Here is a 71,450-nt window from a genome sequence, read left to right as displayed (position 1 = left end):
AAATACAAAAATTAGCTGGGCATGGTGGCACGTGCCTGTAATCCCAGCTACTCAGGAGGCTGAGGCAAGAGAATGGCTTGAATCTAGGAGGCGGAGGTTGCAGTGAGCCAAGATTATGCCATTGCACTCCAGCCTAGGCGACAAGAGCAAAACTCTGTCTCAAAAATAAATAGATAAATAAATAAATAAATAAATAAATAAATAAATAAATAAATCTGTGGCTGGGTATGGCTGGGTCTATGGCTGGGTTGACTTCTGGGTCCACAACTGGGTCTATGGGTGAGTCTATGGCTAGGTTCATGGCTAGACCTATGGGTGTCTATGACTCAAGAGCTATAGGTGTCTATGGCTTATGTGGCTGGGTCCACAGCTGGATTCATGGATAGGTCTACAAGTGAGTATATGGCTAGATCCATGGCTGGGTGTATGGCTCAGTCCATGCCTAGGTCTATGGATGGGTCCACAGCTGAGTCCGTGGCTGGGTCTATGGCTGGGAGTGTGGCTGGGTCTATGAGTGAGTCTATAGCTGGGCCTATAGCTGGGTCCATGGCTGGATCTATGAGTGAGTGTATGGCTGGGTCTATAACTGGGTATATGGCTGGGTCCATGGGTGAGTCTATGGCTGAGTCTGTGGCTAGGTCCATGGCTGGGTCCACAGAAAGACCTGCCTTTGACTCTAGTCAACTGGCCCCAGAGCCGTGGCCTGGGACTCCTGAGGATGAAATATGTACAGTGTGGTGAGTAGAGCCCAGGTGATCTTGTTTGTAGCTCCAGTTCTGCTGCAGGCTAACCTTGTGGCCTCAGATCAGTCTTGTTCCTGTTCTGAGTCTTGGTTTGCCATTTATACAATGAGCCAATGAGGATAAGATCATAGATTTTACTGTGTTTCTTGGAGGCCTACGGTTCTGATGAGGTTCTTCCAAGACCTGGCAGGGATGGTGGAGGTTGCAAGTTGGAGGTTGGCTTCACCCATCATCTCCTCTAACCAGAACAGCTTGGCGTCAGTCAAGCTCCCTCACAAGACTTCATTTAAAAATAAGATTGGAAATTAAAAATAAGATTGGAAAGACTGGAAACCAACCATGTGTTCATCTCTAAAATCTGGCTAGTAAATTATCATACAGCCACAAAATAAAATACAATACAGTTGGGAAAATGAAGGTGCTCTGAAAATGATTTAAAAAAAATGTCTCCAGGATATAGCAAATTTAAAAAGCAAGATATGGAAGGATGTCTAGTGTGCTAAATTTTTTTTGTTTTTGTTTTTGGTTTTTTTGTTTGTTTGTTTGTTTTTGAGACAGAGTTTCACTCTTGTTGCCCAGGCTGGAGTGCAATGGCATGATTTCGGCTCACTGCAACCTCTGCCTCCCAGGTTGAAGCGATTCTCCTGCCTCAACCTCCTGAGTAGCTGGGATTACAGGAATGCACCATCATGCCCAGCTAATTTTGTATTTTTAGTAGAGACAGGGTTTCTCCATGTTGGTCAGGCTGGTCTTGAACTCCCGACCTCAGGTGATCTGCCCACTTCGGCCTCCCAAATTGCTTGGATTATAGGCATGAGCCATCGCACCAGGCCTAGTATGCTAATTTTTATATAATTAAAGGGGAGAATTAAAAATAAATATCTGTATGTTTGATTTGCATACAGAAGCCCTGGAAGGACACATACGAAACTAATGTGTACCTTCCTGTGGTATCAGGTGGGATGGGGGTGGCCAGGGGGAGAGTAGATGAAGCTGCAGGTGGAAATGAAATTTCTCAATGTATACCTTCTTATAGCACTTTGATATTTGAATCATGCACATATATTACCTTTTCAAAAAACTAAAACTTAAATTTAAAAATTATACCAAGTGAAAAATAGGGACAGGGGAAAATAAGCTGGCCAGATGATCTCTAAATTCCCTTGTTGCTTGGATGATCAGGCTGGTGGGGGAGGTAAGGAATGCCCACACATGCCTGTCACCAAAGGCAGATGGGGAAGGGAGAGGCCTTGGGTCCAGGAACTGGGGAGGAGAAGCTGTGCCCCCAGGTCCATGTGCGGGGTCTCTGGGGCTTCTGCCAGTCCTGCTGCATAAACAGCCGATGCAGATGGCCCCTGGTGCCCAAGCCTCAGGACCTGTGCTCCCTCCCCTGACTGGCCTGGGCTCCCTCTCTCCCAGGAGTGGAGGCCAACGGCTGCCCCTCATCAGCCTGCCAGCTGGGAGTGGCCCCACCACTGGCCAGTGGGACAGAGCCTCCTCCACGCAGGGCTGTCTCCAGCTGACGCCAGCCCCAGACTGTGGCCTGAGTCTCGTCCAGGACAGACCCCAGGGCACAGATGTTCCCATTCTCTGGCTCTGGATGAGCTTCTTGGAAAAATCATGGAGCCAGCCTTCCTCAATCCACCTTTGAGTGGAGAGAAGAGGGGCCCTTCTCTCCTGCAGCCACTGGCACCTGGCTGCCCGCCCTCAGGGGCCGGCCACAGGCTGCTGATCCATGCGGCCCTTGTCTGTGTGGCTGGCTCCTGTCCGAAGGTCACTGAAGAGAGGCAGGCCGGCTGGAGAGAGAGAGGGCAGCAGAGGCTCCCATCAGCCCTGTCTAAAGTTCTTCATGCTCTCTCTGGCTTTTTCTGGGTGGCGCACCAACAGGAAGTGGTCTGGCTAAGACGAAGGGCAGCTGCTGCGGGACCCCTGAGTGGGACATTGCAGCCAGACCAGGACTAACATGAGTCCAGGAGGAGGGAGAAGGGGCTCTGTGTTTATTGCAGTACTGTTATGTTGCCAAGCTTTGCAGTGAGACAGACTTGCATTCAAATCCAGGTTCTGCCACACAGTAACTGTGACTTTAAGCAAGTTAAGTAGTGTACTCTCTGAGCCTCAGTTTCATCATCTATAAAATGGGGGAAGGTAAAATGAAATAGGGGTAATAAACCACCTAATCAGACAGTTGTTGCTGAAAAAATATTGCCTATTCTTCCCCTCTGGGGTATAAGATACAAGGTCAATGCCAGACAGGCTTTAAGACCCTGAAGCCAACTGCCGGGATCCTAGCTCTGCCTAGGGCACCTAATTCACAAGACTGCTGGGAGGAACAAAGGAATTGAGAGTGGTGCTTGGGATGCAGTGAGTGTTTTATGTTACTTCTTTTTATCATTGTTATGGCAACAACTGCCCACTTTAACCCATATCCTTGTAGGTCCTTGTGTGAGCTGGAATCCCAGGGCCTTTTCTGTCGCCAGGCTGGTCTGCTGAGGGTTCGTTCACCAGCTGGCCTTTTCTGGGTCGGCTTCTGAACAGGGGTTGAGAAGGGGGTGGGGAAAGCTCAGTTCAACCCCATCCCCTCAGGGTGGAGACCACAATTCCCCTCACCCGCACTTCAACCAGCATCTGTTTTTCATAAACCCCTTCAGTCTTATGCCTGGGAAGGAGAGTGAATTTCCTTAGGCAACAAAGCCCTCCAAAACCACCCATCATGGGATGGGTGGATCCCGTTGGGCCTCCTTCCCACTCTGCATCTGGACCTGCAAACCCTAGGGCCATCGCCACCTCTCAGCACCTCTGCCAAGAGAGGTTGCTTCCCTTGTCCAGGCCACAGCCTGCCCGCCCCTCCGGCTCCTGGCTGGCCAGTGCTGCCAGCCGCATGCCATCTCCTAGGCTGCCTGATGACTGTGGCCCTGAAGTCCATGCTGAGCTCAGAGCCAGTGGCCCCCCAACCCAGAACTGCTGCCACCCAATGGCACTCTCAGTGCCAGCCTGGGACCGCTCTTTAAGAGAACCCCTTAAAAGAAAGAGCATATGAGCCTTCCTAGTGCCTCAGGCAGAAGGACGGACTTCCAGAGTATTCTGCTCCTGGCCCCTGACAGAGGCTGGCAGGGCCCCATCTTCCCATTATCCTGCCCTTTCCCATGAGCTTTCTCTTCGTTCCTTCCATAAATTCAGTTCAAGCTTTGTTTTCAGTGTCAATGAAAACTTGCTCAAATATAGGTACATAAAAAAATAGTTTTTCATTTCTTCAAACAAATGAGGCAAGGCAACCACCAGCTCACTATGTCTCCACCATTTTGGTAGGAAGCCATTACTTTTGTATTAAAACAAGACCTCATATGTTATGAGTATATTGTTATGGTCCCATTAGGGAAGAAAATGCAATCATCTGCATGCATTTCCAAGCAAAACATGAGACTCCAAAGATAAACGATAGAATAGAAATCCACCACAGTAGGGGTTATGTCTGTTTTGCTGACTGATGTATTCCCAGTGCTGAGAAGAAGACTTGCCCCATGGCAGGAGCTTCATAAATGTTTGTCAAATAAATGTAACACAAGCTTGCAGCCTGAGGCTGCGGGCTGGACATCCAGATGAGGATACATTATATTTCTCTGCCTTTAGGCGAAATGTCTGAGAATCACTCGGCCATACATCATCTCATTTAATCCTCCTACCAAACCAACAGTGCTGTGTGAGGGACATCTTCATGGAGGGTTACTATTGAGCACCTGAACTCACCCCTACCCCTTGATATTGAGAACGTCCCCATCATGTGAGTCTTGGTGAGAGACTGGGCCTCACTTTCAGTACAGAAGCTTAAAAGACCAGACAATTTTTTTTTTTAAGACAGAGTCTCGCTCTCGCTCTGTCACCCAGGCTGGAGTGCAGTGGTATGATCTCAGCTCACTGCAACCTCTGCCTCCCCGGGTCAAGCGATTCTCCTGCCTCAGCTTCCCAAGTAGCTGGGACTACAGGCACCTGCCACCACACCTGGCTAATTTTTGTATTTTTAGTAGAGACAGGGTTTCACTATGTTGGTCGGGCTGGTCTTGAACTCCTGACCTTAGGTGATCCACCCAGCTTGGCCTCCCAAAGTGCTGGGATTACACCATGCCCGACCTGCAAGACCAGATAAATATATGGCCTGCTCCCTGCAAGCAGGGCCTAAACACACACCAAGGAGCAAGTGACACACAGATACAAGCTTGGGTCAGAGTTCATTCTGCTGGGACCCACAGTGACATCCAATGTGCACTGCCAGTGGCGTGGTGCCTGAACCGGGCTGCTCAGTGCCTCTCCTTCCTGCCTGTATTCTGAGCCTGGCTGCTGCCTGACAGATAATTCTCCAAGCCAACCAGCATTCTTCCAGTAGAGCTGCTTTCTGCTTAGGTTGGTAGAGATGTTTTCTGTAGGTCATAAGGAAGAACCTTGATGTCTAAAAGTAGCTACTATTATTCTATTTTCTAGATGAAGAAACTGAGGCTTAGGGTGGCACTTATTGAGCACCTACTGTTTGCCAGGCTGTGGAGGGTTAGACACGTGAAGAGGCAGTTTCAGTACAACATGACAGAGGGGTGTACAAGAGGCCATGGAAGCTGGAGGGCCTGCGGGTGGCAGGGGAGGCTTCATGGAGAAAGTGGCACAAGTTGAGACTTTAAGGAGTAGAAGACCAGGTGCAGTGGCCCACACCTATAATCCCAGCATTTTGGGAGGCCAAGGTAGGTGGATCACTTGAGGTCAAGCGTTCAAGACCAGCCTGGCCAACATGGCAAACCCTGTCTCTACTAAAAATACAAAAAGTAGCCAGACCTGGTGGCGCATGCCTGTAATCCCAGCTACTCGGGAGGCTGAGGCAGGAGAATCGCTTGAACCCAGGAGGCGGAGGTTGCAGTGAGCCAAGATTGTGCCATTGCACTCCAGCCAGCCTGGGTGACAGAGTGAGACCTTATCAAAAAAAAAGAAAAAAAAAAAAAAAAAAAAAAGAAAGAGGAGGAAAGTAGAGAATTTTCTTTTCTTTTCTTTTCTTTTCTTTTGAGATGGAGTCTTGCTCTGTCTCAGTGGCATGATCTCGGCTTGGCGTGATCTTGGCTCACTGCAACCTCTGCCTCCCAGGTTCAATCGATTCTCCTGCCTCAGCCTCCCGAGAAGCTGGGGTTATAGGCGCCCACCACCATGCCCAGCTAATTTTTATATTGTTAGTAGAGACGGAGTTTCACCATTTTGGCCAGGCTGGTCTCGAACTCCTGACCTCGTGATGCGCCCAGCTCAGCCTCCCAAAGTGCTGGGATTATAGGCATGAGCCACCATGCCCAGCTGAGAATCTTCTTAACATGGTATATTAGGGGTATAGCATGTTATTCTAGAGGCTGGAGTGAGTGGTGCAGGGGGCCCATGACCACAGATGATGCTGGAGGAGAGGGTGGAGAGGCCAGTTACTGAGGTGCTTTGCCTACCTTATGAATGGATGTACATTTTGCAACCAGGCTTCCTAGTTGTAAGCAACAAAAATAGATTTTGGCTAATATCATCAGAAAAGGCTTCTATCTGAAGAGTATCTGGGAACTCACAGAACTGAAAAAAAAAAAAAAAAAAAAAGGCTAATAAATTGGGCTTAGAAAAGAACAGGAACCAGGAAAGCAACAATCATTTAGGGAATGAGAACTGCTGGTTTGTCGATGTGCTGCTGCTGCAATAAGAGCAATATTTTTGCACCCTTGACTCAACCTACACAAGACTCAAAGTCTTTGGAGACAGAGACCAGTTGGTCTAGTGTAAGAAGGCCAGAGCTCTTGATTTATGATTCCATCATGTCTGCACACTATAGAGAAGGAACAGATCTCAAAGATATATTGAAGTGTTATTTCCAAAGAGAGAGAAATTAATACTGTGCAACAAATAGCCAACAGACTTTATCATGAAAGATATGTTTAACAAGGGAATGACAATTTTTTGACTTCTAAGAAAGCAGTTTAAAATAAACAATGAGGGAAGGCAAGATTGTGGGTAGAGGGCCAGTAGAAGAAAACTTCAATAATCCAGGAGAGCAATGATGAGGTCATGAGCTAAGGCAATGAAGATGAGAGTAGAAGTGAATGCAGGAGATATCCGGGAAATGGAAGCTTTAGGATTTGGAGGATAATTAGATGTGGGAGGTGAAAGAGATAAGAGCCAAAGAAAGCTCTGGTTTCTGGCTTGAATGACTTGGGTGGATGAGGAAGTCCTGAAGTCAAGATAGTAATACATGAGAAAGGTAAAATGGGAATGGTGAGGCTGCGTAAGAGTATAGGACATGTTGAGTTTGAAATGCCTGCAGATTGTCCAGTTGAAAAGATTAGAACTTAAGAAAGAGACTGGTGGATCATCAGCTAAAGGAGTAATTGAAGTTATAGACTTAAGTAAAATTTCCCAGTGAGACAAGGCAGAGTGAGAAACAGAGATGACTAAGAAGGAAGTGCTAAGAAAACGCTGACATTTAAGTGGCAGGCAGAAGAGGGATCTACAAAAGGGTAGAGAGTGAGCTGGAAAGAAGGAGGAGAGGCTGGTTATACAAAAAATAATAATAATAAAAGAGAGTTCCAGGAGTTTGTGGTTGACATTAATATATGCTGCGGAGAAATCACACAGGATAAGCACTGGAAAGTGTCCATTGGATTTGAGCATTGGAAGGTCATTGAGAATGCAGGTTAGAGCAGTTTCAGTGAAGTCTTGAGGACAGACACCAGGACATTCAGAAGGAGAAGAAAAGACAATACAGTAAATACAGGCTGCCGTGGGGTAAAGCTTGACTGTGAGGGGAAGGGGAGATATGGCAGTAGCTGGAGAGGAGCTGGAGTGATGGGAACATATGAAAGTGAAGAGTGTGCTGAGAGTGAAACTTACTGTTTCTTGATCTCAATCCAATGGAACGTCCAAATATTGACTCAGGGTCCTAAAGGGGAAAAATATTTTTAAATCCCTAAAACATGACAAAACGTGAGTCATGATGACAGTGAATGAAATCAGTTGTGTCTGGCCAGGCATGGTGGCTCACACCTGTTAATCCTAGCATTTTGGGAGGCCAAGGTGGGTGGATCACCTGAGGTCAGGAGTTCAAGACCAGCCTGGCCAACATGGTGAAACCCCATCTATACTAAAAATACAGAAATTAGCCGGGCATGGTGGCACAAGCATGTAATTCCAGCTACCCAGCTACTTGGGAGGCTGAGGCAGGAGAATTGCTTGAACCTGAGAGGCGGAGGTTGCAGTGAGCCAAGACTGTACCACCACACTGCAGCCTGGGCGAGACAGCAAGACTGTCTCAAAAAAAAAAAAAAAAAAAAGGAATATGTCTATTTGTTATTAAACTATAAACAGTGCAAATTTGGGGGTGAAAATAGGAAATAAAAACAAAGACAATAATTTAAGTCTGCAGACTTAAATGTCCCTGTCTGACAGCTGTGAGGAGAGCAGTGGTTCTCCCAGCACGCAGCTGGAGATCTGAGAACGGGCTGACTGCCTCCTCAAGTGGGTCCCTGACCCCTGACCCCCGAGCAGCCTAACTGGGAGGCACCCCCCAGCAGGGGCAGACTGACACCTCACACGGCCGGCCAGGTACTCCAACAGACCTGCAGCTGAGGGTTCTGTCTGTTAGAAGGAAAACTAACAGAAAGGACATCCACACCAAAAACCCATCTGTACATCACCATCATCAAAGACCAAAAGTAGATAAAACCACAAAGATGGGGAAAAAACAGAGCAGAAAAACTGGAAACTCTAAAAACCAGAGTACCTCTCCTCCTCCAAAGGAACGCAGTTCCTCACCAGCAACAGAACAAAGCTGGACGGAGAATGACTTTGACGAGCTGAGAGAAGAAGGCTTCAGACGATCAAATTACTCCGAGCTACGGGAGGATATTCAAACCAAAGGCAAAGAAGTTGAAAACTTTGAAGAAAATTTAGAAGAATGTATAACTAGAATAACCAATACAGAGAAGTGCTTAAAGGAGTTGATGGAGCTGAAAACCAAGGCTCGAGAACTACGTGAAGAATGCAGAAGCCTCAGGAGCCGATGCGATCAAATGGAAGAAAGGGTATCAGCCCTGGAAGATGAAATGAATGAAATGAAGCGAGAAGGGAAGTTTAGAGAAAAAAGAATAAAAAGAAACGAGCAAAGCCTCCAAGAAATGTGGGACTATGTGAAAAGACCAAATCTACGTCTGATTGGTGTACCTGAAAGTGACGGGGAGAATGGAAACAAGTTGGAAAACACTCTGCAGGATATTATCCAGGAGAACTTCCCCAATCTAGCAAGGCAGGCCAACATTCAGATTCAGGAAATACAGAGAACGCCACAAAGATACTCCTCGAGAAGAGCAACTCCAAGACACATAATTGTCAGATTCACCAAAGTTGAAATGAAGGAAAAAATGTTAAGGGCAGCCAGAGAGAAAGGTCGGGTTACCATCAAAGGGAAGCCCATCAGACTAACAGCGGATCTCTCGGCAGAAACCCTACAAGCCAGAAGAGAGTGGGGGCCAATATTCAACATTCTTAAAGAAAAGAATTTTCAACCCAGAATTTCATATCCTGCCAAACTAAGCTTCATAAGTGAAGGAGAAATAAAATACTTTACAGACAAGCAAATGCTGAGAGATTTTGTCACCACCAGGCCTGCCCTAAAAGAGCTCCTGAAGGAAGCGCTAAACATGGAAAGGAACAACTGGTACCAGCCACTGCAAAATCATACCGAAATGTAAAGACCATCGAGACTAGGAAGAGACTGCATCAACTAACGAGCAAAATATCCAGCTAACATCATAATGACAGGATCAAATTCACACATAACAATATTAACTTTAAATGTAAATGGACTAAATGCTCCAATTAAAAGACACAGACTGGCAAACTGGATAAAGACTCAAGACCCATCAGTGTGCTGTATTCAGGAAACCCATCTCACGTGCAGAGACACACATAGGCTCAAAATAAAAGGATGGAGGAAGATCTACCAAGCAAATGGAAAACAAAAAATGGCAGGGGTTGCAATCCTAGTCTCTGATAAAACAGACTTTAAACCAACAAAGATCAAAAGAGACAAAGAAGGCCATTACATAATGGTAAAGGGATTAATTCAACAAGAAGAGCTAACTATCCTAAATATATATGCACCCAATACAGGAGCACCCAGATTCATAAAGCAAGTCCTGAGTGACCTACAAAGAGACTTAGACTCCCACACATTAATAATGGGAGACTTTAACACCCCACTGTCAACATTAGACAGATCAACGAGACAGAAAGTCAACAAGGATACCCAGGAATTGAACTCAGCTCTGCACCAAGCGGACCTAATAGACATCTACAGAACTCTCCACCCCAAATCAACAGAATATACATTTTTTTCAGCACCACACCACACCTATTCCAAAATTGACCATATACTTGGAAGTAAAGCTCTCCTCAATAAATGTAAAAGAACAGAAATTGTAACAAACTGTCTCTCAGATCACAGTGCAATCAAGCTAGAACTCAGGATTAAGAATCTCACTCAAAACCGCTCAACTACGTGGAAACTGAACAACCTGCTCCTGAATGACTACTGGGTACATAACGAAATGAAGGCAGAAATAAAGATGTTCTTTGAAACCAACGAGAACCAAGACACAACATACCAGAATCTCTGGGATGCATTCAAAGCAGTGTGTAGAGGGAAATTTATAGCACTAAATGCCCACAAGAGAAAGCAGGAAAGATCCAAAATTGACACCCTAACATCACAATTAAAAGAACTAGAAAAGCAAGAGCAAACACATTCAAAAGCTAGCAGAAGGCAAGAAATAACTAAAATCAGAGCAGAACTGAAGGAAATAGAGACACAAAAAACCCTTCAAAAAATAAATGAATCCAGGAGCTGGTTTTTTGAAAGGATCAACAAAATTGATAGACCGCTAGCAAGATTAATAAAGAAAAAAAGAGAGAAGAATCAAATAGATGCAATAAAAAATGATAAAGGGGATATCACCACCGATCCCACAGAAATACAAACTACCATCAGAGAATATTACAAACACCTCTATGCAAATAAACTAGAAAATCTAGAAGAAATGGATAAATTCCTCAACACATACACCCTCCCAAGACTAAACCAGGAAGAAGTTGAATCTCTGAATAGACCAATAACAGGAGCTGAAATTGTGGCAATAATCAATAGCTTACCAACCAAAAAAAGTCCGGGTCCAGATGGATTCACAGCCGAATTCTACCAGAGGTACAAGGAGGAGCTGGTACCATTCCTTCTGAAACTATTCCAATCAATAGAAAAAGAGGGAATCCTCCCTAACTCATTTTATGAGGCCAGCATCATCCTGATACCAAAGCCTGGCAGAGACACAACAAAAAAAGAGAATTTTAGACCAATATCCTTGATGAACATTGATGCAAAAATCCTCAATAAAATACTGGCAAACAGAATCCAGCAGCACATCAAAAAGCTTATCCACCATGATCAAGTGGGCTTCATCCCTGGGATGCAAGGCTGGTTCAATATATGCAAATCAATAAATGTAATCCAGCATATAAACAGAACGAAAGACAAAAACCACATGATTATCTCAATAGATGCAGAAAAGGCCTTTGACAAAATTCAACAACCCTTCATGCTAAAAACTCTCAATAAATTAGGAATTGATGGGACGTATCTCAAAATAATAAGAGCTATTTATGACAAACCCACAGCCAATATCATACTGAATGGGCAAAAACTGGAAGCATTCCCTTTGAAAACTGGCACAAGACAGGGATGCCCTCTCTCACCACTTCTATTCAACATAGTGTTGGAAGTTCTGGCCAGGGCAATTAGGCAGGAGAAGGAAATAAACGGTATTCAATTAGGAAAAGAGGAAGTCAAATTGTCCCTGTTTGCAGATGACATGATAGTATATCTAGAAAACCCCATCGTCTCAGCCCCAAATCTCCTTAAGCTGATAAGCAACTTCAGCAAAGTCTCAGGATACAAAATCAATGTGCAAAAATCACAAGCATTCTTATACATCAATAACAGACAAACAGAGAGCCAAATCATGAGTGAACTCCCATTCACAATTGCTTCAAAGAGAATAAAATACCTAGGAATCCAACTTACAAGGGATGTGAAAGACCTCTTCAAGGAGAACTACAAACCACTGCTCAAGGAAATAAAAGAGGATACAAACAAATGGAAGAACATTCCATGCTCATGGGTAGGAAGAATCAATATCATGAAAATGGCCATCCTTCCCAAGGTAATTTACAGATTCAATGCCATCCCCATCAAGCTACCAATGACTTTCTTCACAGAATTGGAAAAAACTACTTTAAAGTTCATATGGAACCAAAAAAGAGCCCGCATCGCCAAGTCAATCCTAAGCCAAAAGAACAAAGCTGGAGGCATCACACTACCTGACTTAAAACTATACTACAAGGCTACAGTATCCAAAACAGCATGGTACTGGTACCAAAACAGAGATATAGATCAATGGAACAGAACAGAGCCCTCAGAAATAATGCCACATATCTACAAGTATCTGATCTTTGACAAACCTGACAAAAACAAGAAATGGGGAAAGGATTCCCTATTTAATAAATGGTGCTGGGAAAACTGGCTAGCCACATGTAGAAAGCTGAAACTGGATCCCTTCCTTACACCTTATACAAAAATCAATTCAAGATGGATTAAAGACTTAAATGTTAGACCTAAAACCATAAAAACCCTAGAAGAAAACGTAGGCATTACCATTCAGGACATAGGCATGGGCAAGGACTTCATGTCTAAAACAGCAAAAGCAATGGCAACAAAAGCCAAAATTGACAAATGGGATCTAATTAAACTCAAGAGCTTCTGCACAGCAAAAGAAACTACCATCAGAGTGAACAGGCAACCTACAAAATGGGAGAAAATTTTCACAACCTACTCATCTGACAAAGGGCTAATATCCAGAATCTACAATGAACTCCAACAAATTTACAAGAAAAAAACAAACAACCCCATCAAAAAGTGGGCGAAGGACATGAACAGACACTTCTCAAAAGAAGACATTTATGCAGGCAAAAAACACATGAAAAAATGCTCACCATCACTGGCCATCAGAGAAATGCAAATCAAAACCACAATGAGATACCATCTCACACCAGTTAGAATGGCAATCATTCAAAAGTCAGGAAACAACAGGTGCTGGAGAGGATGTGGAGAAATAGGAACACTTTTACACTGTTGGTGGGACTGTAAACTAGTTCAACCCTTGTGGAAGTCAGTGTGGCGATTCCTCAGGGATCTAGAACTAGAAATTCCATTCGACCCAGCCATCCCATTACTGGGTATATACCCAAAGGACTATAAATCATGCTGCTATAAAGACACATGAACACGTATGTTTATTGCGGCATTATTCACAATAGCAAAGACTTGGAACCAACCCAAATGTCCAACAATGATAGACTGGATTAAGAAAATGTGGCACATATACACCATGGAATACTATGCAGCCATAAAAAATGATGAGTTCACGTCCTTTGTAGGGACATGGATGAAATTGGAAATCATCATTCTCAGTAAACTATCGCAAGAACAAAAAACCAAACACCGCATATTCTCACTCATAGGTGGGAATTGAACAATGAGAACACATGGACACAGGAAGGGGAACATCACACTCTGGGGACTGTTGTGGGGTGGGGGGAGGGGGGAGGGATAGCATTGGGAGATATACCTAATGCTAGATGACGAGTTGGTGGGTGCAGCGCACCAGCATGGCACATGTATACATATGTAACTTACCTGCACATTGCACACATGTACCATAAAACCTAAAGTATAATAATAATAATAATAAAATAAAAAATAAATAAATTAAAAAAAAGAAAGGAATATGTCTATTTGTTATTAAACTATAAACAGTGCAAATTTGGGGGTGAAAATAGGAAATAAAAACAAAGACAATAAAGGTTATTATTGTGGAGGAATCTGTCAATACTAACTCAGAGTTATCTTTCTGGTTTGCTTAGTCTGTTCACTTCTGAGAGGAGTATATTACTATCTTCAACTATTATTGTTGCTTTATTTAGTTCCATTCATGATTCTTCCGGCTGTTGTTTCATCAAGACTGTCCAGTGTAGTATGTAGTAGACACATGTGGCTATTTACATTTTAATTGGCAGGGCACAGTGGCTCATGCCTGTATTCCCAGCACTTTGGGAGTCCAACATAGGAGAATCACTTGATCCCAGGAATTTGAGACCAGCCTGGGTAACATAGTGAAACCTCCAAACAATTTAAAACAAATTAGTCAGGCGTGATGATGCACGCCTATAGTCCCAACTACTTGAGAGGCTGAGGCAGGAGAATTGCTTGAGTCCAGGAGGTGGAGGCTACAGTGAGCCACGATCATGCCACTGGGCAATAGAGGAAGACCCTGCCTCAAAAAATAAATAAATAAGTTTTAATTAATTAAAATTAAATCTTCAATTCCTGAGTCACAGTAGCCACATTTCAAGTGTTCAGCAGCCACATGTTGTTAATGGTTACTGTATTGAACAATGCAGATATAGAACATTTCTGTCATTGCGGAAAGTTCTTTTGGACTGCCTGGCATTATATAATCCTGGGCTATATTGCTAGATGCATATATGTTTATGTTTATGTCTCCTTGGTCTGTGTTCCTTTTATTAATCCATAAAATGCCTCTTTGTCCCTTATGATGTTTGTTACTTGAAATTCTATTTGTCAGAATTTAAATTTGCAACCCAAGCTTTAATTGGTTTATATTTATTCAACACTTTTTCTCCATATCTCTTTTTACCTGCCACACCTAAAATCTACAAATTTGTTAATAAAATGTTTCTGTTTTCTTGCTGATCAAAGTGATAAAGGAATCACAGAAAATAAGACATTTGATACAAAATTGATACAAAATCACAGAAAATAAAAAGACATTTGAGCTTGTTGAAAAAAATTCACATTAAAAAAATTCATGTTGGTTGATTCAGATCTATCTCATTGTTATTCAGCAACCATTTTTCTGCTTTTATTGACTTCTTACTGAATTTCTCCTGGGAAGCAATAAAAAATAATTTGTTTCCTTAAATCCAATCACTTTCTGTGGTAAGCTGAAAAATGGTCCACCAAAAGATATCCACATCAAATCCCTGGAACCTATGAATGTTACCTTATTTGGAAGAAGGAACTTTGTCAATATTATTAAATTAAGGACCTTGAAATGAAGAGCTAATCCTGGATTATCTGGGTGGGTCCTGAATGCTATAGCAAGTGTCCTCATGAAAGAGAGGCAGAAGAAGATTATACGTCACCACATGCAGAAAGGGCTATGTGAAGATGGAGGCAGGCGTTGGAATGATGCCGCTATAAGCCAAAGAACACCATGGAATGCCAGCAGCCACCAGAAGCTAGAAGAGGCAAGGAATGGGTTCGCCCCAGAGCCTGCAGAGGGGGGCTGACCTCACCAACACCTTGATTTTAGATCTGGCCTCCAGAACTGTGAGAGAATATATTTCTGTTGTTTTAAGCCCTCAAGGTTGTGATATTTGTTACAACAGCCCTAGGGAAAAAATACACTCCCATAACTTCCCTATCTTCAGCCAGAATTCCAACTCTATTTTCCACCAACAAGAAGTTGAGAAATTTCTCAACTTGTAATTTCTCAACTTCTTCCAACTACAATTCAAAATATCTCTCTAGCCACCTTTTCTAACCCCTCTCCCATTGGTATGGTTAGAACTATTCTTCCTTCCTTTTCCCCAGGCTAACGTCCGCATTCAGGCTCTGTCCCATCTTTTATATTCTATGACCCTGGGCCTTCAGTCACCCTCTCTGAATAGCACTGCTTTGTTGTTGCTGTTTAAAAATAATTACATATTGGATATGTGAGATGCATATAAATAATATACCAAACACCTGTATACCTATCACCTAAGAAATAAACCATTATTAATATAGTTGAAGCCCTCGATACCATTCACCCCTCTCCCCCATTGCATTTTGTTTGATTTTATTTTTCTATAAAAATAATACCTAAACAATTTTTCTAAAAATTAAATATCACAAGGATTATAATAAAAAACAGTGGCCTCCTGGCCAAATGCTCCACATCACACATAACTGCTACCCAAAGGTAAGCATTTTCAAACCATTTAGCTTTTTCTTCCTGTAGTTAGTTCTCATTTCTAAACAGTACCCGTATGTTGATATTTCTTTGCCATCCTATTTGGAATATTACGTACTGACTTCTTCCTATGAAATATGAAGATATGGCTGGGCGAGGTGGCTCACACCTGTAATCCTAGCACTTTGGCAGACCTAGGTGGGTGGATCTTCTGAGGTCAGGAGTTCAAGACCAGCCCGGCTAACATGGTGAAATCCTGTCTCTATTAAAAATACAAAAATTAGCCGGGCATGGTGGTGTGTGCCTGTAGTCCCAGCTACTCAGGAGGCTGAGGCAGGAGAATCACTTGAACCTGGTGGGGGAGGTTGCAGTGAGCCAAGATCACACCACTTCACTCCAGCCTGGGCCAAAAAGCAAAACTCAGTCTCAAAAAAAAAAAAAACAAAAACACCTGACGTCAGGAGTTTGAGACCAGCCTGGCTAACCTGGTGAAATCCCATCTGTACTAAAAATATATAAATTAGCTGGGTGCGGTGGTGGGCGCCTGTAATCTCAGCTACTCGGGAGGCTGAGGCAGGAGAACTGCTTGAACTGGGGAGGCGGAGGTTGCAATGAGCCAAGATAGCACCATTGTACTCCAGCCTGGGCAACAGGAGTGAAACTCCACCTCAAAAAAAAAAAAAAAAAAAAAAAGAACAAGAAGAAGAAGATATAACACACATCTCTCCTGACCCTTCCAAAATAGTTACCTCATCATTTGGAGAATTAAATAAATATTCAATGTTTCTATTGTTATTATTATGTAAATTATGACAAAAGGGCAACATACCTACTACTTTTGTACATTTTCTCATTCTTGGTACTAGTAATTGTCTCTCTTTTTAACTTAGTTTTCTATGTGCCTACTATTACTTCATCTCAAACTAATAGAACCTCCTTTTGGTATGATTCCCCTTTGTTATTGACAGATATTCAGGACCCCCCTCTGCACTCTAGGTTGGCTTTTCTCTGGGCTCAATATACCACTGTCATCTGGAGACATCCTATCCTCATCTTCCCGGGAATATCTTATACCTTTCTCTTCTACTGGAGTTCCTCTTTTTCAGTTTCCTCCTCCATTTGGGTGGAGCATATCTTCCAATAGCTTCTTTAAAAAGAGATGTGGAAGATAAATACTTGAAGGTGTAGATTTCTTAAAGTATCACTTTATTTTGTTTTCATATTTGATCTGTAGTTTGCTTGGGTATAGAATTTTAGGTTACAAGTCATGTTCCTCACTTGGTGCTTTTTGATGATGTAAAAATAATTTTGTTTAAAAAAAGAAATAACTTTCCCTCGGAAGTTTGAGGCATTACATCACTGTCTTCGGTCTTCTAAAGAAGTCTGGTGGCTTTCTTACTCCTGGACCTTAGTGCATGCCCCGTTACTCTTCTCTGGAGGCTTCTAGGGTCTTCCTCTTATCCTCAGTGACTTAATTTCCACAGTGATGTCCCTTGGTGTGGGTCTTCCTTTAGTCATCTTGTTGATCCTCTAGGGAGCCCTTTGTCTTAGATGATCCATATACTTCAGTTCTGATAAATTTTCCTCCTCCCTGTTTTCTCTCTTCTCTTTCTAGAATTCCTATTCATCAGATATTAAATTTCTAAGTGAAGCCTCTAGTTTTCTTATCTGTCTGTCCCATTTTCTTTTTTCTTTTTAATTTCTGTGGGTACATAGTAGGCATATATGTTTATGGGGTACATGGGATATTTTGATACAGGCATACAATGCATGTTAGGGTAATGGGGTATCTGCCACCTCAAGCATTTATCCTTTGTGTTACAAACAATCCAGTTATACTCTTTTACTTATTTTTAAATGTACAATAAATTATTGTTGACTGTAGTCACTCTGTTGTACTATCAAATACTATTCATTCTATCTAACTATATTTTTATACCCATCAACCATCTCTCCTTCCTCCCCACTCCCCACAACCCTTCCCAGACTCTGGTAACCAACCTTCTACTCTCTGTCTCTCATGAGTTTAGTTGTTTTAATTTTTAACTCCCACAAATAAGTGAGGACATGCAAATAAGTGGAATTTGGCTTTCCATACCTCACTTATTTCACTTAACATAATGACCTCCAGTTCCATCCATGTTGTTGCAAATGACAGGATCTCATTCTTTTGATGACTGAATAGTACTCCATTGTGTATATGTACCACATTTTCTTTTTCCATTTGTCTGTTGATGGACACTTAGATTGCTTCCAAATCTTGGCTATTGTGAATAGTGCTGCAATAAACATGGAAGTGTGACTATCTCTTCAATATATTGCTTTCTTTTCTTTTGGGTATATACCTAGCAGTGAGATTGCTGGATCATCTGATAGTTCTATTTTTAGTTTTTTAAAAGAATCTCCAAACAGTTCTACATAGTGGTTGTACTAATTTACATTCCAACAACAGCGTACAAAGGTTCCCCTTTCTCCACATCCTTGCCAGCATTTGTTATTACCTGTCTTTTAAATAAAAGCCATTTTAACTGTGGTGGAATGATATCTCATTGTAGTTTTGATTTGCATTTCTCTGATGGTCAATGATAATGAGCACCTTTTCATATACCTGTTTGCCATTTGGATGTCTTCTTTTAAGAGATGCCTATTCAGCTCTTTTGCCCATTTTAAAATCAGATTATTAGATTGTTTCCTATAGAGTTGTTTGATTCCTTATATATTCTGGTTAATAATCCCTTGTCAGATGGATAGTTTGCAAGTATTTTTTCTCATTCTGTGGGTTGTCTCTTCACTTTGTTGATTACTTCCTTTGCTGTGCAGATGCTTTTTAACTTGATATGATCCCATTTCTCCATTTTTGCTTTGGTTGCCTGTGTGTGTTGGTATTACTTGGGAAATCTTTGCCTAATACAATGTTCTAGAGAGTTTCCCCAATGTTTTCTTTTAGTAGTTTCATAGTGTGAGGTCTTAGATTTAAATCTTTAATCCATTTTGAATTCATTTTTATATATGGCAAGAGATAGTCTAGTTTAATTTTTCTGCATATTAATATTCAGTTTTGCTAGCACCATTAATTGAAGAGACTCTCCTTTCTCCAATGTATGTTCTTAGAACGTTTGTTGAAAATGAGCTTATTGTAACAAAAAATAAATAAAATAAAAAAGAAAGAAAATGAGTTTATTGTAGATGTATGGATTGGTTTCTGGGTTCTCTAGTCTGTTCCATTGGTCTACATGTCTGTTTTTATGCCAGTACCATGATGTTTTGGTTACTGTAGCTTTGTAGTATAATTTGAAATCAGGTAATGTGATTCCATTAGTTTTGATCTTTTTCTCAGGATAACTTTGGCTATTCTGGGTCTTTAGTGGTTCCATATAAGTTTTAGGATTATTTTTTCTATTTCTATACAGACTGTCATTGGTATTTTGTTAAGGATTGTTTTGAATATGTAGATTCATTGGGTAGTATGGACATTTTGACAATATTGATTCTTCCAATTCATGAACATGGAATATCTTTCCATATTTTGGTGTCCTCTTCAATTTCTTTCATCAATGTTTCATAATTTTCATTGTAAAGATATTTTACTTCTTCTGTTAATTCCTAGATATTTTATTTGTAGCTATTGTAAATGGGATTACTTTCTTGGTTTCTTTTTTAGAGTATTCACTGTTGGCATATAGAAATGCTATTGATTTTTGTATGTTGATTTTGTGTCCTGCAACTTTACTGAACTTATCAGTTCTAATAATTTTTTGGTGGAGTTTTTAGGTTTTTCCAAATATAAGATCATATCATCTACAAACAAGGATAATTTGAGTTCTTCCTTTTCAATTTGGATGCACTTTATTTCTTTCTCTTGTCTGATTGCTCTAGCTAGTACTTCCAGTACTATGTTGAATAACAGTGGTGAAAGTGGGCATCCTTGTTGTTCTAGATGTTAGAAGAAAGGCTTCCAGTTTTCCTTCATTTAATGTAATATTAGCTATGGGTCTGTCAAATATGGCTTTTATTGTATTGAGATATGTTCCTGGTATATCCCGTTTTTTAACACTTTTTATCATGAAGGGATGTTGAATTTTATCAAATGCTTTTTCAGCATCAATTGAAATGATCTTTTTTTGTCCTTATTCTGTTGATATGTTGTATCACATTGATTGATTTGCATATGTTGAATTATCCTTGCATCCCTGGGATAAATCCCACTTGGTCATGATGAATGATCTTTTTAATGCTGAATTCAGTTTGTAGAAGATTTTCGCATAAATGTTCATCAGGGATATTGGCTTGTAGTTTTCTTTCTTTTCTTTTTTTTTAATGTGTCTTTGTATTAGAGTAATACTGACCTTGTAAAATGAGTTTGGAAGTATTCCCTCCTCCTCTATTTTTTGGAATACTTTGAGTAAGCTTGGTATTTGTTCTTCTTCAAATGTTTGGTAAAATTCAGCAGTGAAGCCATTTGGTCCCAGGCTTTTCTTTGCTGGAAGTCTTGTTATTACAGCTTCAATCTCCTTACTTGTTGTTGGTCTTTTCTGGTTTTGGATTTCTTCATGGTTCAATCTTGGTAGGTTGTGTGTGCCTAGTAATGTATTAATGTCTTCTAGGTTTTCCAATTTATTGGCATATTGCTTATAGCGGCCTTTAATGATCCTTTGAATTTCTGTGGTACCAGTTGTAATAGCTCCTTTTTCATCTCTGATTTTATTTATTTTGGTCTTGTCTTCTTTTCTTAGTCTGGGTAAAGGTTTGTTGATTTTGTTTATCTTTTCAAAAAACTAACTTTTCATTGATCTTTTGTATTTTTCTTCACTTCCATTTCATATATTTCTGATCTGATCTTTATTATTTCCTTTCTTCTACTAGTTTTGGGTTTCGTTTGCTCTTGCTTTTCTAGTTCTTTAAGATGCATCAGCTGGGTGCAGTGACTCACACCTGAAGTCCCAGATACTTGGGAGGCTGAGGTGGGAGGATCACTTGAGCCCAAGAGGCGGAGGTTGCAGTGAGCTAAGATGCCACTGTACTCCAGCCTGGGAGACAGAGTGAGAGTCAGTCTCTCTCTCTCTCTCTCTCTCTCTCTCACACACACACACACACACAAACATACACAGATGCATCATTAGGTTGTTTACTTAAAATTTTTCTACCTTTCTACTTTTTTTTTTTTGAGACAGAGTCTCACTCTGTCACCCAGGCTGGAGTGGTGACATCCATCTCAGCTTACTGCAACCTCTGCCTCCCAGGTTCAAGCGATTCTCATGCCTCAGCCTGCCAAGTAGCTGAGACTACAGGCATGCACCAACCACAGCTGGCTAATTTTGGGCATTTTTAGTAGAGATGGGGTTCATCATGTTGGCCAGGCTGGTCTTGAACTCCTGGCTCAAGTGATCTGCCCACCTTGGCCTTCCAAAGTGCTGGGATTACAGGTGTGAGCCACTACACCTGGCCTGAAATTGTTCTACTTTTTTGATGTAGGTGCTTACAGCTGTAAACATTCCTCTTAGTATTTCTTTCACTGTAGCCAATAGGTTTTGGTGTGTTGTGTTTCCAATATCATTTGTTTCAAGATTTTTTTCTTAGACAAGGCAGCATGAACAAAAAATAAAATAAAATAAAGGAATTTAAAATTTTCCTTCCTAATTTCTCATTGACCCACTGGTCATTCAGGAGCATATTGTTTAATTTCCATGTGTTTGTATAGTTTCCAAAATATCTTTTGTTATTGATTTCTAGTTTTATTCCATTGTGATCAGAGAAGATACTTGATACCATATCAATTTTTTTTGAATTTTTTAAGACTTGTTTTGTCTTAACATATGGTCTTTCCTTGAGAATGTTCCATGTGCTGAGAAGAAAGTGTATTCTGCAGCCATTGGATAAAAGGTTTTGTAAATATCTATTAGGTCCATTTGGTCTGTAGTGCAGATTAAGTCCAGTGTTTCTTTGTTGATTTTCTGTCTGGATGATCTGTCCAATGCTGAAAGCAAAGTGTTGAAGTCTCCTGTTATTATTGTATTGGGGTGTATCTCTCTCTTTAGCTGTAATAATGTTCGCTTTATATATCTGGGTGTTCCAATGTTGGGTGCATATATATTTACAATTGTTATATCCTCTTAGTGAATTAAGTCTTTTATCATTATATAATGACTTTTGGTTTTTGTCTTGGAATTTATTTTGTCTGATGTGAGTATAGCTACTCCTGCTCTTTTTTGGTTTCCATTTGCATGGAATATATTTTTCCATCCTTTTATTTCTAGTCTATGTGTGTCTTTATAGGTGAAGTGTGTTTCTTATAGGCAACAGATAATTGGGTTTTGTTTTTGTTTTGTTTTTAAATCTATTCAGCCACTCTCTGTCTCTTGATTGGGGAGTTTAGTCCATTTACATTCAATGTTGTTTGTTGCCATTGTTGTTGTTGTTGTTGTTGTTGTTGTTATTGAGACAGGGTCTTGCTCTGTTACCCAGGCTGGGATGCAGTGGCACGGTCATGGTTCACTGAAGTCTTGACCTCCTGGACTTTAGCGCTCCTCCTACCTCAGCCTCCTGAGTAGCTAGGACCACAGGTGTGTACCACCATGCCCAGCTAATTAAAAGAATTTTTTGGCTGGGTGCGGTGGCTCATCCTTTTAATGGCAACACTTTGGGAGGCCAAGGCAGGTGGATCACCTGAGATCAGGAGTTCAAGACCAGCCTGGCCAACATGGTGAAACCCCATCTCTACTAAAAAAATAAAAAGTAGCTGGGCTTGGTGGCAGGCACCTGTAATCCCAGCTACTCAGGAGGCTGAGGCATGAGAATCACTTGAACCCAGGAGGTAAAGGCTGCAATGAGCCAAGACTGTGTCATTGCACTCCAGCCTGGGAGACAAGAGTGAAACTCCATCTCAAAAAAAAAAAAGAAAAACTGTAGAACAGCAACATAAGACAGGTGAGAAATAAAAATAAAAAAATATATATATATAAAAATAAATTTATTTTTTTTATAGAGACTGGGACTTACTATGTTGTCTGGGTTGGTGTCAAACTCCTGGGCTCAAGCAATCCTCTCACCTTGGCCTCCCAACGTGCTGGAATTATGGGTGTGAGTCACTGTGCCCAGCCCAATGTTATTATCAATAAGTAAGTACTTACTCTTGCCATTTTGTTATTTATTTTCTGGTTGTTTCATGGTCTTCTCTTGTTTATTTTCTTCCTTGCTTTCTTCCTTTTAGAGAAGGTGATTTTCTCTGGTGGTATGTTTTAATTTCTTGCTTTTTATTTTCTGTGCGTCTGTTGTAGGTTTTTTGTTTGTTTGTTTTGCTTTTCTGTTTTGAGACAGGTTCTCACTCTGTCACCCAGACTGGAGTGCAGTGGAACAATCATAACTCACTGAAGCCTCTACTTCCTGGGTTCAGGCAATCCTCCCACCTCAGCCTCTCAAGTAGCAGGGACTACAGGCATGCACCATCATACTTGGCTAATTTTTTTCTATTTTTTTGTAGAGGTGGGGTCTCACTGTGTTGACTAGGCTGATCTTGAGCTCCTGGGCTCAAGCAGCCCTCCCATCCTGGCCTCCCAAAGTGTTGGGATTACAGGCATGAGCCACCATGCCAGGCCTGTTGTAGATTTTTTGATTTGAGATTACCGTGAGGCTTGCAAATAATATCTCACAACTCATTATTTTAAACTGATGACAACTTAACACTGATTGTATAAACAAACTAACAAACAAAGAGGAAACTAATAAAAACACTACACTTCAACTTTCTTTGTTTCTGCTTCATTTTTGAAGGGTATTTTCGATGCATATACTTTTCTAGGATAAAAGTTTTTTTCCTTCATCACTGTAAATATGTCATGCCACTCTCTCCTGGCCTATAAAGTTTTCACTGAAAAGTCTGCTGCCAGATGTGTTGGAGCTCCGTTGTACGTTATTTGTTTCTTTTCTCTTGCTTTTAGGATCCTTCCTCTATCCTTGACCTTTGAGAGTTTGATTATTAAATGTCTCAAGGTAGTCTTATTTGGGTTAAATCTGTTTGGTATGCTAGAACTTTCTTGTACTTAAATATTGATATCTCTTCCCCTAGGTTTGGGAAGTTGTCAGTTATCATTCCTTTGAATAAACTTTGAATAAACTTTCTATCCCTATCTCTCTCTCTTTACATCCTCTTTAAGGCCAATAACTCTTAGATTTGTCTTTTTGAGGCTATTTTCTAGATCCCGTAGACACGTTTCATTGTTTTTTATTCTTTATTCTTTTGTCTCCTCTGACTGTGTATTTTCAAATAGCCTGTCTTCGGGCTCACTAATTCTTTCTTCTGCTTGATCAGTTCTGATGGTGAGAGACTCTGGTGCATTCTTCAGTATGCCAATTGTATTTTCCTACTCCAGAATGTCTGCTGGAGTCCTTTTAATTACTTTAGTGTCTTTGTTAAATTTATCTGATAGGATTCTGAATTCCTTCTCTGTGTTTTCTTGAATTTCAGTGAGTTTCCTCAAAGCAGCTATTTTGAATGATCTGTCTGAAAGGTCATATACCTCTGTCTCTCCAGACTGGTCACTGGTGACTTATTTAGTTCGTTTGGTGAGGTCATGTTTTCCGGGATGGTCTTGATGCTTGTAGATGCTCATTGGCATACGGGCATTGAAGAGTTAAGTATTTATTGTAGTTTTTGCAGTCTGAGCTTGTGTATACCCATCTTTCTTGGGAAGGTTTCCCAGGCATTTGAAGGGACTTGAGTGTTGTGATCTAAGTTTTTGGTCACTGCATCCATATATGCATTAGGGGGCACCCCAAACCCAGTAGTGCTGTGGCTCATACAGACTCACAGAGGTACTGCCTTGGCAGTCTTGAATAAGATCTGGAAGAGTTCTCTGGATTACCAGGCAGAGGCTCTTGTTCTCTTCTCTTACTTTCTCCCAAACAAATAGAGCCTCTTTGTCTGTGCCATGCTGCCTGGAGCTGGGGGAGGTGTGACACAGCACCTGTGTAGCTACTACCACTGAGACTGCCCTGGGACAGATTTGAAGCCAGCACAGCACTGGGTCTTGCCTAAGGCCTGTGATAATCACTGCCTATGTTTGCCCAAGGCCCTAGTGCTCTACAATCAGCAGGTGGTAAAGCCAGCTAGGCTTGTGTCCTTCCCTTCAGGATGGTGAGCTCCTCTTGGCCCTGGGCAAGTCTAGAGATGTTCTCTGGGAGCCAGGGCCTGGAGTTGGAAACCTTAGGAATCTACCTGGTGCTCTATTCCACTGCAGCTGAGCTAGCATCCAAGCCACAAGACAAAGTCCTTCCCACCCTTCCCTTCCCATTCCACAAGTAGAGGAGTATCCCTCCGTGGCCGCCACCATCCCAGGCCTGTGGTGAGTACAACTTGGCTACCACTGATATTCACTTAAGGCCTGAGAGCTCTTCAGTCAGCTTGTGGTGAATGATACTAAGCCTGAGATTTTCCCTTCAGGGCAGTGGGCTATCCTCTGGCCCAGGGCAGGTCCAGAAATGTCAAGACCCATAGCGAGTATTGCCTGGGTACCACTGTGGATTATTCAGGCCCCAAGGGCTCTTTAGTAAGCAGGTGATGGATCCTGACAGGACTGGGTCCTTCCCTTCAAAGCAGCAGGTTCCCTTCTGGCCCAAGTTGTGTCTAGAAATGTTGTCTGGGAGCTAGGGCCTAGAATGGAGGCCTCAGGACTCTGCCTGGTGCCCTATCCTACTTTGGCTAAGCTAGTACCCAAGTTGCAACACAAAGTCCTCTTTACTCTTCCCCCTCTTCTCCTTAAGTGGAAGAAAAGAATCTCTCCCAGAGCTGCTTGCTGCACTGCCTGGGGCTGGGGCGAGTGGGGGAGTGGTGCAAGCACTTTCTTGGCTTCCCTGGCTGGTGTCTGACTAGGTCATTTGCCCGGCAAATCCACTGGCTCCAAGCCCAGCACAGTACCAAGACTTGCCCAGGAATTGCAGTCCTTGTGGCCTAGGTTGTCTCTCAAGTTTATTTAGAACCCTAGAGCACTTTAGCCCATGATGGCGGGACTTGCTGGAACTCAAGTTCCAACTGCTGGGATGGGCGATTCCCCTCTGGCGAGGGCTGGTCTACATGCTCCCTCCATGGGTGCCAGCCGAGTTCTGCCTGGTGTTGCTTTCCACTGTGACCAGGCAGCATTGAGTTCCAACGCAAAGTCCCACAATCACTGTTTCTCTCCCACTCACAAGTGCAGATTATCTGTCTGCACCCCAGGCTGCTGCCTGGGAAACGAGGAGGGGATGGCACCAGCAACTCAGGACTATCTTTCCTACCCTCTTCAGTGCCTATTTCAGTGATATGAAGTTAAAACCAGGTACTGTGATCACTCACCTGATTTTTGGTTTTTATGAAGGTGCTTTTTTGTTCACTTTGGTTTTCTTATGGGGAGGATGATCAGTGAAGGCTTCTACTCAGCCATCTTGCCCCACCTCCATCTGTCTTATTTTCTCTTTAACTTTTTGGTCTATTTTCTGGAAGTTTTACACAACTTGATATTTTAATATTTTATTGCATTTAAAATCTATGCTGTACTATTTTTACTTGTGAAGAACATTTTTTATTCTTTAAATATTCCCTTTTTAAGTAGTGATATTTACTTTTTGGATGTAATATATTTGATTCATTTTCTGATAATACTAATTATGGTTTTTTTTCCTCTTTCTTTCTTTAAAGTGTCCTCCCTGCTTTGTATCTATTCCTTCTCAGTTTTCACCTACTCTTTGTTTGGGTAACTTTCAGGTAGAAACCTTCCTCAAAAGGCTGGTGATCCTTTGCTGGCTATTCATATTGAAGAGTGAGGCACTAAAAGCCTGATTAGGGGATCTGTCTTTGTGTGGAAAGGGCTCGTTGACTGTGGGCCTTACTGTAGGGTGATGGAGCAGAAGTCCAGCTGGTTCACTGGGAACCCCAGATAGCAATATCTATAGGTTTTTGCCATTGGCTTGGTCAGTTTCCTCAGACAGAAATTCTTTTGTCTCATGCCAGGAGGTTAGAGATTAACAGAAGCATTTTGGGGGCAGAGTGTGGGAAGCTGTACAGATGTGAGAGGTCTCACTATTCAGAATGCCATACCTGCCACCACAATCTCCTCTTCCCACCTGTAACTCCTGGGAACTATGAAACTGTTCTCCATTTTTATAATGTTGTCACTTACGGAAGTTTTTTTAAGTGGAATCATGCAGTATACACCTTTTGGGATTGACTTTTACACTCAACATAATTCTCTGGAGATTGATCTAAGTTGTTAAGTGTATAAATAGTTTCCCTTTATTCTAGTAGAATTACATGGTATGAACACACCACAGTTTAACCACTCACCCACTGAAGGACATCTGGGTTGTCTCCAGTTTTTTACTATTATGAGTAAAGCAGCTATAAACATCCATGTACAGATTTTTGTGTGAACATATGTTTTTGTTTCTCTTGGATAAATGCTCAGGAATGCAATTTTTGGGTTGTATGGTAGTTTCATGTTTAGTTTTTTATGAAACTCCCATTTGCCAGTATGACTGTTTCTGCGTTTTAAATAAAAACTTAGTTAAACATGGAAGTGTAGGTTCAAAGTTCTTTTCCCTCTACTCTTTGAAGACGTCATTCCATTTCCCTGCATTCAATGTTGCTGTTGAGAAGTTAGATATCAGTCTCACTCTTATTTCTTTGTAGGTGATCTTTTCCTCTCTGGAAGCTTACAGAACTTTATTTAAAAATTTTTTTCCAGCCTCTACATTAAGGACAAAAGAATTTCATTTTTGACTTTCAGACTTTTAAGATTCCACTGAAATGTATCTAGATGTGAATTTATACTTACAGACTTAGTTGGGAATGCAATGGATTCTTTCCATATTAACATGCATTCTTTTGTATTATGGGAAATTCTTGGTTATTATTTTTTCAAATATTTTCTCTACTCTGTTTAGTCTTTTGGGGTTTCTAGTATATAGATCTATTGTTGCATTAAAAACTACCCTAAAACTTAATGGCTTAAAACAGTATTAAGCCTTTATTATCTTGTGCAATTTCTTGAGGTCAGGAATCTGGGGTGACTTAGCTGGGTGATTCTGGCTCAGAGTCTCTCAAAGTTGGAGTCAAGATGTTGGTCAAGGCTGAAATCATCTGAAGACTTGGCTGGTGTTAGAGAATCTGATTCCAGGATGGCTCACTCACATGACTGGCAAGTTGATGTTGGCAGTGGCCCTCAGTTCCTGCAAATGTGGACCTCTTTGTAGGATTGATTGAGTATCCTCCCAACATGGCAGTTGGCATCCCCCTGAGCAAGGGATTTCAGAGAGACTAAGAAGAAAGCCACATTGACATTTATGGTCTGGACTTGGAAACTACAATCTGTTAGTTCCTTAATATTCTACCAGTTACACAGGTCTGACCTAGTCAATGTTGTGAGGAGGTGGGTTGACTTCTATACAAGGAAGTAAATACCAGGAGATGGAGATCACTGAGGGCTGTCTTTGAAGCTGGCTACCATAGATCAGAACATTTCTTCTTTTCTATCTCCTGACTTGTGTTTCATTCTCATTTCTTTATCCCTTCCTGATGTCTTTTGGATGAGGTTCTCAACCAAGTCATTTAGCTCAGTAATTTCTCATTTAGCTGTATTCTCTCTGCTATTTAGCCTATCCCACTGGAGTGCAGTAATGCAATCATAGCTCACTGCAGCACTGAACTCCGGGCTCAAGTGATCCTCCATTCTCAGCCTCCCAAGTGTCTAGAACCACAGGCATGCACCACCATGTCTGGCTCATTTTTTTATTTTTTGTAGAGACAGGGTCTATGTTGCCCAGGTTGGTCTCGAACTCCTGGCCTTAAGTGATCCTCCCACCTTGGTCTCCCAAAGCTCTGGGATTACAGGTACGAGCCACTGCACCTGGCCATCCCAAGTTATTTCAAAAACTAGGTTTTTTTTAAAACATAAGTGTTGTATTATTTGTGCCTTATGCCCTGCAGGTGTATGCACATGAACATGTTTAAGGGGATGGAGGGGGGGCAGGTAGCAGCTTGTGGGCAATAGCCAGCTCTTCCTCTACCTTCATTCCCAGGTCCTAGTACAGCCCCCAGCACACAGGAGATGCTGAGTAAATATGCATTGAGAGGAGAACAACATTAATAACAACACAGTGGTTATTGTCTTTTAAGCACTTGTTGTGTGTCCTTATAAACCTACAAGCACCCTCTGAGGTGGGCACTGACATTTCCATTCTGGAGGGACCTCAAGGCTGGAGAGGGGCTCTGGCAGAACTAAGTTCAGGTCTTCCTGCTCTGTTCTAGCCCTAAAATTGGGAGAATGGAGTAGAAGAATGAGAAGTGCAGGACATCCAGCCCTGAAAGAGGGGACCCGGTCAGTGCCCTAAAACCAAGGGCTCCAAGCAGTGTTCCCCGGGCCTCCCCATGTGCCTGGGAGCAGAGGCCTGCAGCTTCTGCCACAAGACAAACATTGCTGGAAATCAGGGTGCTGGGGCTAGGCCAGCGTTTGCCTTTTCTTCCACGTCTCGGCAAAGCTACTCGAAAGTCTCTCATCCCCCAGCAGGAAAAGCATATGTTCTTTCCATATAGAGGAGAAATTGTTCCACCAGTGAGTAAGCCTCTTGGCTGCAGAGCCTGGCCCAGCCCGCAGAACACTGGACAGGAAGCTGGGCTGCGCTGGTTACCACTCCTGGAACTGGGACAGGGCTGGCTGACACCCTTGGAGACAGCAATGGGCCTTCGGATGGGGCTGGGGGACAGTGGGGAAGCAGGGGCTAGGATGTGCCTGGAGACATTCAGTGGTTCAGGGTAGGAGGAACATGAGTACACCCCTGAATAGAAGCACTTTTCTCCATTCTGGCTGAGATGGGCTGGAAGAGGGGAGGGAAAAGGGGACTGAGAGGGGCGGGGCAGCCTTTCCAATCCCCTCACTGGGTCAGCCCAGGAGTCTGGGTCTGAGTCAGAGGTGACTCAGGTGTGCTCAGAAAGGTGGGGCCGTTTTTTAGACTGTTATTTCCAGCTACCCAAAAAGTCTCTTTGATGCCTGCACGGTTAGGTGGCAGGCGGTGACTCTTGTCCCTGACACCTTAGTTCATCCTGCCAGTGCCGCAGGTCTTTCCACCAGCCTCGGCTGGATGGTGGATGCTGCTCTTTCCCTCAGCTCACCTGGGTCCTGCTTCTCTCTCCACCTTTTCCCCGTTTGTTAAGGACCCACTGAGAGTGGGACTTGGGGAGTGTGGGGAGAGAAGGGACAAGGAAGCCAGGTTGTAGGAATGGGTAGGGGGGCAGCTGGTGGGGGGGTAGAGGAGAAATCGGGAGGGGCTTCACATAAAAGGAAAACATTGAGAAATTGAGTTCATTTAACCTGGAAAGTCAAAGACTCAAGGGAGAGGATGGTGACATGAAAACCATTTGAAGATGTGTCACAGGTCACCCATTAAAGTGAGATTGTATTTCTTGTGGGTGTGAGCTTGAGGGGGACAAACCTTGCTATGCATAAATCCAGGTCCCTCACCCTCTGAGAAGTGCTTTTGAGAAGTTGATTTTCTGTCCTTGGACACATCCAGGCCAAGGGTAGATGCCTCCCAGTCAGAAAGAGTCAGGTGTCAGCTGGGAGGTGGACTGGAGTTTAGGTCTCAAACTGGTGGCCTATGGGCCAGAGACAGCCCTGACAATGTGCACAATGGCCAGCACTTGTGCATGGCCGCAGCAAGCTGGGGCTGAGTGGCAACTGCCTGCTCCAGCAGAGCATACACTCCCTGTTCCCCACAGCACAGCTGGTCTGGTTCAGTCATTTATTTTTCAGGACTGGCCCTTGAGGCATTTTCATCTGTGACCCTTGGAATAGAGGCTTGGAATATACCCACCTTTCTGTCTCTCTAGGTGTACTCTGTAGGCTCAGCTGGGGCAGCTGCAGGAGGAGGAAGTAGTACCTGCTAAGACGCAGGCTCTCCCATGGGCTCAGGGGACACCAGATAGCCTGAGCTGCCTGCCGTGACTGGGACCCCAGATAGGGCTCCCCGCGGGCTAGATATATTACCACCTCAATAAACATCACCTTCCCTTCTCCCATCCTCAAACCTCATCGGAATAAACCCCGCATTTGCAGGCATCGACTCCAATTGTGTTGAGGAGTCTAGAGGGGCAGCCCCAAGGCAGCTCTTGATTTTTATATCAGTAGTGATGGATGCTGTTTATCGGCCCCTGCCCCTCCTGCCCCGGCCCCCCGCTCGGTGCTGGGCACCCTGCATACAGACTCTCCATCTTCTTTTCAGCCCTGTGTGGCAGGAAAGCCCGTATGGTGGCTGCGGATACTGAGTGTCACAGAAGTAAGACACTCGTCTGCCATGACTCAAGCCAGATCCTCAGCCCAGGTCAGCTGACTCTAAAGCTGGTGCTCTTTCTAGAGCTCCCATTGCCTGTGTTTTATGTGACTGCAGCACCTGCTGCTCTCCGGGGTCCTGCCTGCCTGGGAGTGGGGGTGGTGGGCACCTCCCCGGTTTTCTGTCCCCTCAGGGCATCTAAGCAAGTCGGGCTGGAGATTCCCTTTGAACTGCTCTGACTTCGGGAAACCTGGTTTGTCTCTCCTTTCAAGGAAGCCTGAAGCCATGGACAGAACCTTGGGCTGGGAGTCAGAAAGCCTGGGCTCACCTCCCAGGCCAGGCTGCATCATGCTCCAAGCCCTCTCTGAGCCTTAGCATCTGTGGCTGAGTGAAGACTGCCTAGAGCATCCCTGGAGCAGCCCCCTAGGCATTTTTGAAGACACTGTCCCTCACACCTCATCCCAAAATGTTCATTATGCAGGTTCTGCCCTCGAAGCTTTCAGGAGGACAGACGGCCCACGGCCACCACCTGGTGGCCAGTCATAGCCAGACAAGGCCGACACACCCAGCAGCCTTGAAGGCACGTAAGAAATCATAAGACTGCGGGGGGCTAGGTCATCACCTTGAAACTCTGTGGACAGGGCGGGAGAGAACCCTGTGAGAGCAGATTGCGTCTCCCCCCTCTTCCAGACACGGGAGGGGGCCCTCCTGCTTTCCAGAGGTCAGTGGCTCAGATGGGAGGCATTGCCATCCTAGGACAGCTGAGGGGAAAAAAAACACTTGAGTTTGGGGATCGGGCAGGTCTGGATTGAAATCTCTTGGGTGCTTAACCTTGCTCGAGTCCCTCATCTGTGCAGTGGGCCATTTGGGACCTATCTTGCCGGGCTGTGGACCTCTCTGCATGAACAGGCAGCCAAGGGAGGCAGCATGGGGAGAGGCTGGACCTGTGACTGAGTGCACCTTGGTGGCGCCCAGCCCTGGGGCCAGCTCTCAACTGTGGCTGCACATCCTAACACCGGATGCTTGGGCAGTGCTTCTCTCATAGCATGGTCCCCGGGCCAGCAGCAGCGGGGAACTTGTTAGAATGGGGAACTTGCATGTTGTTGAGCTCCACCGCAACCTACTGGATCTGAAACTCTGGGGGTGGACCCAGCACCTGCCAGGTGATGCAGATGCTCACTGTAGTGTGAGAGCACCATGTTCAGGTGCTGGAATGGTTGAGAAAGCACCGCAGGTGACTCAAATACCCTAGGACCAGAATCACCTGTGGAGGTTAAAAAAAGGAACGGCTTGGCCAGGTGCGGTGGCTCACGCCTGTAATCCCAGCACTTTGGGAGGCCGAGGTGGGGTGGATCACTTGAGGTCAGTTGAGACCAGCCTGGCCAACATGGCGAAACCCCATCTTTACTGAAAATACAAAAATTAGCCGGGTGTGATGGCACATGCCTGTAATCCCAGCTACTTGAGAGGCTGAGGCAGGAGAATCGCTTGGACCCGGGAGGTGGAGGTTGCAGCGAGCCGAGATCCAGTCACTACACTCTAGCCTGGGTGACAGAGTGAGACTCCATCTCAAAAAAAAAAAAAAAAAAAAAAAATTGCTTGGACACCATTCCAATGATTTTTATTTAGTGGAAGCACTAAATTATTAGTTATTATTAAAATAACAAGAATTCTGCAGTTGATTCTAGTGATCAGGGACAGCTCTGGTCCAGACCCTCCTCCCCATACATTATGCCCTTCCCTCAGAGAGCCAAGCCCCGAAACAGAGTGCGGTGACTCTTCCTGGGGAGCCCTAGATCTGCAGGCAGTCCAGGGAAGAACAATTACTTATCGACACCTGGTGGGTGCTTAAGCTAGGACAGACATGGTGCTGGGGGCTTTGCATGCAACATCTCACAAATACCCTAGGAGTTGTTAGAATTCTCATTTTACAGATGGAGAAACGGAGAAGGTCAGTAACTCACCTTAGGTCAAACAGCCACTAAATGACAAAGAGAGGATTCCAACCTACTTCTCTCTGACTCCACAGTTGGTTACCTTTCCTTCCTCGTTTTACAAATAACAGGAGGGGTGACTTGCTCAAGGTTGCCGGGGTGGCACCCTTGACATTTCCTGTACCTTTGCTTCAAAGCCCACAAATGCTGTGGCACCAACTCAAGAGGAGCTGAATGCCACCCCGGGAAATAATGCCACCTCTCTGGGCATAAACGCACCAGGAATAGGGCTGGGATGCAACAGCAAAGGGTGGGATTAGTAATTAAGCCACATGCTACTTAGATTCCCAAGCTGCATTTTGGACCTACAGGATTCGAGATATTAAGGAAATTGATACTTGCCCATCTCCCCAGCATAAGACTTCATTCCCTCCTAACATCACACAGAAATGGATCCTGTCTACTGTTAACCCAGCTCGGAGAGAGGAATAAGAAGAGGACCCAGTGATGGCGTAGAGAAAATATAGAGCCACTTTACTATTAAAAACGTATTTTCCAAAAGCAAGGTAGTTGCTGTCCCAAAAAGCCGAAAGCCTCTAGTCCCTGGGGAACGGGCTGGACGGGGCTTCAGTCTGACACAGCCAGGCGGGGCAGCCCTCGGCGGGCTCGGATTCTCTGGGAGATTTGGTAGAGCTCCATCGTTGCCCTCGCATCTTCCACCGAGCTGTGTCCAAGCAGGCTGTTCTGCAGACACAAGTATAGAGTGGGGACTTGGGATGAGGCTGAATTCAGAGGCCCCGTGACATGGTCTTCCCTGGTCACATCCCGATTTTCAGAGTCCCCAGGTGGGTCAGTGGGTGAGAGTCTCTTGAGGTCTCTGACACTCTGGACTTAGGAGACTCAGCAGGTGGCTGGAGCTGGCCTGCCTTCAGCCCTGGGGCCAGTGGCACAAAAGCCAGCCTCCTGGGAACCAGGCTGTGCCTTCAAGTCACCTGCAGTCCCGCAAGGGAAGCAGAGGCTGCAGACTTGCTGTCAGACACACGCAGTGGCTCCAGCAGCTCTAACAAGAAGCTTCAGGACACTGAGGAGGGAGTGAGGAACTCCAGCTAGGGACACAGGGAAGGGCTGCTCAGAGAGAACACAAGGATGTCAATAAATGGAAAGGAAAGGCTGCAAGCATTTAGGAGGCAGGGAGAGCATGTGCAGCTAAAATAAGGGACTTGTGAGGGTGGGGGCAGGGGGTGTGTGAAAGATGGTGTGGGGACGGATGCTGGGCCTGGATTTATCACTGAAGGCCTTGGATGCCGAAGTCGGGAGCCTAGACTTTATGGGGTAGTGCTATGGGAGTCAGGGGGCCCTCGGTCCATTCAAGGGAGAAGCGATGACCATTTACCAAGTCTTCCGTGCACTAGGCTGAATTTAAACCTCTGAGCTGGATATGATTACTCCCCCATTTTACTGATGATAAAACTGAGGCTCACACACAAGCCAGCCAATTGTGGAGCTGAGATATGGATCTTGCAGAGGCAAGTAAGCAGGGCAAATCCTCACTGCAGTCACCTTTCATCTCCCTTTGCATGCCCCGCTCAGCCCTGGTGTCCTGGCCAGTACCCAGCATGGGAGCCAGTGGGCTGTTGGACCTGGCTGCATTTTCTTGGTGTCCCTCTGTGGAGAGAGGCCTTCTTGTTCTCACAGGGGCTCCTTTTCCAGGCACTCCAGACAGGGTGTTGGGGACACCTGGTTAGGTGGCCCAGCTCAAAAAGGCTTTTTCTCGTTGCCGTTATTACGCTGTATTGTTTTATTTTTTAATGTTTAGTTTTATTTTTTGGCTTGGACACCCTATCGTTAATCAGCAAGCAGGTAGCATGGTGGTGTCGTCCGCGCTGTGCCTCTGCATACCTGCCCCTGTCACCATCCTTGCTTGACAGATGAGGAAACTGAGGCACGGGGAGGTTATGTGTTCTACTGCTCTGCTCTATGGAGAAGGAAGCCAAGAACAGAAGCAGAATGCAGCACCAGCATCCTTTATTACCAAGTGGGGAGGTAAAGAGCCCCGGATTTGGAATCAGACAAACCCCAGGCTGCAATTCCCAGCTCCCCTGCTTATGAGCTCTGTGACCGTGGGCAAGCCACTTTTCCTCTCTGGGCCTCTGTTTCCTCTTCTGTGAAATGGGCCTGATTATACCTGCCTTAGAGGATGGAATGAGAGAATACCAAGTGCCCAGCACCCTCCACAGGGCTTGATAAATGGCAGGGTCTTTCCTTTCCTATGCAGCCCTGTCTACCATGCACACAGCTTGGCAGGGAGCCACAGTCCTGCTATTTCACTCCCTCGAGGGGCAGTAACATCACTGCCCAACTGGGACAGCTCTACCATGTTAGCTCGTTGTGTCCTGTGGGTCAGTTCTGGTCACAGTGATCAGTAGCACCACTGTCCACGTGAGGGGGGCTGGAGGGCTGGTTTCTAGGGGCATCAGTGCAGGCAGGAGCTGCCTGGTGGGGTACGAGCTTCTGGAACAACCAGGCTTAATGAGCCCAGGGACAGAGCCTGGGAGAAGGGCCTAGGTCAGGCTTAAGGCCCCAGACTGAGAGTCACAGAGTGGCAAGGGCTCCAGGAAAAGCCCAGCCTGGCCCTTTATGTGCCTTATGTGCCTTGAGGCTAACAGGCCCAGACTCAGCCCTGTTCCCTGCTCCGGACATGATTCCTACAGTTCCTGCCAGCAGGCTAGGGGTGGGCTCCATGCTCCCCAGCCCCTCCCCGAGCCTCAGGCTTTGGCTCACCCGGCCCCACTCTGTATGCCTTCTTCTGCCCTCCTTACTAAGACCCTCCAGGCTCTGTTCAGATCTGGTCTCCTGCCCTGCCAGCCCCATCCTTCATCCTGCTCCCAGGGCACTGCCCTTCCCTCCATCAGACACTCCTTACCATGTGTGCTGATGATCTGGTTAAGGGCCACCTCCCAACCAACCAAGAGCTCAGGGACAGAGACGGGTCTTGCTCACCCTGCGTCTCTAGGATCTGGCCTAGAGCAGGGAGCAGGTGTTTAATAAAGAGCTGTTGACCTGAAGGGTCCCTGTGTGCAGCCCTGGCTCTTAGTGTCTGGCCCCTCTCCCTCTGCCCTTCCCACAGGGTGAACTCCCAAACCCCATATCCATATGCCTTTTCCTGCCTGCTTTGCCCACCAGCCAGAAGTGCTGCGGAATCAGTGCCCAGGAGCAGCAGCAGCTGGTGGCTGATGGGAACTGGTGTACAAATATCCCAGTTCCCTGGCCCCTGCTATGAGACACGTCTGAGATGAGGTGTGTGCTTTACATCATTGCCCAGAGTTCTATGGTGGGAGCAAGCTTCACTTCCCACAGGGTAACTGGCCTGATTTCAACAACAAAAGCAAACCTTTGTTGGGTGTTTTCCCTTCCCTACCCTCATCCTCACTCTACCAGCCAGGGACCAGGCACAGCAGGACCTACCATCAATCCTTCAGGCAGGCTGCCCTGAGGTGTGCCAGGGTGTGAGGGAGGAGGAGGAAAGGGAGGGGACAGGGGAGGAGGAAGGGGAAGAAGGAGAGAAGAGCAAGGAGGTGGGGGAGGGGGAGGGGGAGGAGGAAGGGGAGGAGGGCAAAGGGGGAGGGGGAGGAGGAAGGAGAGGAGGGCAAAGGGGGAGGGGGAGGAGGGCAAGGAGGAGGGGGAGGAGGGGGAGGAAATGGAGATGGGTGAGGAGGAGGGGGAGGAAGGGGAGGAGGGGGAGGAAGGGGAGGAGGGGGAGGTGGGGGGAGGAGGAGGAGAAGGACGAGGAGGTTCTCACCTGGATGCTCTTGTGCAGGAGGCGCTCACTCAGCACCCGCAGGGAGACACGCCTGCAGTGGTCCAGCTTGGCCTCACGCCACAACAGCATGTCGGTGGACGTGTCATAGATTGTGTAGCCGCTCATGTCCTCTTTCAGTGCCTGGAAGTCGTGCTTCAGGTCATGACCCACCACCAGCTTGCCTTTCAGGAGCTGCAGGATCTGGCCAGGAAGACATGTGCCCACCCCTACATGACACAGCATCTTCTGGGCGGGTCTGGGGCTGGCAAGGGAGCAACCCCTCCTTGACTGGCTGTGTGACCTTGGGCATATTATCATCCCTCCCTGGGCTTCAAATATATCATCTTTGAAAAGAAGAGAGATTGGACTAGGTCCCTCCTCACACTTGATAGTTTCATTCTGTGCCAAAAGCCCACCTGGACTCCTTCAGGAGCTGAACTGTGTAGGAGCAATGGTTAGTACATCCTGAGTATTTCCCAGGTGCCAAGCGTGCCTCAACTTACGTTATGTATATTATGTTGTTTAATCTTCCCAACAATTCTATTATAGCAGGCAGAACAATGACCTCCCAAAGATGTCCACACCCTAGTCCCCAGGATCTGTGAATACATTACCTGGCAAAGAGGAATTAAAGTTCCGGGCAGAATTTAGATTGCTAATCAGTCAACCTTCAAACGGGGAGATCGCCTGGCCTACCCATGTGGGCCCAATATAATCACAAGGCTCCTTACATGTGGAGGTCAGAGTGAATCCACGTGAGGAAAACAGGCTGTTGCTGGCTTTGAAGATGGAGGGAGGGGCCGTGAGTCAAGATATTCAGGCAGCCTCTAGAAGCCAGAAAGGGCAAGGAAATGGATTCTTCCCCAGAGCATCCAGAAGGAACCTAGCGCCACTGACACTTTGATTTTAGACCAGTGAGACCCACGCTGAACTTCGAAACTACAGAACTGTAAGAGAATACATCTGTGTTGCTGTGAATCACTAAGTTGATGGCTTCCTTACGGCAGCCACAGAAAACTAACAGTGAGGAGGGAGCGCTGCATTTAACCGAGTTTTACAAAGGAAATATCTGAAATGCAGAGGAGTAACATGCCCAGGCTTACTCTGATGATTTTAAAACAAGTTTGCAAATTCCTTGACACTCTTCTTAAAAAAGATGGAATCAAACTCCCCTCCCATTGCATATGGGCTGGGCTGTATGACTTCTGACTTCTGTCTGGGACCGCAATTCTATAAGAAGTCCGGCCACCAGCCAGGCACGGTGTCTCACGTCTGTAATCCCAGCACTTTGGGAGGCTGAGGCAGGTGGATCACCTGAGGCCAGGAGTTTGAGGCCAGCCTGGCCAACATGGTGAGACCCCGTCTCTACTAAAAATGCAAAAATTACCCATGTGCTGTGGCTAGTCCCAGTCACTCAGGAGGCTGAGGCAGGAGAATTGCTTGAGCCTGGGAGGGAGACTGCAGTGAGCTGAGATCGTGCCACTGCACTCCAGCTTGGGTGACAGAGCGTGACTCCATCTCAATAAATAAATAAATAAATAAATAAAAGTCTGGCCACCCCAAAGCCACCATGCTGGAGAGAGCACGGGGAAGAGCCACCGAGATACTGATGTGGCCAAGGCAGGCCAGCACCAGCCACCAGACAGGTGGGTGAGCAAACCTTCCAATGGTTCTGGCCTCCAGCCTTCAAGGTGCCTTAACTGACAGCCTGTCCTGCTGCAGAGCACCTGCCCAAATTGCAGGTGGCCGAGCGAAATAAGTATTGACATTGTTTGAACTGGTAAGTTTTGGTGTAATTTGCCAAGCACCATTTGATAATTGGGACAGTCACACGGCTAGTTAGTGGCAGAGCCAGGCCTTGAAGCCAGTGGGCCGAATCCAGAGCCCGCCTGCCACTGCCACACTGAGCCAGAAGAGCAGCCCAGGCGCCCAGCTGTGAGTGCCCCAGCCCCACGTTCCTTGCCTCGCCTCCCACACGGACAGCCTGCCCTGCTCTGGTCACACAGGCCAGTCAGCTTGCTTTCACTCAGCTGCCTTTGGAGAGGATGGGAAGGGGACCTGAAAATAGAACAGATGTGAGCTCTATTAGGGAAAGGGGCGGCTCGTGGCTAGTTCAGGCCCACTTTGGACAGCTCTAGGACAGCCTTCGTCTCCTTCTCTGCATGTAGCCCACGAGCTTAGCCTGTACCCCAGGAAAGAGCCTTCTGGTGCCTAACACCTTCCCCGTAGCCTGCTTCTCCTTCTAGATGGCCAGCAGCCTCCTGGAACATCATGTGGTCCCTTTTACATGTTCTCCCCTGGCAACCACAGGAGACTGAGGCTCAGAGAAGAGATGTGACTTGCCCAGGGTCACGACGCGGGAAGCAGAGTCTGTCCATCCACTGTCAACAGGCAGTGTCACCAGCCTGCCCCGCGGTCCACATGGTCTGGTCGGAGGCCTTCTCTGGACAGAGCTCACGCTCGACTTAGAGGACTGGGGAGAGTGTGCTAGAGAATGAAGGGGCACTGCTCCTGAACCACAGCAGCGCTTCTCAAACTTGAGTGTGCTAGAGGTCACCTGGGAAATGGCGATAAAACTGAGGCTTTAAAAGATGACAACAGGCACACAACCTCAGAGCAGAAGCTGAAGGGAAACTCTGTGCAGAGGAAACCACCCAGCACACAGTGGCGGGCAGAAATGGCACGGGGCGTGGAGAGATGTGGGTGTGTGGGCAGCCATGGGTCACGTGTCTTTTCTTGCTAACATCCTTTGTGCTCCTGAATAATGTGGCCTGTTTTCCCCGTCTAGGGGCTTGGCTCAGGCCCAGTTCACACGAAGCCCTGAAGGAACTCATCCACCATCCCAGAGGCAGCCACAGCTGGGCCCAGACATAGAAGGTACGAGTCATCATGATGTGGATTCCCAGGAAACTCATCACTTCCCGAGCCTGAGAGTCTGGAGAGGGGACTTGGGGGTCTACATGAGGCACTATGGGACTCACCATGAGACAAATAGAATAAGAGGGAGAGGACAAGCCAAGGAAAGAAGAGGAAGAAGGGAAAGAACAGAACCATCTATTTAGCAGAGAGACACCACTCTTTGGGACAAAGATTCTAGGAAGGAAGAGATGCTGGAACTTGCTGTGTGACCTCAGGGATGTCAAAGACCCTCTCTGGGCTTCAGTTTTCCCATTTGTAGGGTGAGGGCCCAGACTGGTGAGGCTTGAGTGGCCCTTTAGCAGCCAGGGCTCCACAGACTGAGGCAGGTCTGAAAAGGGAAGGAGTCGGGCACCCGCTGGAGCCCAAGAGTCGGAGAAAGGCACTGGCAGGCCGGCCTCGGGGCTGTGTGACCTGCTGGCCACAGGAACTGCCCTGAGTCAGTGTCATGAGGCAAGTGTGCCAGACTTTGCCACTTTCAAACACAGGGGGAGGAGTCTCTCAAATTCCTGGAAAGAACTGGGGTGGGGCTGGGGGATGGGACATTTATTGATCTCTTAGCAGCCTGGCACTGTGCCAGGTACTTTCCCTACCTCATCGTGAGGCTCCTCAATGAGATTATTCTTAATTCCACTTTACAGAGGAGGGAGCCCAAGATCAGAGAGATTAAGGGGCTTGCCCAAGTCACACAGCTAGTCAGCTGAAAGCTGCAGTGCCGTGTCTGGATCCACCTGACCCCGTCATTGTTACTGTAGTTGTTATTATTAGCACAAGGACCAAGGGACACGGCACTACCAGGCAAACAATGATAACTGTACAAGGCGGTGACTTTCATACCATCTGACCCGCCAGCAAAGTGGGGCGCAGGGCAGTGTTCACCGAGGTCACAAGCAGCAGAGTGCCAGGCCAGGTGTGGCTGTCTGCCTGCACACACCTTCCACTGTGTTTCCACTCTACTCCAAGTATTTCCCAGATGTGCCTGATCCAAAAATCCAGGAGGGCCAGGCCCTACACAGACCTACTGAATTGAAATATCCAGGGAGGAGTGTCAGCAACTGTTTCAGGGGATTCTTCCCATCTAACAAGTCTGCACATCTCTGCACTGAATCCCGCTGAGCAGTCCAGAGCCTACTGCCTCTACCATGCATTCATTCATCCATTATACATTAGTTCATGTACCCATTCATTCATTCTTGGCTGCCAGGAGAGGAGGCTATGAGTAAGGGGCCCTGAAGAATGTTGTTCTTACAGAGGACCAGGTCCCTTACTATCACCTTCTGGAGTGGCTCCAGCCCCATTCTTTGCTCTTGTCCCCTGCCAAGCTCCCCTGGTGTCCCTGCCCCCCGGCTAGTGCCTGGTTCCCACAAGGCCGCTTACCCTGGGGCAAATCTGGATATTGAAGCCTTCCTCCTTCATCTGGCTGAGCCCCAGAGAGACCTGCCAGGTGGCAGGGCCCCAACAGGACACTCCCACCTGTGCAAGGGCTACCGGGCTGGCTGCAGCTGAAATCTCTCCCTATTCACAAGCTACTATGACTTCCCTTTTGTCTGCATCTGTGTCTGCAATCACGGTGCTTCTCAGGGTGGATGCCCCTTCTTATGCTGGGTTGACATTAAAAGAGCATTCACTCACAAAAGTGATTTACAAGTAACTAAAAATTACTGTTAGATTTTTTAAAAAGGAAGAAGAAAAACATTAACTCACCAGGTGGGACCCCTGAATCTGAGCAGTGATTTGTATCACAGCTTCCTGTATGTCCTTAGGCAAATCACTGCCCCTCTCTGGATGCCAGTCTCCAGTGCATGGATTCCCTCCTGTGCTGACAGTCTGATTTGTGGGGCTGTCTTATAGACCAGGGTTTCTTAGCCTTAGCACTGTTTCCACATGGGGCCAGATACTTCTTTGTTATGTGTGTGTGGCAGGGGAGGGAGCTGCCCTGGGCATTGTGAGATGTTTGAGAGCTCTCTGGTCTCTACCTACTAGATGCTGGCCACTGTGACAACCAGAAATGTCTCCCAACATTGCTAAATATCCCCTCTATATAATGGTCAGACACAGAGATGTCAGAAGATCATAAGCACTTACATTATAAAAGTAATGTCGCCACATTACAATAAATAAAAAGGGATGGAGTGGGGGGGTCCCACTCATATCAGTGGCCTAAAGCACTCCTGGGTGGACCTGGGACTCCCCGGAGCCTCCTGGCCACCATAGGCTACTTTATTGCTGGCTGGGCACACTCACCACTCCTTACTGGGAGGAGACAGAGAGGTGAGGGGCCTTTGACAAATGGCTGAATAGCCAGGTGCAGTGGCTCATGCCTATAATCCCAACACTATGGGAGGCCAAGGCAGGAGGATTGCTTGAGGCCAGGAGTTCAAGACCAGCATGGCCAACATGACGAAACCCCATCTCTACTAAAAATACAAAAATTAGCTGGGCTTGGTGGCACATGCCTGTAATCCCAGCTACTCAGGAGGCTGAGACACGAGAACTGCTTGAGCCTGGGAGGCGGAGGTTGCAGTGAGCCAAGATTGTGCCGCTGCACTCCAGCCTGGGCGACAGAGCAAGACTCTGTCTCAAAAAAGAAAGAAAAAATGCCTGCATGAAACCAAGGGCTGGCCAACCCCAGACTCACCTGAGAGGTGTCACTTGGCCTTGTGGGGTCTCATAAAAGGGCTGTTAGGCTTCTGCCCTTTGGGGGCCCTCAGCACATTTGGGGGCCCGTGAGCCTGATCTGTCTTTGGGATTAAAACATTATGGATGATAAATGGGATCAAACTGCCTCCAGAGCCTCCAACAAATTGACACTCAGTGTCCTCATTCACAGAGACAAATAATGACCATTACTGGGCCACATTTCCACTCATGTGCTATGCAGGACAGCGCCCCTTACATACATTGGACACTTAGCATTTATAGAGTGCATTCACACACACTGAACATGGGATCTGAACACCACAGCTCCAGCTCTGGAGCCAGAATCTGAGTCTCTGCTCTACTCTTCCCTTGGACAGCTTACTCAGTGTCATACCTCAGTTTCCTCACCTGTAAAATGGGAGTGATGGTACTAGTTCAGGGTTGTGGTGGGGAGTATGAAACGTGCTCAGAATAGTGCCTGGGCCACAGGGCTGGATACACCCGTACTATTTAATCATCTCTGTGTTACAGAGGATCCTACTCAGGGGAGCACAGAGAGGTTGAGCAACAAGCTAGAGGACACAGAGCAATCCAGAGGCAAAGTTGGGAATGGATCCACATGCAGCCCAATCTAAAGACAGTGTGCTTGCTCCCCGCCCGTCAGGGCTGTGCATCACCGCATCTCAACAGCAAAGGCCAACACAGGGCAGAGACAATTTTACTCCATGCAGCTGCCAGAACTCTTTTGTATTTAGGAAAATCAGTTCAACTTCAATCCCCCAAACATTCTCAAGTCACCTGTGTGCAAAACACAGGTTCCAGTCTGGGGGCAGATGAAGTGTATAGTAAGAGCTGTGGAAATAGACAGATGGTGTGGGTGAATGGACAAGCTATGATGTGCATCAGCAACAGCAAGGAGGGCCAGAGACCAGGGACCAGTGGGGCAGGGATGGTGGGCAGGAGTGGGTAAGTGCATCATAAAGGTCTCTTCCGGCCTGGGGCTGCCAGAATGATGGTATTTCTGGGGAGAGGGATGGGGGATAGAAGAGACTAGGAGTTGGCTGAAATGCATGGCAGGCAATGGCTGAGCTATGAGAGAAAGCAAGAAAGGCAGGTAGATAGGGGTTTGGAGAGCCTGACTGCTGGGTGCTGAGCTGGGGGAACCTTAGGCAATAGGGAGCCATGCGAGATATTTTAATAGGGGAGGCGATGATGATCTAAGCCAGGTTTAGGGAAGTTCTCTGGCAGCAGAGTGGGAGAGAGCAGCATGCACACCAGGTACAGCCAGCAGAAAACGACGGTCAACATCTAAGACCGCAGTTCCCAAGAGAAGTCGGAGAGGGGACTGGGTTTCTGCCCTTCTCTCTTCATGGGTGCAATTAGCAAACATCAGCTGTGAACCAGGCACCGTGCTTAGGGCCACAGTCCATGTCACTACATCTGACCCGCATGAGACCAGGGAGGAGGCACTAGGAGTTCTCTTTTATGATTAGGAAATGGAGCCTCAGAAAGGTTCAATAACTTGCTGACAATTGTACAAACCTATAGGTGATGGAGCAGGAACTGAGAAACCCGGATGTGGTTCCAAAGACCCGCCTGGTCTTCGAACCCCTGCCTCGTCGTTCAGTGGCTATCAAGTGCCCAGTCTGAGCAGGGTTCCGTGTCACACGCTTAAAGCGTGGACTTGGCATAGCCTCTAACTGAGAAACAAAAGCATTCCTGCACCAAATCTGGATGAAGACTGAGGCGTCCAGGCCCCTAGGCCAAAGCTCAAGGGTGCCCAGGGAATTGCGGTTTTCCAGGTCTGGATGTACAGGGACTGGGAGAGGCACTGCTCTACTGCCTCCTTTTCCCCTGCTCTGGGCTTCTCTGCCCCTTTCTGTCTGTCTGATGGGGAGGGAAATTGGGGACAAGGAGGAAGGAGAGGGACATACTGCCCACCCTGAGTGCTCAGTGGGAATCTGAGGGTGGGGAGCTCCTTGTGGTGTCCCTGGGCCTCCCATCAGCACCTGAACAGGCTCCTACCTCTTCTTCATGTTGCCCTCCCCTTTTTGGTGACTCTCCAAACGTTTTCTTCCTAACATTTTCTTCACTCCAATTCTCTGTCTGCCAAAGATGATGCAGGCCCTTGTAACTGCTCCCTAGGGCCTCTGACTCTTTTTTTTTTTTCTTTTTTTTTTTTTTCGGAGACCAAGTCTCACTTTGTCACCCAGGCTAGAGGGCAGTGGCACGATCCTGGCTCACTGCAACCTCCGCCTCCCGGGTTCAAGCAATTCTCCTGCCTCAGCCTCCCAAGTAGCTAGATTACAGACACATGCCACCATGACCAGCTAATTTTGTATATTTAGTAGAGACGGGGTTTCACCATGTTAGCCAGGCTGATCTCGAACTCCCGACCTCTGGTGATCTGCCCACCTCGGCCTCCCAAAGTGCTGGGATTACAGGTGTGAGCCACCGTGCCCAGCCTCTGACTCTTACCATCATCTCTTTTCTCACTTCCATCTATCCTGCATGGTGTTCCCATTCTAGTTTTCTTGAAACTGGTTTTTAGCCTCCCATGCATTGTTCAAGAATCTTCAGTGGCTCCCTGTGGCCCACTTAATTCCCTACATAGACTCTCCTCCACCCCTTTCAAATACCACCAGCTTCACGGAGTCTTTCCAGAACCATAATGATGGACTGTGACCATCCCCAGGGTTCCCACACTATACTGTTGATACAGGTAGAGCATCCCAAATACGAATGCTCCAGAATCCTAAACTTTCTGAGTGCCAACATGACGCTCAAAGGAAATGCTCATTGGAACATTTCAAATTTCAGATTTTCCAATTTGGGATGCTCAACCAGTAAGTATAATGCAAATATTCCAAAATCCAAAAAAATCCCAAATCCAAAATCCAAAACCCTTCTGGTCCCCAGCATTTCAGATAAGGGCCACTCAATCTGCACTTCTAGAACAGTGTTGTCCAATAGAAATATAATGCAAGCCATAGATGTAATTTTTTTTTTTTTTTGAGACAGAGTCTTGCTCTGTCGCCCAGGCTGGAGTGGCAGTGGCACGATCTTGGCTCACTGCAACTTCCGCCTCCTGGGTTTAAGCGATTCTCCTGCCTCAGCCTCCTGAGTAGCTTGGATTACAGGCACCCACCACCACGCCCGGCCAATTTTTGCATTTTCAGTAGAGATGGGGTTTCACCATGTTGGCCAGGCTGGTCTTGAACTCCTGACCCCAAGTGATCTGCCCACCTCGGCCTCCCAAAGTGCTGAGATTACAGGTGTGAACCACTGCACCCAGCCCACAAATGTAATTTTAAATCACTCAACAGCCATATTTCAAAAGGTAAAAAGTAAACAGGTGAAATTAATTTTAATGTTTTATTTAACCTAACATATCCAAAATACTATCATTTCAATAGGTAATCAATATAAAAGTTATTGAGACATTTTATGGCTTTTTAATATTTTAATTATTATTATTTTTTAATAGAGACAGGGTCTCTGTTACCCAGGCTACAGTGCAGTGGCATGATCATAGCTCAGTACAACCTCAAACTCCTGGGCTCAAGCAATCCTTCACCTCAGCCTCCTCGAGGAGCTGGGACTACAGGTATGCACCACCATGCCTGGCTAATTTTTATTTTATTTATTTATTATTTTTTTTGTAGAGGAGGTCTCACCATCTTGCCCAGGCTGGTCTCAAACTCCTGGGCTCAAGCCATCCTTCTGCACTGGCCTCCCAAAGTGTTGGGATTACAGCCATGAACCACTGCATTTGGCCTGTCTCTTTTTTAAATACAAGGCTTCAGCCAGATGCAGTGGCTCATGGCTTTAATCCCAGCACTTTGGGAGGCTGAGGTGGGTGGATCACTTGAGGTAAGGAGTTCGAGACCAGCCTGGCAACATGGTGAAACCCCGTCTCTACTGAAAATACAAAAATTAGCCAGGCGTGGTGGTGCACAGCTACTTGGGAGGCTACTTGGGAGGTCAAGGCGGGAGAATCCCTTGAACCTGGGAGATGGAGGTTGTAGTGAGCCGAGATCGCGCCACCACACTCCAGCCTGGGGGATAGAGCGAGACTTCATCTCAAAACAACAACAACAAATCCAGTGTGGACTTTACACTTCCAGCACATCTCAGTTCAAACCACCTAACTCCAGGTCTGAATTCAGCCAACTAGCAGCATATGGCTGCTGGGGACCCCACTGGACAGCACAGTTCTAGAGACGGTAAGCCTGAGTTTGGATTCCTGAGCAGTTGTCTGATATTCCATCTATCTTAACAGCGCAAGTTACTGAGTTTATGGGTTGAAGTGTGTCCCGCTCTCCCAAATTCATATGTTAAAGTTCTAACCCCCAATACCTCAGAACGTGATTTATTTAGAAATAAGGTCGTTGCAGATAGAATTAGTTAAGGTAGGATGACATCACACTGGAGTAGTAGGGTGGGCTCATAATCCAATATGATTGGTGTCCTTTGAAAAAGAGGAAGTTGGGTGGGCACAGTGATTCACACCTGTAATCCCAGCAATTTGGGAGGCCAAGGAGGGCAGATCACCTGAGGTCGGGAGTTCAAGTCCAGCCTGGGCAACAGGGCAAAACCCCGTCTCTACTAAAAATAAAAAATTAGCCAGGCGTGGTGGCAGACGCCTATACTACAACTTGGGAGGCTGAGGCAGGAAAATCGCTTGAACCCAAGAGGTGGAGATTGCAGTGAGCCGAGATCATGCCACTGCAGTCCAGCCTAGACAACAGAGTGACTCTGTCTTCAAAAAAAAAAAAGGGGAAGCTAACCTAACCAGGTGCAGTGGCTCATGCCTGTCATCCCAGCACTTTGGGAGGCCAAGGCAGGCGGACCGCTGGCCAACATGGTAAAACCCCATCTCTACTAAAAATACAAAAATTAGCTGGGTGTGGTGGCTCCTGCCTGTAGTCCCAGCTACTCAGGAGGCTGAGGCAGGAGAATCACTTGAGCCTGGGAGGCAGAGGTTGCAGTGAGCCGAGATCCTGCCACTGCACTCCGGCCTGGGTGACAGAGCAAGACTCCGTCTCAAAAATAAAAAATAAAAAAAGGAAGTTTGGACACACACAGAGAGAATGCCATGTGAACATGAAGGCAGAGATCTGGGTGAGGCATCTATAAGCCAAGGTACCCCAAAGCTTTGACAACAACCCCTAGAATCTGGGAGAGGGGCAGGGAACAGATTCCTACTCACAACCCTCAAAAGGAACTAACCTGGACGACACCTAGATCTCAGACTGCAGCCTCCAGAACCCAGAGACAGGACATTCCTGTTGTTTAAGCCACCAGTGTGTGGTGCTTTGTTATGGCAGCCCTAACAAACTAATAATCAAGTGAGCCCCAGTTTCCTCATCTGTAATATGGGGATAATAAGGTAAACCACCATGGCCAGACGCGGTGGCTCATGCCTGGGACTTTGGGGGGCCAAGGCGGGTGGATCACCTGAGGTCAGGAGTTTGAGCGAGACTAGCCTAGCCAACATGGTGAAGCCCCATCTCTACCAAAAATACAAAAAAAATTAGTCGGGCATGGTGGCGGGTGCCTGTAGTCCCAGCTGCTTGGGAGGCTGAGGCCAGAGAACCACTTGAATCCTGGAGGCAGAGGTTGCAGAGAGCCAAGATCACGTCACTGCACTCCAGCCTGGGTGACAGAGTGAGACTCCAGTTAAAAAAAAATAAAATAAAACAGACAAACAAAAAAACAATCATAATAGTTAACTTTTTTTTTTTTCCTGGCTCTGTTGCCCAGGCTGGAGTGCAGTGGTGCCATCTTGGCTCACTGCAGCCTTGACCTTCTGAGCGCAAGCGATCCCAGCTGCTGGAGTAGCTGTGACCATGGGCATGTGCCACCATGCCCAGCTAATTTCTGTACTTTTTTTGTAGAGATGGGGTTTCTCCATGTTGCCCAGGATGGTCTTGAACTCCTGAGCTCAAGCCACCCGTCTGCCTCCGCCTCCTACCGTGCTGGGATTATAGATGTGAGCCACTGCACCCAGCCAATAGCTAACATTTTTTTGAGTACCTATTTAGGCACTCTATCTAGACCCTTTCTCAATCCTTGCAATAACCCAACAAAGTTGCTACTACTATTATCCTTCTTTTCTTTTACTGGGTACAAAGAGGTTGAGTAACTTGTCCAAGGTACCTTAGCTGTTAAGTAATGGGAACTGAGATTGAAACTGACCCTCTTAACTCTGCATTAACAGTTCCTGAGAACCTGCCTGGCAGGGCTGTTTGTGAGGAGTGAATGAGCTCAGGAATGGCCAGTGCTTAGGGGAGCGGCCAGTGCATAGTGAGTGCTCAGTCAATAGTAGCTATTGTTGTCATTCCATCCCCAGCACCTGGAGCCTGGCACGGATTGGGTGTGTGCTGCTGAGAGGGACCTGTGTTCTTCTTGGACTTCCTCAAACCTTACCACGGTGTCTAGAAACTGACGAGCTCGCCTGCCCTTCTGAGATTTCCCAGGGGTGGCTAACTCTGTCGACACCTTTAAGTTTTGCTTTCCACTTAGTAATTCAGAGAAACAGAAAGTGAGACGTGGAGATGACCTCACAATCAGCTAAGAGCAAGAGTGTAGGAAATCCCTGGACCACGAACTCAGGATTCAAACTGAGCAGACAGCCTACTCTGGGTCAGAATGCTAGCCTGAGAGCAAGGTCCTCAGCCCAAGAGGCTCAGCCTGTTCTCCAGGACTGGGAGGGCCAAAGCCTCGTGCCGGGGCCTCAGCCAAGAATCCTCTCATTTCCCCACAGGTCTCACCAGTGGCAGCCTGGGGTAGAGGGAAGAATGGGGAATGTAGACCCCAAGTCACTGTGTGTGGGAACTCAGTTTCCCCATTTTAAGACTGGCAAGTTGGACCAGATCCAGATAGATGCCCCAAAGGCGGCTTCCAGATGTGAGTCTATGGTTCTCTGAAGACAGGAAGCCTTCTCCAGGATGTGATGGAGACACCACTGGCTTTCTCCCAACAGCAGTGTGGGAAATCTTACAAGTGGGGTCACGGGTCACAGACGGGCACCAGGGGAAAGGGGCAAGGGAAGTGGGAGAGGGGTTATTTCCAAAGCCCCTGCTGGCCTGGACTTCACTCACCTCTAGCCTGGCCACCGCAAATGGTGTGGCCCCCACCATGTGCTGAGGGGTGACCCCGCTGACCCGGGTTCTGTAATCGGTGATCTCTCCCTCAGGCCGGATGAACTTGTCGTACAGCACAGCACCGTGGACATTCACGAGGCTGCAACGAGCCAGGCCACTCTCCCGGTGGGGCCCCAGCCCCACCATCTCGCAGTCCATGGCCACCACCTCACGGCTCCCAGCCATGTTCCTTGGGGACCCTCAGAGATGCTGGAGAGAGGGGTATGGGGGGCGGTCTCACGCTTGGGCAAACCAAGCCTCCAGGTATCCTCAGCCAACCCCAGCTGGCCTCACCCTCTGCCCTGCCCTTTGTTTCCAACACCACCTGGCCACAGTGGAAGCTGGCCTCTTGCCTCCCCCCTCCCCTGCCTTACCCTGCCCGTGGGTCCCAGGGCCTCTGGCCTGCCCCACAGCCTGGGGACCGGGAAGGCCCCTCCCGCTGCCTCCCCAGCTGCTGCTCCAGCTCCCGCTCTCACCTGCCTGCCTCTGCGCCCTCAGCTCACGTCTGCCTCTCTGCTGCCACTGCTCAGCTACTGCAGCTGCTCTCAGCAGTGACTCCTCTCTAACTCCAAGCCGGCATCCCGACCCTGTTTCAGTTTCTGGTTTGTTATCAAGTGAAGTCAGGGGCGGAAGGCCGGGCACGTGGGCTGGGCTGCTCCATCTCCTGGGCTACCGGCAGGTGGGGAGCTCAGCTCCGGGCCGAGTCAGGGCTGACGGAGCTGGCAGGCTCCATGTCAGGGTGCCCCTCCTTTGCCCCGGCCCTCCCCCTCCTCAGATGACGCATTTGACGTTCGTGGAGTGGATTGCAACATCTTTGTTTCCTTTCTCACCCTCCGCCCAGAGAATAAACATCCCCAGGACTGGAGCTCAGGGAATGTCCCACAACTAACTTCTGGGGCCTGCTACCAGTCTGATACTCAGTGGTCTCTTATGGGGGCAGGGAAGCTGGCTTTTGGGACATACAGGCTTTTATTGGAATGGGCAGGAGAAAGTTGTTGTGGGAGTGGCTAGCCCCCCCCACTTCCAACCCAGGGAAGGCAAGGAGCAGCGAGGGAGCTCTTACAGGCCTCCGTGGGTTCCAGATGCCTCAATGAGCTCTGCCTCCAGTGGGGCTGACGCTGTGAGGGTGAAGGAGAAGCAGGCCTTCGGGGAGGCCCCACCAGCCTGGCCACACTTCCTTGGGTCCACACTCTCCCAGGCTAGGACTTTGAGCTCTTAGAACAGTGCCTGCCAGATAGGGAGGGCTCGGTATTGACAAATACAATGACAAATGAGTTACAACTGGGGCAAAAAGAAAATCAACTTTCAATGAGGAAAGTGCTTGTCTTTCACTGTGGTGAGATCCAACAATAAGCTGAGCGTTCCCCACGCTTGCCTCCTACCCTAGATCTGTGCAGAATCCACACTGATCCCTCCAATCTGACTGCCTCCCAGTGTCATGAAGATTTGTGGTTTGAAAAGTAACTTCCCCAGGTCTGTGGTATTTTCACCAAGTGGGATTTGGATGCCCAACTTTAACAGACCTCAAAAATAAAACCAAAGACTGAAATACGTCTTCATGAGAAAGCACTACTCCTGCTTACTGTTCACTGGATGCAAATTTGAGGTGCGAGAGTTTTTGGTTCCCATCCTGAATAAGCAACTTTTGCTTTAATTCAGACTGTGTGGGGACTTTTTGCTTTTCAAATGCATAAAGGTTACCCTGATTTAGGAGGAAATGAAGTAACATTCCTGTTACTTTATGGAAACACGCACTTAAAAAGTAACCCCCTAAAGATCCAATCATAGGTTTGATTCTACAATCCCCATAGGACCCGCAAGTGCCCCGTGGTGCTCCTCAGACAGGAACATCTTTGCTGCAACCCCTCACCTTCACCTCCGCTCACCTCCTCAGGTCTTAGTCAGAGCACATCTCACTCCTCCAATATTTTCCCCATGGTTCTGTGCCTGCTCTGTCTGACCTGAGCTGCCTCTAATTCTTACCATTTCCCCTTTCCTGTGGAAGCCCTACCCTAGTCCTCACCTGCCTGGCCTGTGTGGCTGCAGAAGTCGCTCCCGGGTCCCCCACCTCCATCTTCATGCCCTGCTCAAAAGGGTCCTTTCAGTCCTACCATGTTACATTTCCCAAAACTAGTCTCTTGTACTGTTCATCACCGAGGCACTTCTCTGCTCAAGAAATTTAGTGATTTCCTGTTGTCCAAAAAAAAAAAAAAAATCAAACCTCAACTCCAGGCAGTTTCCAGACCCTCTTCCATCAGCCCACCAGCCTTTCCAACCTCATCTTGCATCACTATCCAATTTAAGGCCTTTCTTTTAGGTTTAAACCGACATCCAGGGCTTTGGTTTATGCACATGTTGACTTCTGCCAAACCATCAGCAGGCTGTTCTGAAACCCCCTGCATCTCCCAAGGACTAGGTCTGATGGCCAGAGGGACCAGTAAGATCAGGTCTCTGCTTCAGGTGGGAGAGACAGGCAGTGCTACAAAGGTAAGCCCCTCTCCCATGCCCTTACCATTCCTGCCTCCCCCACTTCCAACCACACTGGCTCTGTCTTCCTCCAACATTCTGGTCATGCTCCTGTCTCAAGGCCCAGGCATTTGCTGTCCCCTTACTCTTGAAAGGTCTTCCAGTGTGGCCTGGGGGGTGACATTGCTCGCATTCCATGACGTCTTTCCATGAAGCTGTCCCCGACCTCTCTATTTAAAACCGCACTTCCTGCCAGCGCGATGGCTAGTGTCCATAATACCAGTTACTCTAGGCTGAGGCGGATTTGCTTGAGGCCAGGAATACGAGACCAGCCTGAGCAACACAGGGAGATCTCATCTCTAAAATTAAAAAATAATCCATTGTGGTGAATCACACCTGTAGTCCTAGCTTCTCCAGAGACTAAGCTGGGAGGATCAATTGCACCCAGGAGTTTGAGGCTATGACAGTGCCAATACACTCCAGCCTGGACAGCATAGGGAGACTTTGTCTTTAAAAACTAAAAGTTTACTTCCTATCCCCTTCTCTGGCCTTTTCCCATAGGAATCAGCACCCTCTGAAATACTGTATTTTACTTGTTCATTTACTGTTCCCCCTACCATCTGTTTAGTTCAAAGCTGGGGCCCCAGCACCTAGAACCCTGCCTGGGTCCAGCTGAACTGTTTTTCAAGTGTATTGTGTGCTCTGATGTTGGACGCCAGGCACCGGTGGCTCAGCACCCAGAGAGAAGCCCGATCCCAGCCAGTTTCCCGGTGCCAGTGCTCTACCTTTAAGTGGCGTCACCCATCGGCAGGCTACGCCCACAAATCTTGTTGGATCAGGTGACAGGTGAGTCACTCAGGGCAAACTTGTCAGCCTTTCAAGACACACATCCAGCTACAGCTGACCGCCTGTAATGACCATAACAGGTACAAGTCGGCCACTCTGTGGCCCTCTCTGGATCCACAGCACTGGCCTCAGGCTGAGACAACTCATACTGGAGGGCGAGAGGCACCTCTCCCCGCAAGGGACACACTCTCCCAGCCCAGCCATCGCCAGTCCTGCTGGGCATGTACCCCTAAAATGTGTATGTGTATTCCTAAATTGTGGTTGGCCCTTGAACAACATGGGCTTGAACTGCACGGGTCCACTTACATGCAGATTTTTTTTCAATAAATATATTGGAAATTTTGGGAGATTTTTCAACAATTTGAAAAAACTCAGATGAATTGCATAGCCTAGAAATATCGAAGAAATTAAGAAGCTAGTTATGTCATGAATATATAAAACACATGTAAATACTAGTCTATTTTATCACTTACTACCATAAAATATGCACGTCTATTATTAAAAGATAAAACTTAACAAAACTTACCTACTTACAGACCACACATGGCACCATTCTCAGTCAAGAGAAATGTAAACAAAGTAAAGATGCAGTCTGAAACCGTAACTGCATAAAATTAACTATAGTACATAGTGTGCTGTTAATGTAGCCACTTCCTGTTGTTACTGTAGTGAGCTCAAGTGTTGCAAGTATCTGCTTAAAACGTGTGTGACACTAATCATCCCCGCTTCAGCAGTTCATATCCAGTACATCTGGTATCCCAGTGAGATGGAAAAAGTGATTTCTTGCAGTTTTTATGGTATTCTTCGTCATGCTTCGTGCAATACTGTAAACCTTGAATCCCACCATGGGACCCATATGAAGTGCCACTACTGATGCTGGAAGTGCTCCCAGGAAGCAGAAAACAAGTCGTGACATTACAAGAAAAAGCTGCATTGCTTGATATGTACCATAGATTGAAGTCTACAGCTGTGGTTGCTGCCATTTCAGACAGACGGTTCATCTCATAAGTAAATAAAGTAAAAAACTTACAATATCGATAAATACAGTAAATATATTTATCTTATTTCTCTCACTTGATTATAAGAATACAGTATATAATACATATAACATATAAAATATGTGTTATTTGGCTACCTGTTATCAGTAAGGCTTCCAATCTAAAGTAGGCTATTAGTTGAATTTTTGGGGAATCAAGTTATATGCACATTTTTGACAGTATGGGGAGTCAACACCCAATCCCTATGTTGTTCAAGGGTCAACTGTATATACTAAAGGTTGAACCATAAGAAACAGTGGGGCTGGGCACGGTGGCTCACGCCTGTAATCCCAGCACTTTGGGAGGCCGAGGTGGGCAGATCCCATGAGCTCAAGGGTTCAAGACCAGCCTGGGCAACATAGAAGACCTCGTGTCTACTAAAAATATAAAAAATCAGCCAGGTGTGGTGACATGCACCTGTAGTCCCAGCTATTATACTTGGGAGGCTTAGGCTGGAGGATCGCTTGAGCCTGGGAGGTTGAGGTTGCAGTGAGCCAAGACTGTACCACTGTACTCCAGCTTGGGTGACAAGTGAAACCCTGTCTCAAAAACAAAAAACAAAAAGCAAAAAACTAGAATATTAGCAATTTCATGTGGTTTAATACATGTAAAACTATGCTAATAGATACATATTATAAAACACGTTAAGAAAATTAGTTAAAAAGGAACTGTACACCAAAAAGCATGTAAGAAGATGCTCAATATTACTGATTAGGGAAATGCAAATCCAAACCACATCATCTCATACCCATTAGGATGGCTGCTATGGAAAAACAGAAAAAAATGTTGGCAAGGACGTGGAGAAACTGAAACCCTTGTTCACTGTTGGTGGGAATGTAAAATGGTACAGCTACTACAGAAAACAGTACATCAGTTCCTCAAAAAACACTAACTATAGGCCAGGCGCGGTGGCTCATGCCTGTAATCCCAGCACTTCGGAAGGCCGAGGCGGGTGGATCACCTGAGGTCAGGAGTTCGAGACCAGCCTGGCCAACGTGGCGAAACCCTGTCCCTAGTAAAAGTACAAAGATTAGCTGGGCGTGGTGGCATGCGCCTGTAATCCCATCTACTTGGAAGGCTGAGACAGGAGAATAGCTTGAACCCGGGAGGCAGATGTTGCAGTGAGCCAAGATCGCGCCATTGCACTCCAGCCTGGATGACAAGAGTGAGACTCTGTCTCAAAAAAAAACAAAAAAAAAATTACCATATAATCCAGCAATTCCCCTGCTGAGTATATATTCAAATGAATTGAAAGGAGGGTCTTGGAGAGGTATTTGTACACTTGGGAGCACTTCCAGCATGCTCATAGCTGCATTATTCACAACAGCCAAGGGGGGAAGTAACCTAAGTATTGTTGACTGACAGATGAATGGATAAACAAAGCATGGTATACACACACAAAGGATCATTCAGCCTTAAAAAGAAAATTCTGGCCAGGTGCAGTGGCTCACTCCTGTAATCCCAGCATGCTGGGAGGCCAAAGCAGGAGGATCACTTGAGGCCAGGAATTCAAGACCAGCCCGGGCAACATAATGAGACCCTGTCCCTAAAAAAAATAAAATAAAAAATAGTTGCCAGGCATGGGGGCACATGCCTGTGGTCCCAGCTACTTAGGAGGCTGAGACAAGAGGATAACTTGAGCCCAGGAGTTTGAGTCCAGCCTGGGCAACAGTCTCTTAAAAAATAAAATTCTGACACATGCCACAACATGGATGAAGACATTGTGCTAAGTGAAATAAGCTAGTCATAAAGTGACAAATACTGTTATGATTCCACTTGTATGAGCTATCTAGTCAAATTCATAGAAGTAGAAAGTAGAATGGTAGTTGCCAGGGGTTGAAAAAAGGGGGAAATTGCTGGGCGCGGTGGCTCACACCTGTAATCCCAGCACTCTGGGAGGCTGAGGCAGGGGGATCACCTGAGGTCGGGAGTTCGAGACCAGCCTGACCAACATGGAGAAACCCTGTCTCTACTAAAAATACAAAATTAGCCGGCCGTGGTGGCGCATGCCTGTAATCCCAGCTACTCGAGAGGCTGAGGCAGGAGAATTGCTTGAACCCGGGAAGTGGAGGTTGCGGTAAGCCAAGGTCACGCCATTGCACTCCAGCCTGGGCAACAAGAGTGAAACTGTCTCAAGAAAAAAAAGAAAGAAAAGAAAAAAGGGGGAAATGGAAAGTTTCAGTTTCGCAAGATGAAAAAGTTCGAGATCTGTTGCACAACAATGTGGATACAGACATAACACTATTGAACTGTACACTAAAAGTAGTTAACATAGTAAATTTGTTATGTGTATTCTACTACAGTTAAAAACATTTTTTTAAGTGAGTACATAGCTTCAGGGAGAAACAAAAAAGTTAAAACAAATATGGCCAGGTGCAATGGCTCCTGTTTGTAATCCCAGCACTTTGGGAGACCGAGGTGAGTGGATTCCTTGAGTCCAGGAGTTTGAGACCAGCCTGGCTAACATGGTGAAACCCCGTCTCTACTAAAAATACCAAAAAAATTAGCTGGGCGGGGTGGCGCATGCCTGTCATCCCAGCTACTTGGGAGGCCAACGTGGGAGGATCTCCTGAGCCCGGGAAGTCGAGGCTGCAGTGAGCCATGATTGCACCCTGCACTCTAGCCCGGGCAACGGGAGTAAGACTCTGTCTCAAACAAAAAACAAAACACAAAAGTTGTGCTCTGTAATAGGGCAATAAGAAATAAATTATCTAAATTCTGTAGCTCTGCTAGTTTCTTGCTGGAGCCTGCTGCATCCTCTTGAAAACTGCCTTCTCGAAGGCCAAAGCACCCAGCAAGGCTTAGTGCCCCAGTCCCCCTCCCAAACCCCCAATGAGTCACCCTCCAATCCCAGCTTGAGAATTCACAGGAAGGGCCACTTCATCCACTTTTCCAATTGAGTTTTATTCTAGAACAAATGGTTTTACAACAAAGCTGATCTTAAATAGTACATTTCCCCGCTGATAACAGCGCCGTCTTCCTTCAACCCCCAGACCAAGGGATCAAAGCTACTGCTCAACTGAGTTTGACATCAGCTACGGACTTTTAAGGAATCTAGAACAAAGTTCTGGAGCCAGGCCAGAAGTGGTAAAAGATTCAGTCAGCCCCTTCCTCTGTGCTGTGCTGACAGGGAGGGAGCCAGTCACTGGACAATCTATGACCCCAAGTTTGTGGAACGTGGGGCTTCAGCTGAGGGTGGGGTAGTGTGATTTCAGCAGTGTCTTTACCTCCGTGACCCCTGTGCTGCTTTGCTCTGTTGTCACCTCCCGCACAGTGTCGGGACACTGACCGGAAGCCAAACCTGTGCCTGGTGGCCACAGACAAGACACACGGATATCCGTAAACCTTGCTGCTGTGCCCTCACCGAGGCCAGCGCCCCACCTGCTGGAACAGCCAAGCCAGAGCAGTTCTGTCTGGGCCACAGCTGCTCAGCCTGGGGACTCAGGTGTTATCCTGAAGAAGTTACAACAAATCCTCAAAGAATAAACAATGTTGTGGCCCCTTTTTGGGCGTAAAAAAAAAAAAGGGATAAACAGAAACTCACAGTAGCTGTGGCTCACCATGTGCCAGGCACTGTGCCAAACACTTCACATTTAGTGCTCATTACAACCCTATGAGGTAGGCCGTACCACTATCCCCAACACTTCACATTTAGTGCTCATTACAACCCTGTGAGGTAGGCCGTACCACTATCCCCAACACTTCACATTTAGTGCTCATTACAACCCTGTGAGGTAGGCCGTACCACTATCCCCAACACTTCACATTTAGTGCTCATTACAACCCTATGAGGTAGGCCGTACCACTATCCCCATTTTACAGATGAGGACAAAACAGGCTCAAGAGTAAAGTCCCTCGCTTGCTTAGTATCTCAAAGCTAAGCTGCAAGCAAAGATGGGGCTCCAAGATCTGTGTGACCTGAGCTCTTGGTTACCCAATACTTCAAAACTGTCACTTAGGAAAGAGAATATTTTTAGAAATAGGAGAAAACCCAACAGCCACAGTGATTGTCAAAGAGCTGAGGCGGCACCAGACCAGGTACAGGGCCACTGCATAACCGCCAATGCCCTGCCCCAGCCCCAGGAGACACGCGGACTCCACTCCCCTAGACAAGTGGCCCTGCTCTTAATAAATAAATAAAGGTCAGGCACAATTCTACACAAAGGCCCCAGAATTCAAACCACTGTCTTGTTTCTCAGACTTTTGCTTAAGAGCCCAGTACTGGGTGGACTGGGGAAATCCCTGATTTGGGTCAAAATCAATATGCCAGTTCTTGTCCAAAGCTTACCTGCCTTCCCTCCTCCCTAGCTGTGCCTGGGGCTTTCTGTTGCCAAGCATGTTAAGGAGCCAACTCCCCACGAGAAGCCTGTGGGCTCTGCTATTCCACTGTAGCCTAGCAGGGAGCTGACAGGCCAGACGGAGCGCGGAGTTCCTACAACGGCTGCAGCCAGAGTTCCAGGTCAGGGAGGTGGGGAAGAAATGCCTCCTTCAGGACTTAACTCCTCTTTAACTTCAGGGCATGTTTATTCTGAACCCAAATGAGTGGAGGAAGAGGTAGGCAATAAAAGGAAGAGAACTTTACCTCAAGTCATTGAGTTGGGGTAAGGGAGCTCCAGGATATTGACACCCCCACCCACCATCCCCAGAGAGGATATGATCCCTTTCGTTAGCACAGCATGATGACTCAGGAGATCTGGGGGGTGGGGAAGGCCACGACAACCTGGGCAGTCTGTTGGCACATTCCCTACTCCTGCTGGGCCCTAGAAGATGGTCCACCTGACATCTCCATGGAGTCTGTCTGTAAAGTGCCATTAGCAAAACCACAGGAGTCAGGAGAAAGAACCAACAGCCCTGGAGAGAGAGAGGGCTATGCTGTGAGCAGAGGGTGTCAATTTAACAGATGACCCCAACTCCTCTGACCCTGGGGCTGGCTCGCTGCATCCTGCCCCACCCTGCCCAGGAAGGAGTGCCCGCTGCTCTCCTGGCCCCCACTTCCTACCGGCCACACCGGAAGCCCAGCCAGGGAGCCCCGCCCCCTTCTCAATTCCTTCTGTCCTGTGCCTCCCGGGCTCCTCCTCTGCTGCCGTGGGCCAGGTCATCGGGCCAGTACTGGTCCTCCATGTACTGTTCCATGTCTGTGCTGCTGTCAGGTTCTCTGTCCTCGGGGCAGGTCCAGAGGCTGCGGGCCTCCTGCTGTTCCCACTGTACCTCCACCAGCCGGTAGAGCTCCATGGCTGTCGTGGCATCTTCTACTGATGAGTGCCCATGCTGGCCCACCTACTGACGAGAACCAATACATCAATGCCTGGTGAGAGGCCTGTTACCCCAAGAAGCAAGGCCAGTTTCCCAGGGCTCTTTGTGCAGGCCCAAGAATACGTAGGCTCAGAATGGAGGTTCACAGAAAAGGGATGGAACCTCAACTGTACACCATAAGCTGTGCAGCTTCTCCAAGCCTGTTTTCCTCAAATATAAGGCATGCTAAAAATCTCTTGCTTCAAAGGCTTGCAGACCAGATGAATAATAAATGTGAAGCCCAACAGGAGCAAGAGGTACTGGCTCCTCCTGATCTAAGGCTCTATGTCTGGTAGTAGGGGATGGGAGACCACCCTTCAGGGATGCAAGAACCAAGAGTTAGGCAGGGGACAGATCTGGAAGAGATCGGCCTAGGAGAATGTGTTCTGGGAGAATTGCAGTACACACTGGGGAAGAAGGATCATGGAGAGAAACACCTGGAGCTGCGTGTACAGGAGGGAGACCCATTTATGCAAGGTCCCTGGACCTGGACTAGGGAAGAGAGAATGACAAGGAGGCTGGAGACACAGCCCAAAGCCTTGTCTGTGGCTCAGGTGGCACAGAGGCCAGGTGGGCCTCCCTCCCTTCCAGCCACTCTCCCACCACGCACCTGGATCTTCTTGTGCAGCAGCTGCAGGGCCAGGTCCTTTAGAGAGACCCGGGCCCGGATGTGGAGGCTGGGCTCGCTGAGGAAGTTTGGGACATAGGTGGTATCCCGGGTCTGGCTCCGAGGGTGGACATACTTGAGCGCCTGGAAGTCGTTGTGCAGCGCATGCCCCACCACCACCTTGCCCTTCAGGAGCTTAAGGATCTGTGAGCAGAAAGAGGAGTCAGGGAGGTCCCCCCACACCCCATCAGGTTGGCAGAAGACATGCCCCGAGAACCCCTGGCCAATAGGTGCATGGATCCCTGTGGAGGGAGGCAGCACCGAGTGGGGAGATCACGAGCTCCACAGTCAAGCATGCTGCCCCAAGTCTGAACCCAGGCCCTTCTACTGTCTATACCCAGGGGTATACCTATGTCTTCCGCACCTGTCAAAGGGGAACACTGCCAGCAGCATTCTTGGCTCTCCTCTCAGCCTGGAAGACATCACCAGGCCTCCCACTCCACCCAACTCTCCCCCACCCCACTGTAAGGTCTGTTGAGTGCAGGGACCATGTTGGACTTCTTAGTGATGCTCCAAGGAAAGCGTCACATTTATTCTTTTTTTTTAATGCCTATCTTTTTCCTGTAGTAGAAAGCATTACATTTACTGATTATTTACTTATCACAGGATGTGATCAATAAAGGCCAGCTGGGTGAAGTCAACAGAACCGTGCCTGTCACTGGTAGACACACCATAGCAGCAGCTCTTATGAGCATTAAGGGCCATAATCCCTGTCTTCAGGACTCTGCCCCCTTGCCCTGCTGTGTACCAACTCCTCCTCACCCTCTTAACCTGCTCTCTTGCTCAGCTCTGGCCGCCTGCACAATGTGTACCTCCCTTCCCTGCTGGCTGGCCCTCCTCACACACCAGGGAGGCCACGCCCAGGGCCATGGGCCAGCAACCCCCTCCAGCCCTCTTAGCTGGGCTTGGGCTCTCCTTATCACCAGCTGCGGGCCTCCACAGCCTACCTCTGCTGGCAACATATGGTTTATCCCTAAACCCAGCTTTCATGGCAGATGGATAAGATGCATTGAGACTTTATAGTAGGGACATGCCACCATGCTGGTCACTCACTACACTGCCCCTCCCCCCAGTCAGCCATGAAGTGGAAAGAGGTGAAGGACACCCCACAGTGGCGCTCAGAGTCTGGGCAGACAAAAAGTGGTCCTGCTCTTGGGACCACCACCCACCAGGTCAATGGAAGGGACCAAGGAGCTGGAGGGTTCCCCACACACCTCCCCTCTTGCTACTCTTACTGATTGGCCTGCTTGATACATAAAATAACCTCCAATCATTTCAAAGGAATGCTCGGGCCACAATGTCATGTGAAAAAGTAGGACACGAGATAGTGTACACCAGTATTTCCCAACCTTGCCTAATCCCAAGAATAACCCAGAAGTGTTAAAAAGTGGTCCTGTTATAAGGCTTGTTTAGAAAATGCAGATTTGTCTCAATGCAATTGATGTACGACACATTTTGAAAACAATGCAAATTTCACCTTTGCTTATGCATAATTTCATCCTTGAGAAACACTGAGTAAACGCAGAAAACTACATCCAGCTGAACTGAACCAAGAGGTCATACACAATACGCACACAGCCCAAACATCTCCCAGCAACCCTGGTTCACCTGTGTGATAAGCCACACCCATCCACAGCTGGTGTCACACTTCCTGTCTGACTTCAAAGAACTCTCCTTCGACCACTTCACAGAAACTCAAGCTGCAACCTTTCTGACTCCTGTTTCCACAGGCAAGTTTCAGGTCTTTTTCAAGGTAAAATGCCATACTTATTGGTGTACTGTGCATTTCTTAACCATTTAAGATGTGTGGAATAAGAAAAAAAAAAAAAAAGAAGAAACAAGATGTGTAAAACTGGACTATCCTTTTTATTAGTTTCTATCTTATTTTTGGGGTGTCACTGATGGCCTTTTTAATACTGTTCCCTTCCTCTATTTCCCCTTAAGCCCTGTGGCTTTATGGTGCAAGTCTGCACAGTGTGATGATTTTTTGGAACACAGATCAGAGCCCTCCCCAAGCCTAATGGATCAGGAACTCTATGGAGGGAACTGGGGACAAGGATCCTAGATTGTTGAAAAGGCCTTAGGTGTTTCTAAGGTCAAGCATGTTTGGGAATTCCTGGTGCATCAGTGTGGTCCCAACCACTAATTTTTTCTAAGCACTAAGAAACTAACATAAGGAAATATGCCAAAACATCCATACCTGAATGTGATGCCACTGTGGGCTTTACAAATTTTATATCAATGCGTACAACTTTTATAACAGAAAGCAAACTCTAAAATGTGAGCTGTTTATCACCTTACAGTTGGCGTAGCCTTTCTACACTGTCCTGTGCAACAGGCCAGCAATCCTTATCTGGAGGCAGGGTCGGGATTTTATTTTTATTTCCCCTATTCTATGGAGAAGGAACCTACTGTTTGGAGCAGTTAGGTGACTTTCCCAAGGTTTCTTGCCCCCAGTGAAGCAAAGTGGTGATTCAAACCCAGGGTGGCTCTTTCCAGCCCACCACACCTCCCAAACAAGTCCCCAACCCTGCCCTTACCTCTTTCTGGGCCACCTGGAAGGGGATAGCCTTGCACATGTGCTGCCGAGTGATGCCGCTCCAGCGAGTACGGTAGTCAACGATGGGCATCTCGGGCCTGATGTACTTGTCATAGAGGACATCGCCATGGTAGCTCACAATGGAACAGCGGGCCAGCTCGCTCACCCGCCCTCGGGGTCCCGTGCCCACCATCTCACAGTCGATAGCCACACACTTGCTGGGCAAGGGCCCTGAGGCTTTCCCGGGAGCAGGCCTTCTGCTGCATGGAGCACCGCCAGATCCAGCCCTCGGACACTGCTTCCCACTGCTGGCAGCTTCAGTTGCTGTCGCTGCCCCGAAAGGGGTGGGCAGTGGGGAGGACCCTGGTTCTGGAGGCATGCTCAGCAGCCCCTGCTCCTGCAGCAACGCCTTGCGGGCCATGAACCGCTGATGCTGTCGGCTCCTTCTCTTGTGCCTCTTCCGAAGCACATCCTTGGCATTTGGGATGGTGAGGGAAGGGCACAGGCACTGAGCAGACTCAGGGGCCTCCCGGGGTACCATTCCAGTCAGCTCACTGCTTGGGGCAAGGGAAGCCTGGGGAGTAATCTTCCAATGGGGCAGCAGCCTGAAGAGAGAACACACAGGCAGAGGGGCTGGGTGAGAGTGTGCCAGGCAGCCCACCCACCCTCCCTCCCTGCAGTGCTCCATGGTGGGGATGCCCGAGAGCCCTGCACTGTAGCTCGTGGCTCCCAGATTGAGCTGAGGACCCATTTCACTAATAAAAGCATTCATACTGTAAACACAGGCAAATCACTGTTGTAAATACTACATGGAATCACTCAATCTGCTCAATGACCTGAACAAAGTATTACCATCTTCATTTTACAGGTAAGAAACTGAGGCACAGAGGTGAAGAAACTTGCCCCATTAGTAAAAGCCAAAGGCTGGTAGGAATCCAGAATCCACACCCTCAACCTCAAACCATGGCTGAGTCCAATATTGTTAGCAGTGGACTTTTTTCCTGCTGTGATTTTTAGCTAAGAAGCATCAGACTTTGACAGACGTATGGTTATAGGAAAATAAAGGTTATAGAAACTGTACAGCCCTTTTTAAGAGATATTTTTTTGAAATATGAAGGCACAGATCCTCAGCAGAACCTGGAGAAAAAATTTCATAGGAAGCCCGCAGTAACTGAATAGTTGTATTTTTTTGTAATATGTTAACCAACTGTAATTTATCTATTTATTTGTTTATTTATTTATTTATTTTGAGATAAGGTCTCGCTCTGTCACCCAGGCTGAAGTGCAGTGGCGTGATCACAGCTCACTGCAGGGCTTAAGTGATCCTCCCACCTCAGCCTCCTGGGTAGCTGGGACTACAGGTGCACACCACCACACCTAGCTAATTTTCTTGTATTTTTAGTAGAGATGGGGTTTCATCATGTTGCCCTGCTGGTCTTAAACTGGGCTCAAGTGATCCACCCACTTTGGCCTCCCAAAGTACTGGGATTGTAAGTATGAGTCACCGTGTCCAGTAATTCATTAGTAAATGAATTACTAATGACTTTGTAATTCATTAATCACCACAGCATCTAGAAACATTTAAAAGTCCTGATCGGAAGTGCTTGCAGATTTCTGTGGTGGGCTCCCACCCAGCAGACTTTAAGCCCTTGTCACTGAATGCTAGGATAAGAGGCGCTCTCGCTCACTGCTGCTACAGGAAATGTCCGATGTTCATGTGAGTTTGCAAAACCCAGCATCTTCCCAACAGCTGAGGCCATAGCTTGGAAAGCCTATCTCATTTGTTATGCCAAGTCAGTCAGTATGTTTTTAATAGATCAAACAAACTAGGGCTTTGAAGTCAGGCAGAGTAGGGTTTAACTGGGTATTTTTTTTTTTTTTTTGAGGCGGAGTTTCGTTCTTGTTACCCAGGCTAGAGTGCAGCGGCGTGATCTCAGCTCACTGCAACCTCCGCCTCCCGGCTTCAAGCGATTCTCCTGCCTCAGCCTCCTGTGTAGCTGGGTTACAGGCAGGCACCACCACGCCTGGCTAATTTTTGTATTTTTAATAGAGGTGGCGTTTTGCCATGTTGGACAGGCTGATCTCAAACTCCTGACCTCAGGTGATCCGCCTGCCTTGGCCTCCCAAAGTGCTGGGATTACAGGCGTGGGCCACTATACTCCGCCTATCTCAGCTCTTTGTAAATTACCTAAACTGCTAAATTTCAGTTTTCAGGCATGTAAAATGATGCTACCACCCCCTCTACTGTGTGAAGAGGAAATGACACAATGTATGCTGGGGTCTTCCTGTATTCTAAACAGTAGGGGCTCAATAACCACTGCTCCTTCTCCCAGAGAGGTTAGACTCTAGCCCGTGGTTGGTAACCGGCTCTTCTCAGGCCAGAGCAGCCTCCGCCTGGACTCACTGCCCCTTCCCAAGCCACAGCCTCCCTTCCCACTCATAGCCCTCCTGCTCTTTCAGACTCAGCTACTGTTCTGCCACCACCCAGAAGCCCTTCTGGAAGAACCTCTGTCCCACTGGGTTGCACAGGCCAATGCCACATTGAGGCTCTCTCGGGTCTCCACTGTGCCAGATGCTGGGCAGCTGCAAAGGTGGATCCTGGACTCCAAGAAGCTTAGTTTCATGGTAGAGACAGAAACCAAGCATAAAGTGTGTTAAGGGCTGAAGCAGAGGTGCTAGGGAGGCAAAACAGGCTGGAGGACAATTCTCTGGAGGCTTCCTGGAAGAGGCTACATCTGTGTGCATTTAAAACAGTAACCTTCCAGGTAGAAGTGAGAAAAATCAGTGGCCATGTTAGGGGCAAAGGCCTGAAAAAGGAGTAACCCAGGGTGGAGGAAGAGGGCCCACCAGCAGCCTGAAGTCACTGGTGTGTAGAGCATAAGGCGGGTCATGCTGGAGGCACTGCTCCTTGCTCCTCTCTCCTTTGCACCATTTCATCTTCTGTTTCCTACTCTGGTGGCCCTTCCACAAGCCACCCCCACCCCAATCTGGTGTCCCCTGAATTGATCTCTACGGGCCAAGTGAGTGGGGGAGCCCCAGAGGCAACTATGGAAGTCACTGAAATATCCCACAGTAGCCCTGACTCAGGACACTAAGTCTAGCTAGGGAGCAAAGAAATTCATCCCTCTGTGCTGAGCTCTTATAGCACAATTTGAGAATTATTACACCCTTCAAAGTCCATTGGTACACACAGTCTACCTCAGAGCTGTAAGAAGACAGGTTAGAGCCTTGATTGTCTCTGTCCCTTCCCCAACAGCCAGCCTAGAAGCTAGCATGTGGCAGGTCCTCTTCAGAAGGGTGTAGAAAGAGGTCTGGAGAAGATGAAAACCTGAGCAGTAGCAGCAGAGATTAAGAGAAATGGGAAGGGGGTGGGAGATGAGGTGAAATGCCAGGTTTGATGATGCCAGCATTGGCATAAAGACTCCCCACACTCTAGGGCAGGGCACCGCATCCTGAATTGACTCACCCAGACCTGACCCATCCTGACTCATCCACCCTGCTTGCTCATCCCATCCTTTCCAGGAGAAAAGGTCTCTCTTTTAAAAAGGTCTTAACTGTAACCAACTTCCTCATATTGAGGAAGTCAATCTTAGAACTGACAAAACTTAGAACTGACAAATTCTAAGAACTGACACATCTTAGAACTGACAAATTCAGAACCTTAATCTGCCTCAGCCCAGTAATGGGAGAAAAAAGCCTAAGAAGCCCAATGCCCACCCTGCTAATAATTAATTTGGGAAAGGGGGGTGGCAGATATCCCCTCCTTTCTCTGTGAGGGGCTGAGGCTAGGAGTAGGGTAGGTGGCTTTCCTGATCCTACTGGCAAGGTTTTAAAGAAGCCAGAAATTAAGTTATCTGAGAAAAGGTCTCTGTAGCCTCCTATTTCAAGAGAGGAAAGCAGTCCTTTTCCAAACACCCTGACCTTGCTTGAGAGAAGACACAAAGAGACTTCCCCCTCATATTGTTCTATATTATTTTATACTCAGTACCTGTTTTAAGAAGAAACAAGGAAGCAAAACCAAAGGCAGGCAGCCCGGCGCCAGGTACCAGACCCAAAACCAGGTCTGGGCCTGCCTGACCTTACCCTGATAGTTAAAATTCAACTCATGACCTAGCAACCGATGTTATCCATAGATTTCAGACATTGTATGGAAGGACACTGTGAAATTTCTTGTTCTGTTGTTTCACTCTGACTACCGGTGCATGCAGCCCCTGTCACATACCCCCTAGATTGCTCAATCAATCATGGCCCTTTCATGTAAAATCTTTAGTGTTGTGAGCCCTTAAAAGGGACAGAAATTGTGCACTCAACAAGCTCGGATTTTGAGACGCTAGTCTGCCGATGCTTCCAGCTGATTAAAAGCCAATTCCTTCACTACCTCGGTGTCTGCGGGGTTTTGTCTGCGGCTCCTCCTGCTACAACCAACAGTCATCAAGGACACACCTCTTTGGGGGCCCAAATGTAGCTCAGTGAAGCTGGAGAGAAGTTCCGCTCAGATAAAACAACCCTTTCAACAAGGACAAACACAAGCCTCTCTCTAGCCTGGACCCAGCGCTCTGGGGGTCAGACACCGGGTCTTCAGGCAGGGAGGGGGTTCTGGCCTAAAGAAAGGGTCCCAGCTGCAGAGTCAATGGAGCAAAGGCCCCAAAGGAACCACGAAGTCAGAATCCTCGGTGGCATGAGAGCCACCAACCTGCTGGCTGATCAGGAGGGCGGAGGGCAGTTCTAGACCCTCCTCTGGCACTAAGTAGCTAGATGATCTGGGGCAAGTCACGTCTCTTCACCATCAACCGAGGGCTGTGAATTAGATAAGGGCTTCCCAAATGTAGTTAATTACCAGATGACATCTGATAAAAGGCTGATTTTCAGGCCCACTCCCACACCGTCCTAATTGCTATTTTGGGGAAAGGGGCCTGAGAGTCTAGATTTTTAAAAAGGGCGCGCACGACCCCTCCCCTCAAGCCACAATTCTGATAATCGCCCAAATCTGAGAAAACCTGGCTCGATAAGGTCCCCTGTGCTGCTAAAAAGTCCACGGAACAACGACAACAACTAAAGTCTGCTATCCCGGCACGACCTCCCCGCCGGCTGGCGTTCTCCCAGGCGTGACGCGTGGGAGGCCTGATCTCACCGGGAAGGACTCGGGCGTTGGTCACTTGCTGGCCGCGGCGGCTGGGCCGAGTCCCAACGACCAGCGCCGCCCCCTCTGGCCCTGGACCCCCGAGCAGAGAGAGGGCTGGAGACAGGCGGCTTCCGGCCTGCTTTTCTGCGGGCCGGCAGGGCATGGTCAGCCCAGCTCAGGCGTCCCCGCCGCAGGCCGGGGCGGACACAACGCGCGGGGACCTGCAACCCGGGACACGCGGCCTCAGCCCGCCCGACACCGCCACCCCGGCGCAGGGTCCTGGATCTCACCTGAAGCCCCGCGCGTCTCTTCCGGTCCGCACGTGGCGTCCGGAAAGCCGGCAGCTCCCACATGCCCGGGCAAGCCCGGCTCCGACTGCCCGCCTATTGGCTCGCTGGACGGCAGCGCCCGCCCAAGACCTCTTCTGATTGGTCGAGCCTGCCTGGCAGCGGGGAGGTGGGCCAGAGCAGAAGGGGAGGGACTCCTGAAGAGGGCGTAACTCGTGCTGCGAGCCGGCCATACTGGCGGGAAATTTTAAAGAGAAAGGAGGGGAGACTGACCGCCTCTCGTCCCTGCCCGGCCCCGTCAGTGTTCCCCGGCTCCAATCCACTCCTCTCCCTGGGTCGGGATGTGGGCTCCTGTAAGCCTGGTACCACCAAAGGCCGAATGACTTACTGAGTACACCCACATCTGCAGATTGGGAACATCGGGCCCCTACCTCCTCGGGTGTTCTGGGATTCAAGGAAATAATATACACAGTAGGCACTAAAGAAAGACTTTGAAAGTGAGGTTTCCTCCGTCAGCGCTGCTTTTTCATTTATTCTTTTGCAACACTTGACTCCTAAGTATTGAGTTCCTACGTGGGCTTGGCAGCGGGATGCACAGAGTAAACACATAAGCATCCTGAGTTGTTTATCTAACAGCAGGGAAACAGCAAGGTTAACAGAAAATTCAGTGCAACATGAGGCCGGGGCGCGGTGGCTCACGCCTGTAATCCCAGCGCTTTGGGAGGCCAAGGCGGGTGGTCACCTGAGGTCAGGAGTTTGAGACTAGCCTGACCAACATGATGAAACCCCATCTCTGCCAAAAATACAAAAATTAGCCGGGCGTTGACGGGCACCTGTAATCCCAACTACTCGGGAGGCTGAGGCAGGAGAATCGCTTGAGCCCAGAAGGCGGAGGTTGCAGGGAGCCAAGATCGCGCCATTGCACTCCAGCCTGGGCAACAAGAGCAAAACCCCGTCTCAAAAAAGAAAGAAACAAAGAAAATTCAGTGTAACATGAGTAATAACAAGAACAATAATAAAGAGTTCACAGGTATTATGTAAGCACGAATGATGTGCCAGGCAAAATATTCAGTTAATTTGTACAATGACCTTACTATTATTTCAGTTTTACAGTTAAGGAAATTGACACTTAAATTAGGAGAAACACCTAGAGTCCAAAGATCCTTACCTAAGCAGTCTGACTTCTCTTAGTTCCCATTTTGCAAGCAGAAGTGGTACTGGAAAGGTACCTGTGATGAGAAATAGGCTAGGAGCTGTTTCTGATGGGAGTACAAATTTGAGGGAAGCAGGACAAGGGATGAGGTCGCAAGAGAGATCAATCCTTTTACCAAGGCCGCTGAAGGCTTTGGGGAGGCAGAGGGATTTAAGCCATAGATAGTTCACCAATGAATCTGCATTTGAGAAAACTTGTTCTGGCTGCAGCATGGAGAGGAATGGATGAGGACTGGAGAAAGAGGAGTGGGGGAGTGGTTGTGGAAATTTGGAAGATCATTACGTCCAGAGTGGTGTGGAGGATAAAGAGCTCCCCACCTAAGCAGCATTTGAAATGACAGATTCAAATGCTACTTAGGAGGCAGCGTTGATCAGAGAGCACAGGGGAAGGGGTTATAGGACAGTGGTCTTCAGGCATGGGGACTGTGGGAGATAAATCTGGGGCAAGGAGAGTTTTTTTGTTTTTGTTTTTGTTTTTTTGAGATGGAGTCTCACTCTGTCACCCAGGCTGGAATGCAGTGGCACAATCTCGGCTCACTGCAACATCTGCCTCCCGGGTTCAAGTGATTTTCCTGCCTCAGCCTCCGGAGCAGCTAGGATTACAGGCACGCGCCACCATGCCCAGCTAATTTTTGTATTTTTAGTAGAGATGGGGTTTCACCATGTTGGTCAGGCTGGTCTCGGACTCCTGACCTCGTGATCCACCCACCTTGGCCTCCCAAAGTGCTGGGATTACAGGCGTGAGCCACCGCACACAGCCGAGGAGAGTTTTAAGACAGTCAATATCCAGATCCTCAACTTTCATGGTGCTGGGCCTCAGAATATGCCCGGGGTCTTTGGGGTTCAGCTTCCCTCTCCTCCTGTGTAACCAGCTGTCTCCCACTTTTCAAAGGCAATTCACACTGCACCTGTTCTAAATCTTGCTCTGCTGCATTACCTTGGGAAATAAAAGTCTCCAGGAGAAACAATAGGGCAATGCTAAATAATGTATTAATTATTGTTGAGGACGGGGCAAGAAATCCTTCTACAAATCAGGTGGTTTCTCATTCTTTGCTTTCACCAAGATCCAAGGAGGATCTAATCATGTTGCTAGGTCATTAAAAACATTTTCTTGAGACCGAGGCTGGAGGACTGCTTGAGGCCAGGAGTTTGAGACCAGCCTAGGCAACATAGCAAGATCCTGTCTCTACAAAAATAAATAAATGTGGAGGTGTGTGCCTACAGTCCCAACTACTGGGGAGGCTGAAATGGGAGGATCCCTTGAGTCCAGGAGTTAGAGGTTACAGTGAGCTATGATTGAGCCACTGCACTCCAGCCTGGGTGACAGAGCCAGACAGACTCTGTCTCCAATAAATAAATAAATAAATAAATAAATAAATAATAAATATTTGAGTATAGATAATTATCAGGAATTTAAAAGAAGTGAGAGAATTGCCAGACTAAAACCCTTCCCACTTCTCTACGGTTTTAATGTAAACAATGTTTATCAGGCTTACAACTTTAAAATCAAAACAACAGACTCACCTCTGTCTCATTCTTACAAAAAGTGATATTCATCTCTGGACTCACAAATTTATGGAAAAATAACTGGCTCAATCCATCTCCTTCAAAGATATATTTTCCATGACATTTTAATGAAGATTAATTTTTATGTTTAAAGATTCTCTCATATAATGAAATGCTGTGTATTTATTTTAATCATATATACTACTAATAATTACAACAACATTTCAATCTAGAAGGAAAAAAATTAACCCTTAGAACCTTATGGTCACAGAAAATTTTTTAGAGTTAACAAGTTCAAATTTATCTACATAATTATGTGACAGAAATGTACAATAGGGTGCTTCATAAAATATTACCAAGCATGAAAATATATTATCCTTGGATAAAACTCTGTAGCAGAAGCTGAATGGGAAGAAAAAAAGAATGTTGCATATTATGTCAAATAAAAAAAAGATCCAGATTTCATAAAGAGAGATTTTATTTAAAAGGATGATTTTGGGGTGGTGTGAGGGTGGTAAGACTCTCTAAACAGGGAGAACACTCATGCCATAAATCTACAAACTCTCAAGGGGTAGGCAAAAGGGGATTTTCTTTTATAGGGAGGAGTAAACCAGTCTAGAAAGAACCTGGTGTAGGCAAGTGGGATGAATGAGAGTGACAGGTTGGGGCAGTAGATCAGAGATTGCTTTATCCTGAGGCCAGCCTGTTTTCAAGGGGGCTGTTACAGAGGGATTTCATGCTGGTTTAGGCTGAGGGTGGGCCAAAGTTCAGAGGCCTTGGGGAAGGACAAAAGCTTAACCAAAGTTTTATTAATGAGCATTTTTTTCCAGCTGATCAATGGGCTAAGCAGTCCAGCTAATCACTTATG

At 47.0% G+C, this 71,450-nt stretch overlaps 2 protein-coding genes across 2 annotated transcripts; both read right to left on the bottom strand.

The window, feature by feature from the left end:
• Positions 1 to 33,613: 33,613 nt before the first annotated feature.
• ISG20 (interferon stimulated exonuclease gene 20) lies at positions 33,614 to 56,780 on the bottom strand. The gene is made up of 4 exons (XM_002825792.6): positions 50,085 to 56,780; positions 49,567 to 49,818; positions 36,905 to 37,105; positions 33,614 to 33,849 (listed from the first exon to the last, which is right to left on the bottom strand). Exons 2-4 carry the CDS (start codon positions 49,792 to 49,794, stop codon positions 33,733 to 33,735), a joined length of 546 nt encoding a protein of 181 aa, XP_002825838.1. The 5' UTR covers positions 49,795 to 49,818; positions 50,085 to 56,780; the 3' UTR covers positions 33,614 to 33,732.
• Positions 56,781 to 56,842: 62 nt separating this feature from the next.
• Positions 56,843 to 67,901, bottom strand: AEN (apoptosis enhancing nuclease). The gene is given in 4 exon segments (NM_001131397.1): positions 56,843 to 59,234; positions 59,860 to 60,060; positions 62,457 to 63,060; positions 67,868 to 67,901. Coding segments are annotated over 3 exon segments (978 nt in total). The 5' UTR covers positions 62,997 to 63,060; positions 67,868 to 67,901; the 3' UTR covers positions 56,843 to 58,997.
• Positions 67,902 to 71,450: the final 3,549 nt, after the last annotated feature.

The sequence above is a fragment of the Pongo abelii genome, chromosome 16 (assembly GCF_028885655.2).
Source record: "Pongo abelii isolate AG06213 chromosome 16, NHGRI_mPonAbe1-v2.0_pri, whole genome shotgun sequence".
Classification (NCBI taxonomy): domain Eukaryota; kingdom Metazoa; phylum Chordata; class Mammalia; order Primates; family Hominidae; genus Pongo; species Pongo abelii.
Note: the sequence above shows the minus strand (reverse complement) of the source record. Positions and strands in the feature narration are given on the sequence as shown.

What these genes read in the sequence shown, in the direction of transcription:
- ISG20 (XM_002825792.6), bottom strand. Translation starts at nt 49,794, where the DNA reads ATGGCTGGGAGCCGTGAGGTGGTGGCCATGGACTGCGAGATGGTGGGG. An exon ending in TTGCGGTGGCCAGGCTAGAG is followed by an intron (nt 37,106 to 49,566) that starts GTGAGTGAAGTC and finishes CTTCCTGGCCAG; the next exon opens with ATCCTGCAGCTCCTGAAAGG. An exon ending in TCCTGCACAAGAGCATCCAG is followed by an intron (nt 33,850 to 36,904) that starts GTGAGAACCTCC and finishes TTGTGTCTGCAG; the next exon opens with AACAGCCTGCTTGGACACAG.